Genomic DNA, 72,089 nt, shown 5'->3' with positions numbered 1-72,089 from the left:
GTTCGAGCATCGGAAGGGAAGTGTGAATGGCTTGGGTGCGATCGATGAAGTTTCAGGAGGTCACTAATAGCAGTGTGTGTCAAATTATGTTTAATGGCCCACAGTCTAATTCCTTCCAGGAGATCTACTTCTTCGCTGGCTGGACCAAGTGAGGCTGCTGATGCACTTCTAGTAGCATTGTTTGACACAGAAGACGATGTGTGATAGGTAGGGATCGTGGAGGGAAGAGGGCGACTTGGTCCCCCAGGTTGCACAACTTCGACCACTTCATCCTGGCTAAATTCGCTGTCACTAGACGAGATGCTCAACAGCAAGGAATTGCCAAGTTCAACATCGTTAGGAATAGCGCCAGTCCCAATTTCCTGTGGATTCACAACACGTGCGCTGCTTGCAGATGCTCTCCCAGTGTCGTTACCGAAAACATCGAATGACTGTTCACTGTTTCGGTGCGCTACATTATATATGTATCGTTTGTCCTTCACTTTAGGCATTTTGCCGTACGCGACACGTACCGGTGCTCGCGAAGCGTCCTAGTGCGTCCTAGCCAAACGTGCACGAGACGATATGGCCCCAAAGTTCCGACAAAATTACCTCACTCATACCCTGTATAATATTCAAAACAAGTATGTCGCATCGCAAGCAGAAACCTTATCTTACTTACCTTCCTTTCACCTTCCAGAGCACGATACACGAGCTTTCTTTGCGTCTAGCGCTCAAGAAAGCGGCGCCAAAATGATGCTGCTGCTGATGATCATGGTGATGATGATGTACATGCTGTTGATGCCAACGCGGCTGACGCGAAACGTGCGATTCGCGCCGATGCCGAGCCGAAAAACTTCACCCACGATGGATTGACCCACCATGAAAGCAGCGATGTGGGATCATGTCCAAACGAAACCACTGTGCATTTAGATGAAGGACGCACGAAATATTGTTAGATAGGACAACGTCTTCCTTTCAAAACGCCTTTTTAAATTATATCTATTCTCTTCCGGCCGCCCTATATACGTATATACTTGCTTATTTTTCGTTTCTTTTTTTTGAATTTGCTGTTAACCTTACATTGCTTAGAAGCGCAAATAGTTAATTCGCGTCCACAAGAATTATATTAATTCTATTCGGGGCCAGTGCAGTGATATCCTTGCTGTGTCCCCAAAAGACATCCAATGGATGTCACCATTCTAGACGTCAATTACGCGGCGACCCGTGGATGTCTTCTGGTCATCCAAAATGAATGAAGACGTTTGGACCAGTTGGGGACGTCCGTGGGACGTTTGTGGTTTACTGGGAAGAAAGGTTGATAAACGTGAAAGCAATCAACTTGGATTGACTAATTGTGGGCCACTTCAAATCAAAACTAGAGAGACAGTGACATAGATTTTCCCATTCTCCATAATGTCAGAGCAATGACTTTGCCCATGCGGACACACGCCTACTAACGTAAAATCTTTCTGTTCCATTTTTGTTTGGTTTGTATTAAATTTTACCCAATCCATCATAGTCACACGATCCAGTTGGGTTAACCAAATCCATTGGCCTAAGGAGCAAGTGCAAGCACACAACGAAAAAGAAAGCCGGGTCAACATGCGGAGAAACACACAAGGAAACTGTCAAAATCCATTGTAAACCTGACCTGCATCGACCATCCTTATGTCCAAGACAACAGAGCTAGCCTTTAGCAGCGCAGACTGAACTTATTTTGAAATGGTGCCAGGTCCAAATGCAGAAAAATGCAAAATGATAGAGTCAGAATTCATTGTAATCCCTGCACGGAGCACATCCCATACCCAAGACAGCAGTGCGGTTCCTTGTGATTAGAAGTTGGAGAGAGATAGTATCTAGCAGCAGCGCGCGCGTATTTCAAAAGAGCGCGAGGTGAAAATGTTGAAAACCGCACAGTGAAACAGTTAAGATTCATTGTAAGCCCTGCTCGGAGCACATCCCATACCCAAGACAACAGTGCGGTTCCTTGTGATTAAAAGTTGGAGAGAGATAGTATCTAGCCGCAGCGCGCGCGTATTTCAAAAGAGCGCCAGGTGAAAATGTTGAAAACCGCACAGTGAAACAGAATTCATTTTAATCTTTGTACCGAGCACGTTTCATGCCCAAGACACAGTACAGTAAGGTTAATTGTATTTCGTGCAGCGAGCATGTGTCCCGTCAGAGACTTGTTAATTTGTTTAAACGCTCCCAGAAAATGGATACGTAACAGGTGAGACTTTTTGAACTGACCGTACTACTCTAGGAAACGACACCATCTTTTTTCTATATCAGTATTTTGATATTGTTTGATTCATGATGGTATAAACTTCATACAATGCTATTCCTGGCGGTGTTTTTTTTCTTCTTTTGCCGTTCTTGAATGACCTTTGAGCAGACTTGTACACGTTACCAGAAAAGAGTAATTGATTACAGTTACCTTTTACGAAAAAGTAATTTTTCACCGTTACAAATTACTTGTCAAAAAGTAATGAAGTAATCAAATTACTTATCAAAGAGTAATGAAGTAATGACTAAAAAGGTTGGTTTGGTCTTGACGAACAATGTGGATTCTTCAGTATCAAAGTAATCGATTACTTGGCAATTGATTACTGAAAATTGTAATTACGTTACGTACAAGTCTGCCTCTGTGTCAATTCTCACACTTCACAGTCACATTTTGTGGGGCAGATTGAAGGTATCCTAAACGTTACAGAGAAATTGACAACTAGGCTGTTGACAACTAGGAATTGACAATCCCTTTCCACATCAAGGCTGCTGCCACAATGAGTGGAGACAAAAATAGATTAGGAGGAAATACAGAGCATAAAGTCAAGGCTATACAGACACCTTTGTCCTCTGTTTGTTTTTGTAAAATTGGCCAGTTCAGTCCCATTTTCAAAAATACAGATATGATAGATGTAAGGAGTGTCAACGACCTGTACGAGCCCTGCCGAGCACAATATGCGGTAAACAGCACAACAAAGACATGCTCAACAAGCGAGACCGTAATAAAAAATGAAATGTCAGGAATGCAGGCAAGCAACAAAAACAAGTAGAAATTAGTCATCAGCCACTAACAGTAGAAAGTAACAGAAAATTCATTAATATGACGGTAGAGCACATGAAAGCAGTGCCCTGGGACGGGTGCAAAAAATGCAAACAGAATACAAAATCAGTCGCGTTCAACTTTGTTTGCGAGGTCGCAGACATACGACCGCCCGCCCTTAAATGAAATGAAAAGACAAGTGTCTCTTATGCTCTCAGGTTGTAGAATATGTACTTCTTCACGCTGGGAGAGAAAGCACTTTTGATATGTGGTGGATACACACATGAAGATACGCACACAACGATGCTTCTGCAGACCAGTAGGCACTTTGGAGAAGCTCCAGTACACACTTTCACCACTTTTTCTATCTTGTAGTAGGCGCCACCACTCGATACAAATACAGTGGAGTCACTTTTAGACGGCCTTGAGTAGCTGCTACTGTGGAAGACTTGAGTGCCAAAGATGAACCTATCATGCTCCATGATGCTGGCTGGCTTGCAGTTCAGAAAGCGTTCTATGGCGTCCAATTCTGTTGAGCTTAGTCTCCCGGTGTGGCTGTGGCCCAACATGCACACATTCCCATCGTAGAATGCATTCTGGAGACGGGTACAGCCAAGAAGTCGCTCACAGGCAGCCATCTCCTCTGCACGCAGGCTGCCCACTGCTAATACAGTTTCCAGCTCTAGGTGATGCATGATAACTCTTTCTGTAATCTGCTGTGGAGCACCTTTTGCCGCAGATACCAGGTTAACCAGCTTACCATTCCCTCCCTCGAACACGAATGCCGAGTGGGCCCAGAGAGGTCCCAGAAACCTCACTGACTCAGCGAAGTGAAGGAGGGCATGGACATTAAATGTCATAAACGATTTCCCATACAGAGGAACACAGCGGCGAACAAATGTGTCGAGGTGTTCATCTGCAGAACAAAAAGAAAAACAATTATACACTGCACGACATTACTGCAGACTCTCATTTGATTTGAAATTCTCTGCCGCAAAGATCACTCACATCTATTGCAGACTCTAACCCATTGCTTTACACGTCAGAAATTGTATGATGCAATGAGGATGACGTTTTCTTTTTCTGTTTTGAACCTGACTATGGCATAAATGTTACTCCAGTAGAGGTTCAGAGTACTTGAACAATTTATGCTTCATCAAATGTCTGTGTCCTGCAAAAATCTATAAGCAATTCCCTACTTTTGGAGATGATCTTTTCTCCTATCCACATATCATGATGATATATAAAAAATAAATGACAATAAAGCAACCTGGAGGTTTGATTGTAGTAACTGTCAGTGTACAACTGTTCCCACTAACTGCATCAACACTTTTCTGGATGTTTATTCATGCTTTTTATCTAATACTGCAAACCAGAAATGTCACCTGCATGTTACACAACTGCTGAAATAAATCTACACAGCGTTGTAGATTACTATAATTGTAACATGATACATACCCTGCATGTATCACAGTGTTAATGCTCAGTGTATTTAACTGGTGCACCCTTCTTACCTGCATGCGAGATGTCTTCCTCAGCTATCTCTTCCCTTAGAAGGATATGGACAGCTTCTGACAACTTTGCGAGGTGTCTCCAGTATTCTCTGGGCAGTATGTCCACTGTACATGGGAGGCTATAGTAAAGCAGCCAATTTCTCAGCTCCGAGGCCTTCCAGTGCACACGGTCAGTCAAGCTTCGTGGCAGCCTCGTTATGCAATGTGGAGGCTTTATCCATAAGAGGAGACCATTTATCTTTGACATGTGTGCGCGAGAGCCTAGAAGAAACAAGTCATGTTATATTGTAAAATAGAGCTGAAACATTCTGTGTGCATATGGGGTGCTCCACCAAACCCAATTGCTAGACTGACCCAAAATGGATAATGATTTCACGGAAGTTCCCATGTGACATTTTTGGGTACTAAGAATAACTAATGTGAACAGTCCTAGCCTCATTTCTACATGCGCATTAATCAAATGAAATGAGCATTCAATCAAAAAACATACTATAGTTGTACAAGCGGGCTGATACATGTTGAACAGTGTGGTAGTTGAGTGGGACACCAGGCCATCGGCCTGTGTTTAGATGTAAGCGTAAGCAACAAATACCTATGTAGTAGCGTTCTACTGAGTGGGACGAGCCAAACAGGTGATCGTTCAACTGACGTGCTACCCCAAGCAACACAGAGTGCATGTATTCTACACTGCAGCCTCGAACAAGGTCAAAACCTGAAAATGTAAGACGTTTCACTACTTAGCAGTGATTTTTGGTGCAGTGGTGGTGGAGCAGTGGTGCTGTAAAATGGTCCTGATACGTGTGGTATGAAAAAAAGAAATACCTGGCAGGTACATCATTGGTGTTGGCCCTTTGACACCATTGATATCAGTGTCCAATTCTAGTGAGAGTTCGCCATCTCGCACTAGCAACTCTGATGTTCGCTGTTCCACGGGTTGGCTACTTATGTAGCGCACACAATCTGGAAGAAAGAAGAAGGGTATTATTGGGGGGGGGGGGGGCTTTCCGAATGCTGAACGGTGAACACAAAACAGACTAAGATAGCTGCAGCGTTCTACACAGTCGCACTGCATGTGAGTGCAAGATGACATTCCAAAGGAGGGAAACCGAGTCATCCCAGTATGTTTTTGATTTAGGGACACTTTGGAATTGTGTGTAGCAAGAAACACAAAACATGCACAGGGTAACTCACTAGACTATAGTCTGGGATAATTATGCTCTACATTGGCTACTGAAAGTACTTCACTTTCAGCCGTTTCTGCATCATTTGGACAGAAGATTCTCAGTGAAACACGCTGTGTGCTAGTAGAATGAACTGCACAGCAAATAACTGGGTACTAGTGAATGACCATTTTAGATTTTAGATGCCAATATTAGGCATGTCTGCAGCATTTCAACCAAACCGTACTTGTCATCGCATGTGTGGACTTGTTTAAAAAGGAAAATTGGTAAATCTAGGCCATGCGATCATATAGAAAACCGCTGTCGAGGGACACACATTTATGTACTTTGAGGCACCGAAGATATAAGGACCAGAAACAACGTGTACTTACTGTCCACATAGCTGCAAGTGATTAGACACCATGTGCACGAGCTGTACCCGTTATGCTGTTTCATATTGAGGACAGCAGCGCGTGCGGGAGCATCCACGGCACAGCAAAGCACAAATGATCGCGAAGAGGGCTTGCATCCATCTTCCTCCCAGAGAACAGGTTCCATGCTGTTCACCTCTGTTACAAACTCTGAAAGGAAGACGGACATATCCGGGTGGCTCTTCGAACACCAGAGGCCAGCGAGGGTGCAGTTACTGAAACGTTTACGAGGTGGTAGTTCATTGATGACAAACTGGACGGGCCACACAGAGGTCTTTGAAGACTCGAAGAGCGGGCTGCCATCCGTGTTCACAGTTAAAGTCAAGTCACTCTCACGCAGTCCCACCTTTTCTCTCAGAGCTTTATAGCCTGCGGCAGATGTCATATCGGTTATGATACTTTGTGCCGAGCTAGCAGTGCGGAGATTTCTGTGAAGGTCTTCTTTTGTTTTTCCCACAACGTACTTCAGCTGCTTCTCAAGGTTGAATATTACAAAACACGGATTGTTTCCATCCACCTTTGCTTTGTCCCCACACAGGTGACACAGTGAACTATCGGGAGTCAAAACTGATTCACATGTCGAGCACAGGTGATGGAACTTTGCATGCTGCTTTGTCTTCTGGGACCACAGCTTTCGGAACAGGTACTTACTGCGTGGTAACACATAGGTTTCTGGTTCGAAAAGCTTATTGACAAAATCGATGATGTCCCCAAGGGCCTTCCAAGTCAGGCCGTTGCTCACGACAAGCGACATTAGCATGGCAACGGCGCCCGCCTTTGTCATAGATGAATGCGGCAGTCTCTCTGTCCCAAATTCATCCAGGCATGTTACCAAAAAGTCCTCAAATGAATCATCCTCGGGAATACCTTGCTCACGCTGCGCGTCGTTGTCTTCTAATGTGCTGAAAGGGTCCCCGCTTGTCCAATCATCTTCGCCACACAAGTCTTCCTCTGAATGCGCAGGCGACATAGCACATCCTGCCGTTAGCTGTGAATTGCTGCTCTCTGTGTCCATGTGCTCGCTGCTGGGCCGCGCGAGCGGCTCAACGTTCTGGTCCTAGCGCACACGCTTGTACCTTATCGTCGACACCGGTACCACGAAAGGAGCATTTGCATCCAAATATGTCTTTCGGCGTTTGGGGGTTCCTGCAGACCACGCAGGCTGCTCCGTCATCTGCTGATCGACATTCATCTCGGAACAGAGAGTCGTGCTAGCACTTTCCATCACTGCGAAGCACGTTGCTGATCCGCAGAGTACCGAACAGAAAGAAGAAGTGATGATACCCACCACTACCAGTGAAATGAGCATCCAAAGGTAAGCGTCAATTAATAAACTTTGACAATGACGTTTAGGCTCCGTGCTCCGGCGCTACTTGACGGCTTGACCAACCAGTCATCAAACGTCGGCACGGAAACCGCCGAACAAAATAAAAACAGAGCACAGGTTTTGGGGCTCAGACTCTTGTCATTTGTTGGTTCATTTTTTCTTTCTTAAAAAGTTTAAGAGCTTGATGTGTTCACGATAGCTCAACCTTTGCAGTGATATGTTTCAACTGCGCCATTGACGTTTCGTTTTCGGTCTATTTTGGAAACACTTTAAATACTCTAGGGATTCCGGGCTACCTGAATTTGTGATCGTGCAAGGAATAGGCGGTGACAACTTTATATAACCTTTACTGTAGCGTGGAACAGTTGTGAAAACCAAGGATATACACATATAACATATAACCTGACTGGCGAAAACGTCAAAAATCGTTCTTTCATGTCAAAAATGGGCCTGTCATGTCTGGCAACTCTGTACAAAAGAAAGAAAAACCATGTGGGAAGAAACGCTCGTTTTCTGTCTTGTCAGCCATCAATCAATCAATCTTTCGCGCCATGCATGCGTATGTATGTTACTTGTCAGACGACGTGAAAGCGATTGTCCCTGTGCCGTTGATACGCGATTTCAAGCCGAAAAATGACAAAATGACAAAGACTTTGACCGCGTTCCACGTATGACGTACTGGTGCTCGAAGAATGGAAAAGCGGCTGACGAAGAGTATTACGAAGCAGAAATTTTGGACCTTGCAGGTGACTTTACTTCTTATTTACACACCTGATCGTGAAAGTACAGGCAGTGGTATCGTTTTCACGGCTAACTGGGGACAGGGTATACACTCAGTCTGCTTGCGTAGATTCGTGCCGCTTTACCTTTTTGCTTTTGTTGTACATTTGCTTCTGTCTCGAAGCGTTTCTGCCGTCGCGCTTGTGACCTGCGTGTACGTTGTGCGTTCCGCAGCGTGTAACGAAATATAACAACTGCAGTGGAATGTCGTCAGTGACTTGGGGATAAATAGTTCTTCTTCTGCTCCCTCAGACTCGAAAGCAGAGCTAGTTATGAAACTCAAGAGCAAGAAGGTGCCGATACCCGCCATCTTCAAGTGCGGTGAACAGTACCTCACAGCCACAGACAAAAAGGTATCCTTTCTTCCCCTGTATCATTGTACTTGAAAAAAATGTACAACATTGGGACAGTGTGTATGCCTGTTGACTTTGTTTTTGGACTGAATTCCCTTTCCAGAGAACAGAGTCTGACATCAAGCTGCTGAAGAACAATGCCAAGAAACAGCGCTTGAAAGAAATGGTTTCGCCTTGCACGTTAAAACCTTCCATCAATAAGGTGAGTATAGGTGGCGTGCATATGACGTCACACCATAGCTTTACCCGTGCTTTTTCCCTCTTTCTGGTGAACCGGCGCACCTTGCCCATACGCATGCTTCTTTTCCCTCTTTCTGGTGAACCAGCGCACGTCAATGCACCCCACCTATAGGGAGTTTTCACCTACGTCACATTGTGACGTGGCATGCTCGTAAGCTCCTCCCACTGGTGGCCACCTTTCGCGCTGGCGGCATTGAAAGGTGACAAACTGCGCTATTTTTCGATGCAACAATCACAGTCTTCATAAAAGAAAATGTGAGAACGACAATGACGAAGTGTCTTCGAGATAAAAGAAGGGTGCGGACGCGACCGGATTTCAAAAACACCATTCAAGACTTCGTTTTCGAACAAAAGCTAGATAATCTGGCACCTGCCCCGAAAAAGTGACCACCACGATGGCGGCCAAATGCGTTCGTCTGACGTCATCTAAAAACACCCTATTGTTTTGTGTGCCTTACAGGTGGGCAGGCCTTCTTCCCTCAGTATGACTTACGTTTGAAAATAAAATTTGCTTGGCGCTTGCATACTCCTTGTTAATTGCGATTAGATTCCCTAAGTAATTTTCTTTCAGCGATCAGGCGCACGAGTACGCAGGAAATCTTCGGAGTCAGAGTCTGGCTGTAGCTCCTCTGATGAGAGCATAGTTCCGAAAAGTTTGCTGGATGAAAAAGACGCAACCATTGCAGCCCTGAAGAAGAAGCTTCACGAGGCGCGAAACCTCAATGAACGCTTGACTGTGGCCTTGTTGGACAAAATAGGTAAGTGGTAAAAGGTAAAATCCAACCTTTGGGACCTGTAGAACCAGACCAAAAACCAAGATGCAACCAACAATTAACTGAGATGACTTGGGTGATCGGAGTTATCAACCTACTAATCTCACTGGTTGGTTGCAGTCTTTATCCCAGTGCACCCCACCCCAATGCACCCCTAATTTTCCAGAGATTGCACGGGAGCAAATGCACCAGACACTACAAACGCCACCTCACAGTGCTACCCACGCAGGCACATCACAGGGAATAACTGAGCCTCTTCTAGGACACAGTCCTGAAAATGGAGTTGCAGAACTGCTTGTGCCTAGAAAGTGTTTTTTCTTTTATTGAGTGTGTGCTGTAGATGAGAGGTTTCACACAAAGTTGTTTTGTCATCACTTTTACTTTAGGTGAACTGCTGTGGCAATATTGTCTAACTATGGGGTACTTTTCAGAATCACAAAAGATCGCAGCTGTTCCGATTAACCTGCAGACTGTGATAGCAGACTACCAGGAGCCTGACTGGTTTGGTAGTTGCTTTTATATTCATTCTATCTATCGTGCAACACGTTACTTACCGTATTTGCCCGAACGTAAGTCGCCCGCCCGGCACACCCACCCACACACTTTGAGATTCATGAAAATGCATTCATGTTTTGTTGTGGTGAAAGCGTAAAAGATTTATTAATCGTCGGAGGACTCTTCTTCTGTCCTGCTTCCTCGATCTCGTCGGAGATGCAGTACTTGCAAGACGCCTGGCCTCCACTTGCAACATATCCCACGTTACAAAGGGTTTACTGCCAGCTTTTCTTGTGGAAATGTCTTGAACTTATCTTCATTTGCTCAGTAACGTCGCGTCTTCGGTGAATCCGCGGCACGTCCCGCTGCAGCTGAAGGTCGCTTCATGTTGCTTTCTCCATTTCACAATAAGCACGTTGCGTGCATGTTCCGTTATGTTAAGGCCCTTTCACACATTCAGTGTAATGGCTGGGACTGAGCAGTGACAGCTTTACATTTCAGTTCATTCTTGTTCTTGTATTTTATATATACAGGGTGTTTCACGAAAATCCCCCAATGGAATAATTCGTGAACAGGTGGTGCCATTGAAGAAATTTCTTTTTGGTATTGGTAAAGATCCTTGGGACATTGCCCATGAACTGAATAGTGAGCGGCTCATTTGCATACGCTCACTAAATAAATATCGCGACTTTTCACTTTTATTTCGCACGCTTATGAAACCTCTGTTTCATGCATTGTGACCTTCAGCGACAAATACTGCAAGAAAAGAACCGCGTCAACACTTAATGATTTTTTCGAGTAATTAAGCAGTTTCGGTTTACACATTTCTTGTTGCGGAGGAGTAAACCAGTGCGCTCGTTGGACCAGCTATCAGGCTGTCAAATTCGTGGGCATCCGCCTTGTTCACGCACGGGGTGACTGAAGATTAGGAACAGCTGCGAGAGACACTTAGTATTCCTTCGCAAAGCAACTGGTAAACAGCGATGGCGGTTCTGCCGTTCCATAGGTGAGATACGTGCTGATATCATGAATTATGACGAATGCGCTGCGAGAGCCGTGAATACACTCTCAATAATCACACTCTTAAAAATAAACTCCCCAACATAGCACGCTCCTTGCCAACTATCATCCCGACTGACAAAGTTCTTGCCCTATTTTTGAAAACTGGAGGCGGTCCTTATGTACAGCATCATTGGTACAAGAAAAAGTCGTATGCTTCCCATACTCATCAAATCAAGGGAGGAGAACGTTGGCATCCGGGATGACAGTTGACTAGGACGACGCTATGTGGTGAATTTTTAAGAGTGTAGAGAAGCGTTTCCTGCAGCCTTGAGGCTGTTCCTGTCTTACGTCACCCCCGTACGTCAGCCAGGCATTTGAACACAAAATTGACAGCCAGCTGGCTGATCCAGAGAGCGTATCAGTGTACTCTGCGCAAGGAATATGTAAACCAATTAATTACTCGGAAAAATCATGAAGTGTCGATGCATTTTTTTTTTCACTGAAGGTCCTGATGTGTAAAACAGAGGTTCCCTGAGCATGCGAAATGAGATTTAAAAGTTAGGATGTTTATTTAATTAATGAGGGTATGCAAATGAGCCGGTCACTACTCACTATGTGATCCGCATGGCCGATGTCTCAAGCATCTTTACCAAACAGAATTTTTTTCACTACCGCCACATGTTCACGAATTATTCAGCTGGGGGACCTTCTTGAAATACCCGGTATATGCCCACCATAATTAAAATCGAATACTGGTACAATAATAAAAAAAGGGAAGGCCAATCAGTTCCTGTCATTGGCTGTCCTGCTGTAGGCAAAGTAATTAATTCAGTTCCCCTTCGTCTTTTGTTACACTCCTTTGTAGATACCGAGGGATCAGGGCCACATTCTGACGCTGAGATGGCAGACATACCTCAAGAGAACCGCTTACTTGGCAAGTCGTGACTTTATGATATTGGTGTACCCTTTACGTAGAGGTAATATTAATCGGTACCATATTTATTACAGGCAGCATGGTATCAGCCCCCAAGACAGCTCTGAAGCCTCAGTCAACTGGTAAGCCCATACCATGTTGTGCTTTACCAAAGCATGTGATTTTCGATTTTCACATCGCAGTCGTTCTCGATTGTTGCAGGTGAGACCCCAAAGCAGTACATCTGTCATACTTGTCTAAAGCATTAGCAATCACTGCAAGCTGTATTTTAAAATATATGTCCTTCCATGTATTTACATTAAAATTTATATTGCATGTTCAAAATAATCCTGAGTCTTTCGTAATGCACTTGGATATCCAACATGTGCCGTGAATAACTAAGCCCCTGTTTCATGTAGTAATTTGCGGTCTGCTGTATTTTAGTGACCTGCAGCGGAAGAAACTGTCCAACAATATTAATGCAGTGAGATATTTTACCTTGTGTCACTGTGCTGACCAGTGTTTCTTCTTGCAGACAATCTAATACCTGTGACACAGTGCGCGCCAACTAGGGAAGCCGAGGTGCCTGGCATGATCCTTTTACTTAATTTATAGTATATCTAAGTTCAGGAAGAATGTGGTTTTTCTTTATTGTAGAATCGTTTACAATCTGTCATTAATATTGACTCTTTGACTATTTCAGAGGCCATATCCCAAAGTGGCTTGCAGCATCCGTTGTACTGCGTTGTTGGAGGCAAGGTATGAGTCAGTCATCCAGTTTTACACAAATGCCTCAAATTCATTTGGTTGCAGACTGTCTGCCAACGTCATGATGACGTTTCTCGGGTGGAGGTTTATTGTTACCAGCGTGGCATGCTGATCTTGTGACCTTTGAGTGATCACACATTTTGATGTCATGATGCGTACGTACTTGTTTTCTATATCCTCTTCAGCTTCACCTTGGGCATAGCTGCTTTATTCCCGAGGAGAAGTTTGCCTTCATCCAACAAGGTACAACGGATAAGAAGCTCGTGAAGAACCTGGCAAGACGTTTTTGGTCTCAGGAACAGATTGCAGCTCGCAGTATAACTGGGCAGCAGTGCCGCAGGCCTGGCCTCAATGTGCCCGTCAAGCAGCAAGCCACACCTCAGAAGGTGGAGGCCATTGCAAGTTAGTGGCAATATTTTTTTCTCTTTGAAACGGCATGTGTTGTTTTCACAAGAAATTTTCAAGCTGATAGTTTTTGACATCAGAATGAAAATCGCAGCAGGAGCAAATACAGTAGAATCTCGTTAGTTCGAACCTCCGGATTATTCAAACTCTCGTCTGGGTCCCGTCCAAGCCTAGTGTATTTCAGTGGGGAGAAACACCCGGTAATTGAATGGACGAGCGTATGCACCGGATAATATGAACAAATGACGGTCACGCGTCTGACCTGAACGGTTCACAGCGCCTCATACCTCCCTGGTTATTGACGTTCCATATCGTTCGTGTCCTCTTTCCACATCTTGCACTGCTCAAAGACTCTTTACAACATGAAGGAGCTTATGCGAACGCTTGCATTCTCCCTCCGTCCGTTTTCTTTTTCTCGATCTGCCTCTTGAGGCCATGAAGCGCCTAGTATGATGGAGGTGCATTCGCAGCATGCCGTCACTCGCTTTTATGACTTATGACGCAAACGTCATTATCATTCTACAACCCGTTCACTGTCATTTCCCTATCTGGCACCATATCAGCGGAGACGATGGCATGAGGACTGGGCTCGTGACTGACGTGAGGGAAGAAATGTGAGGGCATGCGCCCATGCCGTGAACACGAATACTGTGTAATTAATTTTTGTTTATCACTAGTTGCATTTCCAGAGCTGACCTGATTTCGCAGTAAAAACTGCGGTACGTCAGACCTTAGTCCCGCTAGCTCACTGCCAGTCTCTTATAATGGTAGCCGTCGCAATTGAGACGCATCAGTGCCTTGCATCACTACATACTGCTCTTCTATACCAAAACACTTTAGGTGGAATGCCCTTTATGTCTCACCACAGGTCTTTCTTTTTGTGCGCACAGTTTTTTCATTTGGGCAAAAGTTCAGCAGAGGTGTCCGTCCTCAGTAGCCACAGCATCTGCTCTATGCAGTTTGACATTTCCTTGCCTTATTTACAACGTTCTTTCTTTTCCATTGTTTGCAGATGGAATTGGACGCTATATTGACAGCCATAGTACTGGTGAACCAAAGGAAGTCAGGCTCAAAGTCATCCGGAAAAGCCTGGCCGACTTCTTTGCAGATACCGCACGACAAGGCAAACGCAAAAAGCTCCAGTCGCTGTCATACGTGAGAATTAATAAATCTGCGTTAGTTCATCGTGCCACTTAGTTGTTATCATGCTCACAGCAGTTGTGGAGAAAAAAAAATGCCTGAGTCGTCACTGCTGGTAAAATAAGATCCTGCGCTTAACGCTCCAGTGAAGGGAGCCTCCGCACTGGACCTACCAGTGCAACCAGTATATTTACTGGAAATATCAGTACAACCAGTATGTCTACTAGAAGTACCAGTATGACCATTGTACATACTGGACATACCAGTGTGCACAGTGTGATCACTGGAGACACCAGTAAAACCAGACTCATACTGGGTTAATAATCCGATATAATACTGGAGACTGGTTTCCAGTCTATCCAGTAGACTGGATTTTTCAACAGGGTACGTGGTTGCAGATACCCAACGCAGGTGTCATCTATCATACAGGCTGCAAAGCACACCTTTCGTAAAAGCAAGGAATAGTGGTGTGTGTGTGGTGGGGTGGGATATGTTTATTATACTAAAAAGTAGTAGGGAAAGGTTAGCCTCTGCTATGGCGGCTTCCTATTCCCAGGAAAGAAAAAAAAGGGAAAGGCAAACCAAAAAAAGCAAGTGGTGCAAGGTTTTTAACAAAACTGTGTCCTTTCAATGCAGTCAACTTTTGGTCAAACACAAGTATGCGTGATGACAATGAAAACATCATAACCACAAGGTCTATCAACACAACCCCTTTGTTTACATTGATATAATGTATGTTTGTATGTCTGCAGGCGTTGAAAGGTGAGTGCAGGACAACACTTTCCTCTTGATCTCAGGGCTTTGGGGGAATGGCCCCCTTTTTCATACATAAGGATTAGACAGGGCACCTGATATTCTTTCATAAGGCATATTTTTACAGAATTATCATGCATTTTGATTACTACAAGTAGCGTCTATTAAACTAGAAGGATCTGTTATGTGTCATCGATATGTTTATTAATAGAATCACTACCCCTCTGATACCAAACATACGTAAATATGGCCTCACATCATGTGAGTCCTACCAGAAGTCTGCTTACCACAATTCACAATATTGCAGATTAGATTTCAAAAACTGCAGCTGCTATATGGAATAAACTGCCAAAGTGTAAACACCCCATTTAATTGTTACTCCTTTTGTTGTCCACGTACCATTTCTTTTGGACTTCTTTCGTGAAGATTCCCAATCTTAATAATTCATAGAGAGTTGGCGCTATTGGAGAGCTTTCTTATTGCTAAAGATAAGTTGTGCAGTGAGTGGCTTATTTGCATATGCTCACTAATTAAATATATATCAACTTTTGAATTTCACTTTGGACACTTTTGGGTAAGTACCTCAGCCTGCTTGCACTACACTTCTGCTAGGGTCCTAACCTTGAGGAATTCCCTTTGGCACCGCCTTGCTAGTACTTGTGTCACATGCTACTGACAAACTTTCCTATAAGCGAAATGCACTGCCAGAGTTGTGTCAAAGGAAATGCCTCAAGATAAGCATTCTAGCAGAAGTTTCGTGCCAGTGGGCCAGTACCTCCAGCAAAAAATATTCTGAGAACGAACTGCATTGACACTCAGTGACTTTTTCGAGTTATTAGTTGGATTCTGTTTACATATTTCTTGCGTGAAGCATTGTACAAATGTGCTCTTTGGCTGCTGTCAGTTGTGTGTCAGGGTGACATGGAAGATACACTGAGCTTTTCATTCGTCTTCGCTACCGAACCATAATGACATAATGACATGCGGAATGACATAATAGCCATTGCTGTTTACAAGTCAGGTAGAGAAGGATTCCAAAGCCTGCCTTGTGGCTGTTCTTTAAGCAGTGTTCACAGAGACCAACAGACCAACTTCGAGGCGGTGCCATCTGCGTATACACAAGTACCAACTAGGCAGCTCCGCAGACAAACAATCTCATATAATCTTATTTCACCAAGAGAACAACATTCTCTTAAGAAATGCCAACTAGGATGTTTCTGCGGCTTTGACCTTTTAAGGACTATTATTTTTCAGCTACACCTGCAATCTAATAATAGTAGTACGGCACTATGACACAAATAAAATTGCATCACCATTGGAAGTGAGGGCATAAGTCATGTGACAATGCTCCTCTCGCCGACTTGCCAATGCAGAACCAATTTCTGAAGGTTTCGTTTCTGTGACAGATTCCCTCCAATTTGAGTCTGTCATGAATGTGCAGTTGGTGCAGAAAGTGTGAACGCTGTCTTATCCTTTCTTACCTCTGTTTGTGTGACAGACAAATTAACATGCGATACATACATCAAGTGAGCTGAGTAAGCGAGCTTTGGACACTGCTCTGCACAAAAAATGTGTAAACTGTAAGCAACTGATAACTTGAAAAAAATCACCAATTGCCAACATAGTTTTCTTTAAATATTTTTCACTGGAGGTTCCGATACGTAAAACAGACATTCCAAAAGTGTCACTAGTAATATTTAAATGTTAGAATTTTCATTCAATTAGCGAGCATATACAAATGAGCCATTGCCTGCACAGTACATGGCACTGCACTCTCAAGTTTACGGAGGTCTAATCGGCACTAGTGCAACCCAGCTTAAGACATACAGAATTAATATGCCAGTTTTGATTGAAATACATGTGCCAAGTGTGAACAACACACACTTGTTTCCTGACAGTAGGTCCTCTATGCCCACTCAGAAGAGCTCAATGCAGCGACAGTCAGCCCTCAAAGTCAGTCTCACCCATGCAAGTGTCAAAGCGATGCTGCTCGACTACAATCTCTGTCTCTTTATTACAAATATCCAATTATTACATTATTCTTTATTTGACACAATATCATTTTCCTTCAATACAAGTCAGGCCACATCTGTCATTCGATTGACTCGCCTGCAAGCTTCTTGCGGTTGTTGATGTTGCAAAATATAACGAAATTTACAAAAATTTCCTAGAGTATAATAACTATTGGGACCTGTCTACTAGTGTGTGCTGAGATTTGTAGTACTTATTATGTGTATGAAGATATAATAAGTACAACATGGTTTTCACTTTTGCATTTAAATACAGATAGCCTGTTTGTGTTCCTGCCTTCAGTGTATGTCTCGGCCTTAGCATTACACATCTCTACAGCAACACATAGCATGACACATCGTATTGACAGTTCAATACAGTGGTCAATTACGCACCGTGTTTACCAACAGCATGTGAATTATCAGTGGAGGCTCCTAAATGACAACTGTTTTGACGCAAGAGACTGTTTCGATGTGCTTCGAATGTGGGTCGAGGCACGTACTACATCAGACAGGGAACGAACGGCATTGACATTAACAGTGCGCCTGGACATACTGTTCCTTGTGTGACAGTTTCCGAACGTTCAAATTAACAGTTGTTGCCCTCTTGTTGTATATGGCGTAACACATTCTCCGAATATCTGTCTGGTTTCAATTATAACTTCGTAACGTTCCGTCTCATCTACACTCCAAGGGGTATCCAAATTTGACCCACCCTTGCTTGCAATCCAAACACATAGTAAAGAACTTCAAAACTGCGTGCGTGTTCAAACCTAACCTTGTTCTCCAGCACATTTAACCACCCTCCGCCCTGCCCCGTGGGCGATGCGTACAATTTACAAATACGCCGTCGGCGTCCGTACAGCAAACGCATCGGGTTTTCGGGGTTTTCTGGCGCCGCCGCCGCTCTTCTGTATCGGTCAGGCTTTCGAAATACGCCACCGGGGCAGGAAGGACCTACGGTAGTAGGGATCCCTGGAAGGTGAGATCTTACCATCCAACTACTAGCATGTCTTGTTTGCCTCGTTATGAATGCATATTATAGTAGTCCTTGTGCATTGTATTCATTCACATTTTTGTCATGCTTGTTTACGCTATCTCAAGGTGTACCCTAATTCCGTTATACGGTGTATGCCTTATGCCCTATGTCCTTAGAGTATTAACGATACAAAAATTAAAAAAAGGAAAGCTATCAACAATCGATGTACGTGATTGTAAACTGGTTCTATGCCCTCCATGTCGTCTTTCAGAGCAAGTCATACGCAAGCCTGCCAATATTCGGACCGGGGTACTACATTTCACAAAGGCATGCATTTTAAGTTAGTCTACCGTCAAATAACTTTCAGCAGATAGGAAGGTCTTCACAATAACGGTTCCGAAAATACGTGCCCGATTCCGATATGACTTCACAATGCTGATTTATTTATTTATTGTCAATACCTCAAATGCCCTCCTGGGGCGATACATGAGGGGGGAAAGCGTCCTTACAACACTTGAAACAAATTTACAATATTGCACTATTTAACAAAAAAGGTAAGTAGCCAATGTGTCTCGAAATGATGAATGCTCAGAGATGGATACGAGTAACTGAGGCAGGTCGTTCCAGTCGGAGATAGTTTGGGGGAAAATGAGTACATAAATTAGGAGTTGTTACAAGAAAAAGGCTCTATTTTACAAGAATGGTCTAATCTAGATGAGATGTAACTGGCTGGACATATGAACGAAGGGCGAATCGATGATACGTAATATAGTTTATGGAAGAGGCACAGGCGAGAAAGTTTCCTACGCTGCTGGAGTGTAGGCAGATCAAGAGAGGATTTAAGTAAGGTGATACTAGATGGATAAGTGTAATTAGAAAGTATAAATCTGGTGGCGCGATTCTGAACAGATTCAAGGAGATCTACATGATTAGCGTGGTATGGGTCCCAGATGCTGGAAGCATACTCAAGTTTGGGCCGGACCAAAGCCTGGTATGCATGAAGTCTAACCGAGGACGGTGCTAGTCTAAGGGTCCGACGAAGAAAACCCAGGACACGATTTGCTTAACTGATGATGCTATGAATGTGGTCGGACCAAGAAAGGTTAGTGGATAGAGTAAGACCCAAGTATCTATAGGAGGTAGACAAAGTGACAGGGGAGGGACCAATGTGATACTGATGGGTTATAGTCGACCTGGAACGAGAAAATGGCAGGTAGCAACATTTAGAAGCGTTTAGTGGTAGCAGCCAGACAGAACACCAGTCGTAGATTGAGTTAAGATCCTGCTGAAGAGCCATCCGATCAGAAGAAGATCGTATGGGACAATAAAGGACACAGTCATCAGCAAAGAGCCTAATAGAGGATGCTAATGTATTTGGTAGATCATTGATCAAGACGAGAAACAATAGAGGTCCAAGAACTGAACCCCGGAAGAAACCGGGATGAATGGAGAGAGGGCATGGTTAACAAATGTAGCCTGGGACCGATTGGATAGGTAACTCTGGATCCAGCGAAAGACATCAGGGTAGATATTAAGGAGAGAAAGCTTATGAATGAGACACGCGTGAGACACAGAGTCGAAAGCTTTTCGGAAATCAAGAAAGATGGAGTCCGTCTGCGTAGAGTTATCCATTTGAGATGTGATATCAAAGATAATTGAGGCTAATTGCGTTTCACAGGAAAGACCTTTACGAAACCCGTGTTGGAATGGGAAGAAGTAGTTGTTAGATTCCAAATGATGTGAGAGTGCAGAATAAATAATATGTTCGAGTATCCTGCAGCATATGCTTGTTAATGAAATGGGTCGGTAATTCAGGGGTGATGATCTGTCTCCGCACTTAAAAACCGGAATGACCTTCGCCTGCCGCCAGTCACTCGGGGCTTCCCCAAGCTCGAGGGATTGCGAAAAAATGGCACACAGGTATAATGATGACGCATCTTTCGTGTTTTTAAGAACTTTAGAATTGATGAGATCGAGCCCGCCTGAGGATGACAGCTTCAAACGCTCAATGATTTTATAATCCTTGCCTGCGTGACCACAATCTTATCCATTGGAGCCGAGATGCTGTGCAAGTTGGTGACGGGTGAATGTGCTAATCGTGCATCCTGCGTGAAAACACTCGCTCGCAAAGGCTTCGTTAAAGGTCAGCTACGCCGATTTCCCGATGTGTTGAAACGGTTGTGATATTCAGAACGAGCACATCCAACTGCCCCCGAAACGCACCTTCGTTTCTCAATTTTGTCTTCCTATTACGAAAATTAATTCATCAAAGAAACCAAAACAAGCCATGGGCGCAGCCATTTTTGTGACGTAGATGGGATAAACCTGCTCCATCTACGTAGATAGAGAATCGTGCGTCTGATTGGATGAAAGCTGAGGCTTTCTCTGACTTCCCTGGCGTCTTCTCCCGTTTGCGAGGATATCCAGTTATGGCCGCCGGCTACGATGAGCGTTTCGTCCGACGTAACCCGAGAACTATTGAACGATGGAAACAACAACCGCGAACTCACCTCAACATAATTTTCAGCGTGAAATTGTGATCATGTGCTCGAGAACTTCGCAGTTCAACCGTTCGGCTGCCATTCACGTCAACCCGTTTGCTGCTTTGGATGTAGTTCCGTCTTCTCTCACTTCAGTGCATTATTTATCTTCTGAACACTCCGGCTAATTAGAAAAAGGCATAAGCCCGTCTACGGAACTACACCCGCTGCTTTTACTACAAGTGCAGGAATGGGAGCGATTGAGCAACAACGTGAGACTTGGTGACCGTTTGAGCATATACCTGCAGTGGACTGGTCTTCAAAGAAAGAAGGCCGTATTTCTGCCCATGCACATCGTGCGATTGCCACGCTTGTTACACGAGATACATATATTGTGCAGCATCATAGCGCGACTGCAATGAACGACGTAGGAATGTATCGTGACCACTCGAACTGCATTTGTTGAACCATTCGTCGGTTATATGAAAGTGTTCATTAGAGTTGCCCCGCACAAAAAGTGTTGGATGTAGTTTTGTAGTGCGTTGTTTATCTCGTAGTGTGCATCGCGGCATGTAGGTCGAGAGCCCTTATACGTATTTTTGAATGTTTACTTGAGTGTGCGCATTGTTCTATACCACACAGGCCATATTTCATTCATAATAGTTTCGCAAATAAACACGTACGGGTAGATCTCATATTGCTTTTGAGTTAGGCATAGTGTCTTCAGATCAGGGTATGTGTACCCTGTTTGCTGGGCCCAACAGATGTTATTAAGGGTAGTGCAACATTTCCCACTTCTTGAACCATGCTAACATTGCCAGAATAAGGAACATTACACTGTGCTGTGTATTCCACACTCAGTTGTCTCGCGACGTAAACCCCCTATTATTATATTGGGTACTCCACATGTTCAACCAGTCAGCACTTCCCATATCCTATTTTTTTAAACATGTGCTTAAAATTGCACAACTGCCACTCAAGTAACTTTGCCACCAAATTAGTCAGTGACAAAAGGTATATGTATTTTATCACAGATTTAATAACCTTAGTGGAAATGGTTGATGTTGTCCTCTGCCTTGTACGGTGCACTTCATAGCAAAATACACAATAGTCCAAATGTTTTCCTTGTCCCCAAATGCCCTGTGAAAGCTGAAAGACTCTTATCAAAATAGGGAAGCGGGCTTGCTTGTCCAGAGAAACAAATATGAAACTGCAGTGCTCAACGTAAATAACTGCATGCTCAGCAACTAAGGCTCGTGATGCCGAAGACCTAATATTTCTAGGTTAAAAGGAGAAAAGACCACTGCAGCGTATCAATGTTGTTTCAAAAGTATAACACCACAAAATTTGTGAGAATCAGTTGGTGTATTTAGTTATGTTGGTCACCTCCTGCACAATTTTTAATAAAATTCAAATGCCTTGCTACCAACCAGGACCTAAGCCTGACCTATGATCTAATAATAATAATAGTATCTATCTATGACCTACATACGGACCTTCACCACTAGTTTGGTCAAGGTTTCACACGTGGCTTCTAGTGAGATTCGAAGCTGCTCTGTAGAGCTGACAGGAGACTTGCAGAGTAGAGAATTTTTTATTTATATTTTCCAAAGAACATGTAAAAAACAATGTGCTGTACCAACTGTATTCAAAGAAATACAAATATACTTTGTTTTAGCTATGTGCATATTAGCAGATTATAGGTGACCGATGACACACAATGGGCGTCAAGGGTGAGAACACAAGAATACTAGCACTGCAGGCACTGTCCTGAAATTCGAAGTCGCCATTTGTCAGAAAGCAATGACCACGCACAGCCTAAGGATCATATTGAGCTCCTTCCATTATTCTTTTTATTGACAGCATGTTGGCTGCCATCCAGTCCATGAAAGTGACCCTTATCGTTGAAAGAACGGTTCAACAGCAAGCTAGCTGGTGATAGTGTCCATGATGGCGAGACCTGAAGAGGAGATACAAGAAGGGACATAAACAAGCTATGTTGAGACATTGTGTATGTCCCTTCCTATCCCTCGTCTCAGGGTTTTTCGCAAAGGACCTTCATGATATTTCCTTCGGCAAACTTTACATATTTTTATGTAGAATTGTGAAGGTACAGCCAGGCGCTGTTTGCAAATCACACAGTACTTTTCTTGAATCAAGAATCCATAGAAGGTACACAGTCATCTTCAGCATTGCACACATCTATGGGACATGTTAATCACTTTGGAATGTCACAGACATGTCATGGAGGCCGGCACATGATTAGTGGTGCTGAACAGACAACTCTTTGTCATAGTTTAGGCATAAAAAGCAGTTTTGTCACCTGCAGGTTGAGACAGATGTATCTCTACATACTTTGCCATGACACAAATATATGAAGCAACAAATGTACCCTCTACTTTATTATGGTTATTAGTCAACACTGCCAAGAACGTGGGAACACAGTCTTGTACCACCTACACTCTTCAAAATGACCTTCACACACGACACATTGTAGGTCAACGAGACTCCAGAATGATGTCCTCTCCCTCCCCATTGGCTGAAAACATTTTTCTACTACTTTGCATAAGGGGAAGTTAGTACAAGAAACACACAGATTCCTTTTTTGAGCAAATCAGTATTAAGAGCGTTACCATACTGTGGTAGGCCTGCAGTGCATTACGTGGTGCAGCACACACTGTAAAAAATCTCACCGTAGAACATGCCCCCCATTCTAATGACAGTCTTCTCCAGTTTTTCAAACTGCCATTTCCCATAGTGCTTTATGGTATGACACAGTATTTCTAAATCTTTACTGTAGTTTACTGGTTGTAGCAGAAAAAAGACACCACTGTTTCCGATCACAGGACGCAAGCCATAAGTGCTATACCGAAACAGTACATGCTGCTCTCTAGCAGTTGTTAGTGTTTGGACATGGTATGGTGCATGCAGGGTGAATTCCATGGTTAAAATATCCAAACGTGAACAACTGTTAGATTACATGATGTAGAATGCTCTATAGTACAGTAAAACCTTCAAAGTCGGACACCTCCCTAACTCGGACAACTCCCCATGATTTCATTGCACGGGCAGGCTCCCATTGAAACTACATGGGGACGAAATTCTCTATGTCGCACACCTCCCTATCTTGGAAGTAGGATAGGGTTTCCCCTGCAAAGTCGGACAAAACCCTGGCCAAATTACCTCAATATCGGCCCATCTTTGCACCGAAAAGACCCAAAATGAGCCAGTGGCCTTGACTTTTGCCCCTTTTTTCCCCTATACTGGTCTCAGCATTTAGTTGCTTTAGTTTTTAGAGTCCAAAAACAAGTGCTGTCAGTCTACATTGTAATTCTTTATGTGAGCACATGTCTTCAGTTTGTCTAGAGCCTTCGAACGAGCACTGCACCAAAGCTATGAGAAGTAGGCTGACGCTTCAGAGACAAGTCCTTGCTGCTCGAAAGGCTCCAGAGGTAATGCCATTGAGTAGAATCTGAACGGAATTGAATATACTAAAATCAGTAATAATTATCAGTGAGTGGGTAGAGGTACCACTACCAGGCACCACCACCAGGTACCACTAAGGACCTTAAATTGAAGAAGGAAGACATTTCTCACAGCTGTGATCTCTTCCATTTTTTGTTTCCATCATATTCTGTAACTCGGACACCTCTATAAGTAGGAGACGCTTCGGCTGCACCGCGGGTGTCCAACATAGGAAGGTTTCACTGTATTTATGTTCCGTGTCATGTGACCACAAACAATATATGCTTTTGCTCATGCTGCACAGCACAGGCGAATTGAGCTGCATGTGAGGATAATAACATGAAACCCGAGGCGCGGAGGAAAAGGCATGACTTTACGGTCCCTGTGTCAGTTGTTTCATGTTGTAATTGCGTACCAGCTGGCCTGTACCTGAGAATAGGTTTGATGCATTGTACACGCAGCATAGACATGCAGTATGTGGTGTGTTGTAATGCTCCATGTGGATTGTTTCGGTACAATCTTGAACTATGCATACCAAGGGGTAGGGCATCTGCGTGACAGGTTTACCTGGAAGTAAGAATGTAAATGTTAGCTGAAGTCATTGAATAATTAACATATCAATATACTGCTGCAGATCATACCAACAATAGCACACAAGATGCTCCGATATGTTATGCAGGAATGTCTCTGTACTCACTATATTAGTACAGCAGCTACAGAAAGGCATAAAACAAGTTTTTGTATACATGATACCACTTGAATGCAACACAAGCTTCTGCTGCAGTGCTGGAACACCACAGCGGACAGATTTACCTTACTTCACCTGAGAAAAAGTATGTACTGTTGCACATATGATGCTGTTTGAATGTCTCGAAAAACATAATTTAGGACCGAAAGACATCAACTGGAAGATTTCGATTTACCATAGTCAAAACTGAGAAAAAGTATGTGCTGTTGCACACATGAAACTGCTTGAACTGCCCTTGAGCGTTCTGGAAGAACACCTTATTGGTGACCAAAATACAACAGCTGAGCCAACATTGAATTTATACCTTACTCAAAATACACAAGATGTGCTGCCGTGCATATGATACGATGATACTGCTTAAATGTACTTTGAAAGCGCTGGCACCTCAGGCATGGTTGCTCTAAGCTAGCGAGCAACAGCAAGGGTATACGAACACAAGAAGTCGAGCACAAGTGATGGAATGCACTTGATTAATCAGAAAATGGAATGTCTCAGTACCAGGTGTCACTGTTCCGTCAAAAAAAGCATATGAACTTTGAAGGGGCGTCTGGTTGGCACTGGTGAAAGCCTTCAGCTTGAAACCCAGACGGTGATAGTTGAGACGTGGAGTGCAAGCTTTTCGGTGGTGCCAGAATGCCTGCGAAATCATTTAACAAATAAGGCAATTCCAAATCTGTACTGAGAATACACCCGCTGGGGCGTAATCTCTAAAGGATGAAGCAGTAACTGACAGATAGCGTGTTTTTCTCTTCTACGCGATGCAATTTACACCGCATGACTGACTTGTCTAACATTACGCGTCTTACCTTTATCTGCTGCCTAGTCTTGCCCCTGCAATTTCCTGCTGCAGATAAGGTTGGCACAGCATCCCGGACAGCATCTTCAGCTTCTTGTGAAACAAGTTGCGCATTGCTTCCGTAACATTCGTATGAGCCAGATGAACAGATCAAATCACTGCTTTCGAAGGTGGCACACAGTCGGAGTTGTAACCGATTGTTGCAGTCAATAGATTTCTCTTTCGCCTTTCGGAAAATTGTGGTTTGAAACATTGGAACTGCATGCTGAAGTGTTCTCGCAGACGGGAGCAAAACGCTCACGCATTCTCGGCACGCAGCACAAAACTCGAATGACACCAGGAAGTCTGTACTGGCCTAGCAAATGCTTTGCAGTCGAAGGAAGCAAAACTCACGTTCCTCGTGGGTTTAGTGAAGTCCAGAAATATATTGGCTCCCTAATAGCGAACTGTTTATCACTTCCCTAATGTGAATCTGCGCAGCAGACGGCTCGGCAGAAGAAACTGGCCGGCTTGGCGGAAGAAACCAAGCCAAAAGTCATGCCAAGCCGGAACGCGGGCAGACCACGAATGTGTCGTCGACACAGGGTTTGCGGGCCACAAGACGGGATGTCAGTGGAACTAAAAATTCACTTTTTCGGAAAACCACGAGGAGTTTGGGATAACTATTTTGCATACATAATCATTGTTCCCTTATGAACACATCGTGTGAGTACCATTCCATTCTGTAACACTCGAAAATCGGCGTAGCTGAGCTTTAAATCTAACCGCGCAGTCAGCGTCAGTAAGGTTAGAGCCATCTGTTCCCGTCAGAGATAGAGACTCGGTACGAGGAGGACATATGGCTCTCCAAGACTTACGACGGTTCCCAGAAAGCATACCGGGGAGCTGGACTGAGTAAAAATCCTTTTTGGCCCTACGTATTGTCGAATTGATTGTCGAATTGACGGATTGATTTATCGCATCATCGCCTTCTGACCTTCCGTTCTATAGTTCGATACTTCCGATATATAGCAGCGTTCAATCTAAAAGCACTTATTATGCGTTATGCAACGAACTTTTGTCAAATGTAAGTACCAACAGAATAACTCCAACACTATGTTGTGTTGCGGTGGATAAATATAGGGAGGAAAATATTCACCTGCACTACCGTCGTTATACTGTACACGAATATAATAAAACACACTAGCAGACGGTCTTGGATCAGGATCTGTTCATGACAATGATTCCAAAACAACAAAGTCAATAGTACTATGTCTTTCAAATGGTTGACGTTACGTAGCTGGGACTGGATTAGACTGCGTCCCTTATTGCACCTTTTTCATACAGTGCTACCGCTACTGCTTACCTTCTACTCAGTTACTGATACAGGGATGCTGATTCATTCATATGCGATTAGTGGTGGGGTGGGGAACGTGCCAGCAATCACTTAAGTACGATGGTGTTACAACGTTCAAGTGATTCCGCTATTACGACAGGTCCTGGTGGTAGTGCTGGCGGCAGAACGGTACTAATAAAGCAGCGTACACTTCATTGTGCATCATCTGGACCAGACACAACTTATATAGAATATTCATTGAATATTTCGCTAATAGACGACTACGCATTTGGTCCTTGTAGTAAAGGAACGAGCTCGTGCAACTCGCATAAACAGAACTTGCCAATTGTAAATGTTTCTGCGTTTGCCAACCAAGGGAAGCCCGGTATTCGGTGTTCAAATTCCGCCGACCTACCGTAGAAGGTACATTTGACTTATGGGCAGAATTGCAGCTCTTGCACCCAGGGTGTCCAACCGAAACGTTTTTCGTTCCGATTGTCGTTCCGGTTCTATCATACACGGTCCGGTGCCGGTTCTGTTCCGGAGCAAAAAAATAACAGTTCATACCGGTTTTAACCGGTTCCGATTCTGGTGGGCATATTCATTTCCAGAAAAAAAATCAATGTTGCTAAATGTAAACCCGTTAATTCCGCATACATGGTATTTAATGTTAATACGCAGCTGTGAAATTAATAGCTCCTGGTTCCTATCGGTGACTGTCTGTTCGAATAGGCTTTCTCCTGTCTTGAAGCGCATGACAAATACGCACTTGTTTGTGGTGATGTCATACGTAAAGTACTTTCTTGCTGGATTGGTGCGATCGCGTCCCATCCGAATGTCTGTTGCTGCTGCCTAGCCAACAGGCACCACCGCACGACTACGACGCAAATCGAGGAACACCTTCACTCACAAACGCGCTCGACGGTTCCGTTTTCTTTTTTTCGTGTCCTGTCCACAAAAGAGGCGCCACTTCGCACCGCTTGCCCTCGCGGATACCTAAATGCATTCAACTTCGCTGCTCTCAGACAAGGGACACGGCTTCGATTCCGTTCCGGTTCGCACCAAAATAGCGTTTTTTCGGTTTTCGGTTATCGTTTTCGGTTCGCTCCGACACCCTGCTCGCACCCACAGTCGGCAGGAACTATGCAGGGGAGACCTGTGGCGCTTCTACCACCTTTTCAAATATTTTTTTTCTCATAATGTAGGCTAGTACACTGGGGGGAGTGTGTCACCTGTTCGGTTCAGCTTCATCTGTACATGACAACATGGCATGCTATGGTATTTTCGGGGGTCAATTGTGTTTCATCCGTGTCGTGATTCTTGCTGACTTATGAGAGAGGAATTTTACTGACATCCTCCACCTCATCTGCATGTGGTGTACCGCATCCTGGGGGAAGCACTGTTGAGAGTGTTTGGGCAGCCGCAATACAAGGCAGCAAGACAAGGTGTACAGAGTTTATTCTTCAGGTATAGTCACTATTTGAGTCCGCGTTTACAAGACACTGCATGTGTCACGTGATGGAACAATTTCCTTTAAAATTCCAGCAACCAAACGCTTCCCAAAAAAGTGGTTGTTGACGGACTGCGAATTCGCAGAAGAGGCTCGGCTTCATTGGATTGAAGTCTGTAATGTCGGCGTTCGAAATATCACCCCGATCACAGTACTGCTGGCATAATCTTGCGAAGAACAATCGCTTCGCATTAATGTCTGGCAGGGGAGACGCCAAGTCTAATGCTACAGACGTTCCACGAGCAACTTCATAGGCTGATCGCAGTGCGCTCTCACTCCAGTTGCTCTGCAGCAGCTTAGTTTGATGCAGCATGCAGCTGACACCTTCCTTCCACTGCTGATTTACCTGCGACTGAGAAATTATGCATTTAGCACTCAATTATGCATTTCTCAATTGACTATTCAAGTAAGGACGAAGGCAAGATGTCCCGCATGACGGGAATCCCAGTAATGCATTCTTCGATATTAATATATAGCGAATGTTCACGGAAACCGTATGTGAACGATATTTTTCGCTAAAAGTAGCATATACGGGTTCGCTAACATGAAATTTGGCGCTCATAGAGGGTTTTAGTATATCGTACGGTATCGCCTTTACACACGTAAAGGTAGCGTTGGTGGTTCTGGGCAAGCCGATAACAGAAAGAGCTCCGCGCAGAAGAATCAACGCTAACCCGTATGTACGCAAAGATGATAACATACGATATACGCTCACCAAGTTCGCGGGGTCAATGCGCATGACGTCACAGTGACGTTCTTAGGACGCTCCTGATTGCCCGCAGTCACCATGTGCGCACTTCAAGAAGGTGAACAAAGGCACACAGGATTCGATGCACAGAGTGCCCCTGGGAGGGCTAAAACAGCTCTTGTTTCTGTATTACAGGTCCCACTTTTCGTTGGAGATTATCTTGCTTTATCGACGAAAGACAAACGGAAGTTGAACGCAATATGTTTGCTGAAGTTTGAACTATTCGGCTATCGTATAAGTTCGCTCCTGGGAGCATCCAGCAAACATTTTTCCCATTGGGTTCAAATTACGGTGTTATTAGACGTTAGAACTTCTGTGGGGCCGCTCAAAAAAACACTAAACTGAACTGTCGTTGTGCTCTCTGATTCTGCTACAAAGGCAGAGCATTGGTTGTGCACCGTGTCTGAACTGTTTCTGTAGCCACCGTAAAACACAGCACAGCACACAAACACTCCCCCAGCCGTAGAATGCCGTTTGGACCCGCCAGCAGCAGCAACAGTTAATCGTGCTCTCCCACTGTCAGCGAAGCTGTGTGCGCTCTGGAAATAAACCTTGGCCAATGGGAGCGCGGCACGCCGCCACGCACATCATTTTTCACCCTCGCCCTCTTCTACTGCGCAGAAGCGCGTACTTGCGGAGCATATACTAAAGTTCTAAAACTCTCTAATATCTATAGCGATACGCAGGATATGGCACACATGTGTTCTGTGCTGAAATGACGTATCAAGATCGACGCAGCTCTTGTCGCTCGAATAACGAAGACAGCGACGTCCAAGGAATACGCTTTCAGTTTCCCGCCCGCCTTTTTTGGCGATGTTATTCATATCTCACTCGCGCGTAGCGTACGAATTCGTATCAAAGGTATTTAAAAAAAGCCTTAAAAACGGAGCTGTTTGGTCGGACATTTCGATAAAGCGACAAAACCCCAGTGCTCCGTGGTTTGTCAGTCAGTCTGCCTTGGCGTTTGCCCTGTCCTCGTATTCACTTGCTCTGGGGTATTTGCGCCTTTATCAAAAAAGAAAAAGAAGACAACAGAAAGAGAAGAAATCCCTCTGCGCCTTTGCGTCACTGTAGGTCCCTAAATAGCGCAGAGTGCCACCCGTCTACAACCGTCCGTTGAAATGCCACGTGGTTCTTATCTAGTGAAAATTCTTTGTTTTGTTCTGGTTACCGGAGGAAACGAATGGCGAATTCGGGTGGTCGTGTCCGGGGAACACAGCCTAGCGCTCGGAAATTGGTAGTCGGCGACCATGCTGAATGACGTGACCCTTGCCACCTGAACATGAGTGCGAGTAATCTAGTGGCTTTAGACGCTTGGATCACGCTGGGGGCGTCGCGGTCGCTCGTCTTCGGGTTCCGTCGTGTGCCAACACAACTGACCTTCGACCTGTGGGCCAATGAGGTCCCTAGCCGCCCTCGTGATGCGGATGTGACAACAACGGATATAGTTTGGCAATCATCTGCTTGGTCCCTTGGAGGCCGGGCGGAAAAAGTGCTAGCTGGCAAATTCCTGCGCTCGGACGGCGCCTCGTGAACAAGGGAGGTCTGGCAAAAAAGTTGCCAGGAAATGACAACCCGAATTCGCCATATAGACAAAAGAAACTATAAGAGGATGCAATAGGAACTATTTTTTCCTGTTTGGTTATACTTAGATTACTGCTCTGTAGATATAAGTAGACAACAGTAACCGTTTCCAAAAATACTCAGTTCTACCAAATGTTGAGTAAGACAGCGCCTTTACGGTCGGGACATTCGTAGGTTCGTTTAAGGTTCAGGAAATAAGGAGTTATTCGAGACATTGGAATGGGCACGGACTCTTTCGCAAAAAGATATATCCCCTGTACCCTATCTACGGAAGCGCATTAGCTGAACGAGGTTTTCTTCCATGGTACCTGAAGAAGACGAGTCGACTTGCTCATTACGAACTTGAACAATGCTATGGCTGTCCGTACTCCCACAGTGGCATAATTGATGTACGAGTCCTCCTTTCCATCGTAGAACCACGGCGCCCACATTATGCCATTGGTGAACTCGAAGTCGTCTTTGTCAATTCGAACATTTGCACGTAAAGCACGTGCTGAATGTGTACCGAACTTGAGGTACTTGTTTTCAAGTGCACGTGTGTATTCGCTGATACGAACGTAATTTTCCGGGAACTCCGCAGACATCACAGGCACATCTCTGCTTAGAAGTGGTGGCAAAGTCTCTGGCACCAGGACGTCGAGTGCCTTAATCATATTTCTCATTGCTCCGAAATGATTTCTTGTCATCCACATCGCCTTCGCAACTTCTTGTATAACCTGACTTTGAATACCTTTCACGAATATTGTGAAAGTACTCTGAAGAGTGGGAACGATCCGTTGCTCGCTGATAAGGTAAATAGTGTTCACAGGAAAGTGCTTCATCGCCAGGCTTACGCAGGTGTCTTGGGCGCTCGAAGTCTGGAAACGATACCGGAGTATGTTCGTGACGGCCAGAAGGGATACATAAGATGCACGTAGCTTTGCATCCACAATAAACAGCTCCTTCGTTATATTCGTTACGGCATTCATATTGTACACATACAGCTCGTCCTGTATTTTACTTGCACCAACGATCTCTCGCTGAATAGCTTTTTTCCAGTCCTCCCATTGGAGATGAGGAGGAAAGGAAGGCAATGACGTATAATTGAAGGGAGTGTCGTCCCAAGATTCTCTTGATTCGTATGACCTTTGCTGGAAATTCTCTTCGAATTTGATCAGGTCTTTGATGAAAGCATGAGTCATGTCAATCCCAATTGCTTCCAAGACTGAGATTATGTACGGCTTTAAGACTTCTGGGGAGAACTTTTCCGCAGTTGGTCTTATCATCTTGCTTACGGATTCACCCAAGCTGACAGCGATGTGGTATTTTGATTGACTGAGTGGTCGCAGCTCTTCACGATACGGCCTTATGTAGATATCAAAGACTGTTGGTATTGCTTTGCCGAGGCTGAGGCGAATCACTCTCTCGAGCAAGCTGGAGGCATCGTCTAGTAGCCACTCCTTTGCATGCAAGGATTGCACAGCCTTTTGAGACTCAGCAACAATGCCTTGCTTTGCCCTACGAAGAAGAAATTTTAGCTATAATTTTTTTTTGTATGGCATCCACACGAGACATGAAATGCATTTTTAGAACAGAAAAGCTCTCTGCGCACAACCCAAGAACATCTATACGAATACCCAATGTGTTGCAGGAACATCTTACGCGAACGACTGCGTTATGGATGTCAACAGATAACATGTTGAGCGCATACAGAAACACCGGATACACTTTTTTTCTTCTTCTGATTATGTACTTTTGCGTTTTTCTTTTTCTCGAAGAAGGCCTACGAAACTCAAACAACGACCACGTGAGTTCTCTTCTGCCCTAGAACGGCGTCGTAGAACGTGAAGAAAAACAATGTACAGGTCCCGACAAAAGTTTACGGAACACGCGAGCAGTGTATTTTTTCCTCGGTACGACACCCTAGCGGCAAGCGGAACTTGCGAAATCAGACCAATTCACTGCCTCGGAGGGGTGGACGGCTGCGCTCTTAGCGACACACAGCGGTAGTTTCGGTATGATTATTGTTGTATGTGCCCGCAAAGTGAGTTGGATTATACTATTGTGCTCGCCAACAACATGTGATTCAACGATTGTTGAGACAGGGAGCTCGCCGCTATCATCGTGATAACAAGGATGAATCATAGTGGCAACACTTTACGGTGTACTGCTTTTAATGGAAAGCCGTGATATGTAGACAAGAGAAAGAAAGGTATCTTGTGAACAGTTGCTTTATTATGAACGACGCGTGACGAGCTGATAAACAATTGACGCTGACATTGATAATTGATTGATTGATGACGTTGAGTCACAAGCTGTTGACGAGCACAACAGTTAAACCCAGCTCACTTCGCGGACACACACAATAGTAATCATACCGAAACTACCGCTATGTGTCGCTAAGAGCGCAGTCGTCCACCCCTCTGAGGCAGTGAACTGGTCTGATTTCGCCAGCTTCCGCTTGCCGCTAGGATGTCGTACCGAGGAGAAAATACACCGCTCGCGTGTTCCGTAAACTTTTGTCGGGACCTGTACAAGTTTCCGGCGATGCAGAATCAAAAATAACAAAGACGGTTAAGAGCTGCACTTCTTCAGGCAACCTGAAGAAGTGCAGCCCACTGCACGAAAGTCTGCACGAAGTTTTTAATGTATATAGTAAACAGTTGATGCTCTTAACAGTATTTGTTATTTTTGATTCTAGAATGGCGTCTTAATAATGGTGCCGGGGTATTAAGCGCGGACCCCATAACAAGCGACACGCGACGCGCTGCAGAATTTGTCGCTGTCGCGTCTGGTCATGGCGCGACTTCCTGGTCCATTTGAGCAGCGACATTCCGTCGCCGAGAAATGATGTTTTTGGAGAAGCATTGCTTATTTTATTCGAGCTAAGTTGTAAATTGCCATAAATATACCAAAAATAGTATTTCATTCGTCAAAACGAGGAGAACTTGTAATGAAGGTGCTATGTAATATTCGCCGTAACGCACTGGCGCTGCGGTTGAAGTTCCCAACGCCCCGCCCACTTCTTCGTCTGCTACTTTTGTTGGTTGCCCTCTCCACCCTTTCCCTTGCCCACGCGTTCAGTTCTTGTTTCACGCCGTCAAATCTAGCTGGTTTTGTCAAACAACAGGCAACGAACTCAGCGACATGCTACAAATATCTACTGGGAGTAGATGCAGAAATATTCAGCCGCGACTGAGCTTTTTTGACGCTCGTGTGGCGGCAGTGACGTCGATTTTGTCGCTTCTCGCGTGTATCTGCCGCGTGTCGCTTGTTATGGGATTCGGGCTTTACACGTAAGGTTTGTCTGCCTAGTGTTGCGACATGTTGCACGTGCCGCAGGGTAGGACTGCGGATAATTTCGACCACCTGGGGTTCCACTGACGTGCGCAGCAAATCTCTGCCACACGGTGGTGGAAGCAATGTTTAACTTCCCCACATTGCAGCCGTCCTCGGCCGGGATCGAACCCGTGGACTTGAGCTCTGCAAGCCAACACGTTACCGACTGAGCTACAGAGCAGGGCAGAACAGCGTCTTGAATTGTACCGCTCTTAAGGGTGCCCTGAACGAACGATTATGGAGGTGACAATGTAGCAGGAGCGGATGTCTATAGATGTTGATCTGACGGTAGACGCCAGCACCTTCGTTTAGCATACTGGAATCGCGTGCCGCCATTTCTGGTAAGTGGACCACCACGCCTTATGTTCAGTCATGCAACAAATGACGAGAGCAAGAAGGTCATTAGATCATCCTCTTCGATGTCGATTCGGTTTGTAAATCCTCCTGAGATCCACTGTGCAACAAATTGTACACCCGCTATCGATGCATTTACTGCACCCCGCGAAGGATACCGGTGGTGGTGGCGGCGAAAGAGCTCGCCATAGTCGGCCTCACATAGTGGGCCCCTAGGGAATGTGCGTCCTGGTCTGACTTCCAAGGAAACTGTTCCGACAGATGTATGAAAGCGTTTGAGGAAAACCCAGGTTCGGCACTGGAATTCGAACCCGGTTACCTCCCAGTCTCGACGTAACATGGCCAACACGCTAATCGCTGAGTCCGCCCTGCCTAATGGTGAAGTTAAAGTGAGCCAACAAAACGAAACTTTCTGGGCGCACGTTGAAAAATGCCTTTCATAACTAGGGAGACGTTTTCAGCGACCGTTTCTCTCGGGTAGTGGGAAGCAGATCTATTTAGATCCGTCATGAGCTTCCTCCTGAGTGTGCGAGCTTTACTTTTGTCACCGTCACAGTGTTGCGCATGCTTCTATTTCCAGTAATGGGGATTTCATTTGCAATGTGCATTATGTTTCATACTGGGTTAGAAATGGCGGGTATTTGCAACATTCATTGAGTCACTGAAATCAGCTCCTAAGGTGACGACGTGCCTGAGTGAAAATTAATTCAGTGTTTCCTTCCTCGCTATATTAAAAGTTATAACCGAGTTTTCGAATCAATGGTCCGAATATTCGTTTAATATTCGTTTACGATTTCGCGATTCTTACTAACAAAAACAGCAGCAAGTACTATCTTATTTTAATAATGATGTTTGGGGAGTTTCATCGTCAGGGGCAGAGGCCAGTTGCTGCACAGTACCACATGCTCACAGTTGTCAGATTATCAAAAGGATGCGCGAATCCGAAGAGGACAAATTTTCGAAGCGTTTTGCATGGATGAGGACTGTGTTGTCTGCTATAGCCCCGTGAGTTAACAAAATAAATATCCATCCTCCGAGTTGTACATTCAAGATGACCCTGAGAATAAGACATCCAGTCAGGTCGAGCCCAGGCAAGTAAAATACAGCAGCAAGCGATCTTTCTTGTTTTGCGTTTTAGAAATGTGCCGCATACGTTTTTGTACTGCCAAATGCGAAATCTGTGCTTGTGTGTGCCGTCAGTCTTCGTTTTGCGTGGTCGTTTTCAACATGGACTTAGATCAACCAGCCTCACTTTCTACGATCCTTCGAGGTATTGGTACAGTATTTCTGAGAAGCCAAGTACCGTTGTTCTCGAAATGAGACTGGGTTCCCACTAGGAAATCAATGGAACCGTGCTGAGTCGCTACTAGAGGTGGGCAGTAATAGTACGTTTTTAGAGCGGTAGCTGTTAGCGGGAAGTTCTCGGGAAATCGCTAGGGTTGTATCAGAAAACTCCCCGCTTCTCTCCTTCTTCTTGTCTGTTCACTGTCAGTTTCGGCGTTGCACAATCAGTTGAAATAATCTGAAGCCGTTAGACATATGATAAATATAATAAAGAAAAGCAGTTTAGACATACTCAGGGATGGGTACGTTGTCCCTGAAAGCGTCCCGATTTCTTGGTGTTTCCTCTCCCGCTTTTGCGCCTATTTTAGTAATGTGTTGGTCCCGCTAATACCGGCTCTACGCATCGCAACTCACTTCAAGGAGCACAAGGCGGTATTCGTCGTTGTGCATACATGAGAGTGTCAACATCCACACACAACACCCACCGCTGAAATTTACACGTTACACAGTCGTTATCGTGGTGTAACTCTTATAGTATTGTAGTACTAATAGATAATATTTCACAAAACATGTATTATAATACTAATAAAATATTCTTCTGAAATAGTGTATTAGAGCACATAATACACGCATGCTCAGAAATTAAGGATAATGACAGTTAAGACTGTTCCACTACAGGGGGGAGGGTGGATATGTCTATTGAAGTGATATACGGTGTTCCAGAAAAAAAAAAAAGGTAATGATGGATTTCCCGTAGTGGAAAGATATACATTCAGCCGCTCCATGGAGAAAACATATGCGTGGGCATCCCGCAAACATGTTTGTTTTATAATAGATGATGTTTCAATATGCTGTGTGTTGGCCGTCAGCGACACGCATGTTTTACAGTGTGTGGGCATACTCAGAACAGGATTATTAAGAAGCTGCTGAGGTATAGCGTTCTACTCTTGCACCAGATATGCTCGGAGGTCCAGGATCGCTCTAGGGGACGGATTACTGTGCGATGACTCTTCGGAGAGCGTCTCATGAATGCTCAATGTCCGGAGAGCGAGCTGACCATTGAAAGGGAGTGATTCCCCCCCCCCTTTCTAGGTACTCCTCCACAAAAGCTGCTCGTTGAGGATGTCCGTTGTCATCAATACATGGGAACTCAGGTCCCGTGGCACCATGGATAGTCGGACATGCTGTTGGAGACTGATGCTGCGGTATCTCCGACCGTTCACAGTTCCTTGTTCAAACATAATAGAGAGGAGTGCGTGAACCCAACATTATCCCTCCCCACGCTAGAACTCCACCTCCGCCAAACCGATGGTGCTCAAGGATGTTGGAGGCATCAGAGAGTCCCAGGAGCTCTTGAGATGAATACACGTGGTGTATCACTCTGCAGACTGTCATATCTACAAGCGGCATGGCCGAGTGGGTTGGCCGAGCGTCACGCTCGTTGGTGGTAGGCAAAGTCCTGCTGAAGACTTGGAGGTGGTGGGAGGGTTCGAATCCTACCACCGGCTGTGCTGTCTGAGGTTTCCCTGAGTTTTCCGAAGACTTTCCAGACGAATGGTGGCACAATTCCCCCTGAAATCGGCCCAGGAGGCCTAGTAACCCCCCTGTCCCCCACTCCTTCCTGCTGTCCACTCTCCATCTGCCCACATCTGTTCTCCGCTCATAGCCACAGTTGCTTCGCGGCGCTAACACGGAATTAAAACTGTCATATCTTTTGTGACAGCTCTGCTGTGAAAATGCAAGGGCGTTGCCAGATTGAACTTCGCAGTGCGTACTGTTAATTCATTGCAGTGTGTTTCACGTTCTAAGAGTTCTAAGAATATCACACACGTAACATGAAAACGCTTTGGAGCAAGTGAGGTTTATTTGAACAAGAAATTTCGTGCAAGAGGCGGTACTTCTTCAGGTTACACAACTAACTGCGACACAAGTATATATAGCCAAAGAAACAGATACAATAAAACATGTTTCCAGAACCAAGTAAACAAAATAATCAGACAGGAATACAATGCATCACTTGAGCAACCGACACAGAAGAACCCGGATTTCCGGGGGGTTTCTTATGTGACGGTTGCTCACGGTGAAATTCTGGGAATGTCATCGCTTATTTTTAGTCAGTACGTCCTCCTGGCAACATACCAACCACGACACGATGTGTGAAGATCAACAGCAACAGGAGAACAACGTAGGGGGTTCAAACCCCGTGACCTTACTTTCACATATACAGGGTGTCCACGCTAAGTGTGAAAATATTTTCTAAAAATATATCAATCACTTTTTCCGAGATGAAATCAATTGCAATATAGCGTATGCTGAAGGGCACTCCCTAGGGGGGCATTAACAGACTCCTAAGGTAATGTCTTAACTTTCAATAATTAACTTTTTAATTATAAAAGCTACGAAGTGGCTCCAATGAGAACATCTGATCTCTTCGGTCACCAGATAACAAAACCGTTTTCAGAACAAAAGTCCGTTCGATAGATCGTCCGCAAAAAAATCGTGAAGGAACGCCATTTTTCTTTATTTTATTCATTGCGCATCTCTAGAGACGCGTCTTTCTTTCGCCCCGATACGAGAGGATGAAAGAGCACACTATCGCCTCTTGCGTCCCGGAAAAAGATTAAAAGAAAACAGAAAATGCAGCCCAAGATAAGGACAGTCGCGATACAGTCACCCGATAGATTTGTGTTTTTGTTTTGTTTCCTCAAGTTAAAGCTAGTCTTCGACGCATGAGGCGGTACTATGCTCTTTCACTCTCTCACACTGGGGGTAAAGGAAAGCCGCTTCTTTGAAGATGCGCAATAAACCAAATAAAGAAAAAAATGGCGTTCCTTCACGAATTTTTTGCGGACTATCTACCGAACGGATTTTTGTTTTGAAAACGGTTTTGGTATCTGGTGACCGAAGAGATCAGATGTTCTCATTGGAGCAACTTCGTAGCTTTTATAATTAAAAAGTTATTAAGACATTGCCTTGGGAGTCTGTTAATGCCCCCCTAGGGAGTGCCCTTCAGCATATGCTATATTGCAATTGATTTCATGTCGGAAAAAGTGATTGATATATTTTTTAAAAATCTGTTCACATTTAGCGTGGACACCCTGTATATATACATATTACAAAATCAGCTTAGGACATCTTTAATATCATTGTTATATCAAATTATATTGACCTCCGAGGGTGATGAGATTGGCCATTTCGAGTGCCGTTTTCGAAGCCATTTTGTCAAACGCGACCTCTCAGCGTGCAGAAGGGAAAAATGGTACTAGCTTTCACGAATACATTTTGTAAAACCAGCTTAGGACATTTGATAACATTTTACTGTTTATTTTGTTTGTGGAAGCAGTTTTCACAAATTCGACCTCTCCACGTACAGGGAAAACAGGTACGTCCTGGCACTACGATTAGCGGGGCTTCGCACGTTTTAAATGGCTCTATCTGCTGCTGAACGTTATGGCACTATTAGAATCACAGTACAAGCCGTTCATGGTATATTTTTGGCTCAATAATACAAGTCATTTAAGTCGTTGTAAAGGGCCCTGCTGCCGCCTTTTCCAAATTTTGTGGTAGGCTCAGATACAATCACAGGAGAGGGGTATAACAAGCCGGCGCGTCCTTGTATGTGTGCAATATGTCTTTGCCACCATGATAAAAGGGGTTTTTGCCTGTTTTAAAGGCATCTGCTGCAGCGTTTTACGGAGTGTGCGGTCGCGTCCGTTATAATTCCAGTAGAAGGGCAATAGTATAAGCCGCTGCGAATACGCATGTCTTTGGAACTATGGAACAAGAGGTACCGACCGTTTTAAAGGGCTCTGCTGTAGCATTTTCCGGATTTTGCCGTAGCCTCTGTTACAATCCCAGTAGAAGGGCACAGCACAAGCCATTGATGACATGTCTTAGGCAGCATGATGCAAGGGGTCTCGCCCGTTTTGAAGGGCTATGCTGCTTCCTTTTCCGATATTTGCGGTCGCCTGTGTTATCTATGATCCCGGTAGAATGGCGTAGTATAAGTGTTGTTAATAAGTCTTTGGCACCATGACACAAGGGGTTTTGCTCGTTTAAGAGGATTGTGTTGTCTCGTTTGCCAAATTTGATGATCGCATGTGTTATAACCCCAGCAGAATAGCATTGCACAAGTCGCTGATAGCACGTCTGTCGCTTCATGATACAGGGAGTGTCGTCCGTTTTAAGAGGCCTTGCTGCCGCTGTATCTGAATTTTGCGGTCGCCTCTTGCGCAACCCCAGTAGAAAGGCATAGCGTACGCCGTCATGAATATGCCTTTGGTACCATGATACAAGGAGTTTCGCACGTTGTAAATGACTCTGCTGCTGCCTTTTGCAAATTTTGTGGTCCCTTCTGTTGCAATCCCAGTGGGAAGGGCAACAGCATAAGCCGTCACGAATATGCCTTTAGCGCCATGATACGAGGGATGTGGCAGTTTTAAAAGGGCTCGCCTTTCCCAAATTTTGCGGTCAACGACGGTTAAAATACTGCTACAAGGGCCTAGTATAAGCCGTTGATAATAGCTTGGCTATGCAGAATGCACCAGTGACTCTTTGTGATGTACTCCTTGGATGCCCCTGCCGTCATCGGGGTTGCAGAAAGGTTTTGGTTTACTTTTGGCAAGAGATGCAATGTTTCAGAAGGATCCTGTGGGTCATTTCTTTCTTGCAGACGTGTAAGTGAAGCATGAATTTCTCTATGCGAGCTGGATTTGGAGAAAAAATTGTTGATTACCATGAACGGTGAAATTCAAAAAGCTCGTAAAGGATGTGTATTTTCATCTATGATGTCTTTTCCTCAGACTTTATCAACAGAACCCGTAGGTGTCCGCTGCCGCGTAAATGTTCAGACTGACGGAGATTTGCCGTGCGAGTGCTTTTGCGCCTCGTATCTGCCATATCGTCATGGCTTTCTCATGCTGAATTCAAACGGCGGGTATCAGCTTTTACTCCGTTATGCAACCAGTATAAGCAGCGTAGAGCAACGAGATTTCTTATTTGTCATTGTTGTTCAGACTGGCACCGAACTATCGTCAATGTGCATAGAAGCCAAGATGCGGGACCCGGCGTGATAAGAAGTCTGCGTGATTTCGAGTGGAGCGAACCATAGGGTGGTATAGGTTGATGGATACACATCTATGGGTATATGCATTGGTGGCAAAGCTGTACTAGGCAGTTTCAGAGTGTATGCGTCCCTGGGCAGAGGGTAATGAAACCCCTGAAAACGACCGAAATTATAGCAAAGTACCTTAACGTAAAAAATATAGAAAAAACAGCCGAGTCATATACTTATTAGGCATTCGCACGTACAATTCATCAATCAAAAACTTCACTTGACACACCAACAGAAACAAATGAGCTGCCTTTCTAAATCAGACACTGAAAATTTTAAAAGCGTTTCAAGTTCTTCGTACATGTTCATGTACAAAGTTCAGGAGCAGTGAAATTGTCGGTCTACACACTGTATTGTTCATGTGCTTACCTTTTCAAAGTGAAAAAGAAAGAAAAATCGAAGAGAGAAATAATGAAACATTTTCACACAATGACCCTCGTACATCCCCCCCCCTTTTTTTTAATCCGGGCCTCTGCTCCGTACAGTTTTTTGCGGATGATATCCGGAGAGGCTGTTGCTATTCTGCAAGCCCATAAACTTAGTGTAATAATTATGATGGCATCTCTGCATTTATCTTCACTATTACTTTTTAATTATCATGTTACTTACAGCGTAGTTTCCCAAAATGCACGTGCATACCAAGTTGCTGTAACAACTTCTTGAGGATCATCTGCCACAAGTACTGCTCGAATGTGTATTTACTCCCTGACATCGGCAGGGGCAGCACTAAATCGAGAAAGGGTAAAAACAATGCCGGAAAAACTAGTTTTATTCCGAATTCCTCATTATGGGGGAGGGGGGGGCAACTTTACTCTATTTCGTGGCCAAGACCCTCGTGCCACAGAATATCTGACTGCAAGCAATGCACATGCGGCCTGCGTGTGTGACGCTCCTGATAACCCTGAACTAAGCATTGCTTCATGTTCGTCGAGAACTAAATAATGGACTGCGTAGCAGTTGTTCAGTGTTATCTCCAAATCTACTCAAGAAAACTATTTTTGACGATGGGTGTCTAATCGCCGCTGGCGATATTCTACCCTGTTCAAGTCTCTACTACCATATATTCAATCTGATGCCAGACTTCATACCATGGATTCATACAAATGGTTATTGGAAATCCACGACAAACATTGGAGATGAAAGGTATAGGCTGCGATTGAAGGACGGGGTCACACTATCAAACCGCGTTTTTGTTGTTTCGCTTCAAGCTTATCTAAGCTCGCTGATTGCAATTTAGGAGCACCTGACGTTTTCCACGCACAACTATATTGCTGAATACAACAGACATCTCTCGATGTCTGTACGTCGTTCATAGCCACAGTTACTCCGCGGCGCAAACACGCAATAAAAAAAACTGAATACAACAAACCCCGTTCGATGCATATGACGGTATCATCATATAATTACGTGGTATTTATATCGTCTGCGCACCTTTTCCTTGCTGCACCCTTAGAACTCGCATTTAGTCAATCTGTCGTCCAGAAGGCAATCACAGGCGCCAAGCTGTCAATTTCATCCGGCAGTCTCCTGTATCTGTAAGGTCTCATGCTCGTTCCCACAGTTATAGATCTCGTCTTACTCTTTAACTTATGCGAAAGTTCCCGCGCGTGGTATCGGTGTTATCAGGTCGCGGCTCGAGAAGGTTACTGCTCGCCTCAGATATGTCTCTCTCCCTGCCCAAATCGCCCTCACGTAACTCATGCCCCACCATGTAAACTTAGCTTCCTTGCGTTGTCCTCTGCTATCAGGTCAAGCCGGGTTTCAGAGGAGGTGTTTCTGAATGCTGCTGTTGGTCGCCGCTCTGGAAATGGGAGTCACACACCCGTGACGTACCTGATAGCTTAAGCTACACGCAGATTATCATCTTGTGGAGGTTAAAAAAAGTGTCGCTCGTCGTCCTGGCCTGTGTATGCGGCATTGCAACAGGGCACAACTCAATGTGACATGTCTTTGATATTGTTTTTTGTTTACGTACTGCTCATACGCATATGTGTTATCGTCATGTAGTTAGCCACAAAAAGCCGAGCACGAGTCATCGAATCGCACCACAGCGTGGTAGCAGACGACCGGCCAGATCGGCGGCCGGATGCGACTGCAGCGCCCACGAGGAGGAGCTTCAGTGGGGGTTCCGCGAAACAGGTCAAGTTCTCCAAGTGATCTATATCTATGAACGTATGTTGGAGACGTTCACAAAAGATGTATAAAACAGTTCTGACGAGGTACTTTGTTATCTCCCTGCCACCTAGTATGCCGATTTGTGACAAAGACACAGGGGGAAATGGAACAATGCAACTGTGCAATGACATATGAACCCATTATCCGACAACATGTTATCAATGTTTACTATGTCTGAGTCATACAGGGGCAACAATAACAACTTTATTTCAAGATAATGAATCATAATTTCATCGCCAGGGCGACAGTCTACGCTACTGCTGCTGGTGATGTGGCCAATGCCCACAGGGAAGACCGAAATATGTTACTGTCTCAACAAGTAATACAGTCTTCACAACAGAAAGAATGCGGTTGACAGCATCTAAATTTTGATGAGACAAGTCTTTCCTGCGAAGGCTGCACTACTTCAGGTCTCGTCAGACCCGAAGCCTTCTGCACGAAAGTATCGTCACAATCAAATTTGGATGCTCACAGTCATCTGCTTTGTTGTAAATCTCTACGGCTGCCAGATAGTTGCACATTGGTCTTCTAGGTACTACGAAGTAATACAGTAATATGGGTAATACATATTTTGGCGTATTATAATACTAATACAAATACTTCTCGAAAATGTATATTAAAATACGCAATAGTATTATAATACTATGCATTATGCCCCCCAGGGCACCCCAGCCCTGGTGTGCACCCCAGCTGCCCCAGCAGATGTAGCTACACACCTGGCACGACGAATACTGCTGATCTGTTGAACACTGTGTTCCGCAGCAGTAGTGGCAGCGGTTGGGAAAAAGAACATGCCACTATTTGGTATAAAGAATTGGGTACGTGGTGTCGGACAAGGCCGCATCTTTTTAACGTGAATACGTCGTGCGAACGGAGAGAGTTCAAATAAAGGCAGTAGTTTTGAATCAATTGTGTATAATTTGAATATAAAAATATTGGCTCCTTCTACCGAATTTCGAACAAGCAAGGAACCTCAGGCGCTCCGACACGATTGAAATAACATGTTCGATAAACTTTGATCAATGATGAAAAAGTCACCAGGTTCGCCTTCGTGGGCAAAGCCGTTGGCGAAGGAAAGGGGGCGAAATTATTGGGGTCGTTTTGTGGTGTAGATGATTTCGCAGATTTTCGTATAGTCAACGGTGTGTCTCAGAATACCCCAACTTTTGCTTCGAAACCTATACACTTTGTTAGTAACTAACTTGGCCACGTCGTGGTGCCAAATTCCTTTCTCTTGCGTGCACGCAAGTACGACGTCAATTTTTGGACGGTCGAGCCACAAAATTAGCGTACTTTGGACGTGCGCTTGGAGCTCGAGAGAGCCACCAGGACTACCCGACCACATCGTCTTATATTTTTCAGGAAAATCCTGTGCAACATCTGGAATTAAAAAATCCGAGTTTGCTCAGGCTTTTCTGACCGATATTTTCAAATACAGGCGGTAATAACGACATGTCGTCATGATGAACAGGGCAGAGGCACCGACTTACGTATCGACAGCGAAGTCGTAGCAGCTCCTGTAGAACGTCACGAGGTTCCAAAATGGATCCCGTTCTAAAACACCGATATTGCGATCGTACAGAAGAGTGTGGGCGTCTTCGGTGACGCTAGCAAAGACGTCGTCTACGTAGGAGGTCTCCTGAGACGTTCCAGCAAGCCAACCCCCACAGGCGTACTTGTAAAAGTTCTTGCATGGATGAAAGCTTGCGTTGAGCATCGATTCATACTGGGCAGTAGCTCGCTTGCATGCGTTGCTTGTGCAGTGCTTGACCTTGGCGACTGCGCTCGGCTTCCCGAGGTTCAAATACACAATGAGGCCGATAATGGCCGTACCAAGAAGAACTGCCAGAGCGAACGAAACTGCTACTTTCTGTCGTCGGTGTGTGCTTATATCCTCTCGTCGGTGTATGCCTGGTCCCCCTCTTCTCAAGGATTGCGTTTCAGGGACTTCTATTGTCTGTACTGTCTCTGCTGGAAAGGTGACGTACGTTTGTGTAAGTTAAGGAACCGCAAGCCATTACGAGGACAAAAAAGAGCATCTCGCCACTACATAATGAGTCAGTTATTCATCGAGCAATGAACCAGTCACCGCGATGAATAGCGTTAAATGATGCAGCGTAAAATAAAACCCTCCCACCGATTAAGGATTCTGAATTTGTACGAGCAACAAAAGAACACAAATTAATAAGCAAATCGGTCTACAAAGAAAATCTTGCATCAGTTGTCTAGCACACCAGACACTAACAAAACGAAACGACAAGCGATATGTATTGGATTCCAATTCTGATTTGGATATACAGTCAACCTTCGATTTATGAACACCCTCGGTTCCCCGAAAAATTGTTCATAACTCGAGGGATTCATAAATCGAAAATTCCGTTAAGTGAGTACTATCGAGCAAATGGAACAGTATTTCCGAGTTGAGAATGTGTTTATAATGCAATATACTGTGTAATTTTGCTTTCGACCATGCCTTCTGCTGTGTCAATCTTGGAAAGAAGAGATGTCACCTCGTTCGCAGTCGACTGGTCTCGGATTTCCTCCGGGATTTGTAACCTCCGTTTATTAATCTCCGGGTGACAGCGACCACCTTATTCACAAACTGAGGACAGGAACACTTGGTCGCCCCTTGTGCGACGCCGGAAGACCCGTTTGTCAAGATTTTGAGGGTTAAGAACCGAGGATGCAATACCCGGAAAACGTTTTCTCAGTTCAGGTGTCACTCATAAGACCACGGAATAATCCCTTTGCAGGTTTCTGTTGACCTCGGAACGATCCGTTCATAAATTGGGGTCAAAAACGCTGGGCAACTCCTAGTTGGTTTCCAGAAATTCCATTCATTATTCGAACACCGAGGTTCATAAAACGAGGGAAAAATGCATGTAAAAAGTTTGGTTCCTCGTGCTCGTGTTCATAAAACGAGGGGATTCATAAATAAATCGGTATAATAAATAATAAATGTATTATATATAATAAATAAATAAAACGAGGGTTGACTGTATCCATATTTATTTGGATACAGAATTAATGTTTGGGAGTTTGCACAATTCCTGCCTGGAACGCGTGCAGGTACATTATTTCACCATGACTGGGTGCGCTGTTGGTTTCCAGTTGAGCACAGCCTAGCCCTTGCACGCATAACACGCACGGGTCTGCTAGGGCTCTCAAATGTTGACGTACACCGCGAACACGTCGCTAGATGCCACTGTCCCTTCGACTACACGTCGACCTCTCATGAGACTAAGTTCTGTTCAGAGGCCACAACCCTTCCATACATAGGCGGAGAATACTGCGTTACAGAGTAGTCCATTGTCGGTAAGGCATTAAATTTGAGTAATGAGTATTGGCAATGCATTACAATCTGGGAACAGATAATGAGTGATGGTATCGGATTAGATTTTGTCTGAGTAATTACTCATTACCTGGACGGAATGTTCTTGCACGATATTAAGCGAACAGCCAAAAATCGTGCTGTGTCGAGGCACGGGACCTCCGTGTTTTTCTAACCCGTCTGTCACAATGACCAGGAGCAGAACCGAGATTGGGGTATTCTCCGGTATGCCAACACGTGTCCAGACATCTCATGGTGTCATCACCCTCTTTCGCTAATGATTTTCTGTCCTCAGCTGTCCGTGCGCGAATAAAACTCTGATCGTAATTTTGTAAGGCTTTTCGTTCCCAGGAAAACGAAAGCAAAAATGGCGCGCGAGAGAGAGATAAATGAAAGCATTGACACCGCTCACAAGTGAGAAGTAACAAGTAATTGGCTATATCTGCATTGTACTGAACACCAACTAAGACTGCGCAGCAATAAATGCAATAGGCGACGTGCAGGACGACGGGTGCGCCGCCGAGTGCCAAACGAGGTATAAGTGTTGAGAGAGCCACCCTAGTTCATAGTGGTAAACCTGAAATAAGAAGCTGTATTCTGCAATCATGCCCGTTGCCAATCCGTGTAAATAAGCGGCTCAATTCCTAAAACAGTAACTATTGTGTTTACAATTCCCCTAATACTGAAAATAACCTGTCTATAACAGTAATGTATTATTTCTTTCCTGCGAAGGGGCAGGAGCAAGAACGGAGTCAGAAATGGATTCCTGGCATAAAGCAGCACTAGTGAACCGCTAATGTAGTCAAGTCCTGTGAATACACTCATGTTTTTGGTATTTATCGTGTGTCATGTGCAGGAAGTGTCTCGGCGTTTTCACCACTTCCGAATTCGGTTTCTGACTTCAGTACGTGGGCAAATGATCAGCTCACCTCCAGAATCACGTTGGTAACTCAATCTGCTCTCACCCTCTTTAGGTGGATGGGTGGGACATTATAATTCAGATCTAGGCATAGTAAGACCTGCAATGTACACTCTGAAAAATAAAGAACTTCAGCACATCACAAACGCTGAACCAATCACCATCTCGAAAAACATCGTTCTGCCCCCTGACTGGTCAAAACCGGGAGGCGTACGCCTCTTTGAAACTCTCCAAAAAAGGCGCACGCCGCGCGCTTTAAAAAAATCGGGAGTTCTAAAGATATCATTTATGTAGTGGTTGGCCTTGACCGTGCTATGTGGTGAAGTTCTGTTCTGTTCTGGCGAAGTGTAGTCGAGCGCACCTTTTGCGAATCACCTGCTGTTTTAATAAGGGCCTATTCCACGCTTGCTTTTTCGCAGTGCGGGAATTGTACTGCTCACTGTTCATGAATGTGTATTAGATCCTGCTTTGCAAGTGGAGCTTCCTAATTCCATGATAGGCAAGCCTGAGCGATGGGCAAGCACGTAACCAAACACAAACACGAAGGCTCAAAAGCTTTTTTGAGCCTTCGTGTTTGTGTTTGTTTACGTGTCTTGCCCATCGTTCAGGCTTGCCTATCATGGAATTTATCCACCAGCTAGCCTGCATCTACGCCATTCTGTCAATGAGCTTCCTAATCTGTAGGCCGACGACTTACTAAAATATCAACTAGTACCTCGATATTATTGCGTATACAACACTCGCACCGTTTTCATACATTTGTTGAAAATTTGAAAAGAACTGAACTGACAACAACGCCTGAAACAAACACAACTGAAGCAATGACACAACTGAACGCATTTCACTTCCGATATCTGCGACATCCCTGTCGACAGTGGACACCTTATTATAAGGAAAGCATCCGTATTTTTCACTTTTTCAGAGTATTATAGAGAAATACCTTGCAGCTGAAACCATTTTCGATAAAAAGGACAAAATAGTGTAAACTGCCACGTCTTTTATACGAGCTTTTATGCTGTGAAAATACACAATGGGAATACCTGTGTCATACAGTGAAGCTCTGTCTATGGCAAAATGGCAAGCCTTGCATGGCGGTGCTTACAAGTATCTCAAATGCGTAAGGCATAGATCCCCCCTCTCCTCCCGCCGACAACTTTTGTCTTCTATGCGGCGCTAAACGTCGTGGACATGTCCACTCTCGCACAATTTTTCTCCCTTTCAATGAATAGCTGATAGGAATGGTAGAAGTGCATGGGTTCAGGCGAGCTGGTAAAACGACGACAAAACCTGAGACAAGGAACAAAAATAACAAAATGACATGTTTCCTGATAGGAAATCGGACAAGTCGTATCTAATATGAAGCAACCCTGCCGAGATCGTATGCTAATGCGGAGCGTCGTCTGCTACTCCTCGCTGCTCCCAACACAATTGGCAAGTTTCTCCTTCAGAGGTGCGAGCAGCAGCACCCTAGAGGCCCTCCACACCGCCTATTACGGGAGCAGTCTGAGCTGCAATAAGTCTTATATGCACAAATTCACTTGTACCGATTAGAGGAATGATTGGGCGACTGATTTCTACAGCGTACCCCAGAAGACGTGTCATTGAATTATACTTAAAAAACTAAGCCACCTAGAATCATGTGGTCATGGGCATTTCTTCTTACTAGGTTTTTAAAAACTCCTGATGTGAATCTCATGTATTTTAAGTTTGATTATGTAAATATTTCCGAACTGAACTTAGAAATTGGGCAAGTAAAGGTCATTTTTTTACCCCACCAATATGAAGAGCGTGCCGAATTCACTCAAGTTCAAGATAAGTGACAGTGAAATTCACGAGCTATCCCATCGGAAAAGATAGCTGAATATCATGCTTTTTTGTAGCACATGACCATAACGCGCGACGACTTTTGCTCTCAGTGCGAAGAAAAGAGGTTCCAAATCCAGCCCACAGAGTAACAGTAGAAAAAGTAAGAGTTCTGAAATTGGGAGGGAGAAAGTGCGATACCATCGAAAGCCAGACTCGATAAGCCATACCTGTGTTATCTTTTTCTGCGATGCAGGTGTGGGCTGGGTTTCCAACCTCCTTTCGTCGGACTGACAAGGATTGCGCTGAAAAAATTGTCGCGCGCTAGCTCCGAAGATAATGATGTTCGGCTATTTTTTCAGATGGTATAGCCCTTGAATATCCCTGTCAATTACCATTAGTTTGAGTAAATTAGACACGCGCTTCACATTGGTGGGGTAAAAAAGTGACGTTTACTTGGCGAATTTCCGACTTCAGTTCGCAAAAATTTACATAATTAAACATTATTAATTAAACATTCACATCAGGAGGTGGAAAAAACCGAATAAAAACAAATTCCGTTGACCGCATGATTCTAGGTGGTGTATTTTTTTTACTAGTTACTTGTTTTTACTAGTTTTACTAGGTACTAGTTTTTTTTTACTTTACTTGCTGGTGTAGTTTTTTTTCTAGTTACTATAATTCAATGACACGTTTTCTGGGACACCCTGTATATTGCAGGGCCTCATTAGACACCAGTTGGAGAATGTAATGCCAGAGTATAATGACATCACCTCATTAAAGGTCAGATATGCCGATTTTGAAGTGCCGCAGAACTGAGCGATACTCGCGCTGTGTGTTCATTAGCGAACACTGAATATGTGTGCGAAATATCTTGGCCCAACTGTTCGTGGTTTTTTAGAAAACATTTTTTTAGTTCCTACGTCCGCACGTCAGACCGTCGGCAACCCTGCGCACGGGCGCACCGACGCCACTGCTCTCGGATTATTTGTCTTTGGCTTGGAATGGACTCTTGGCTTGGCCACTTGGCTTCTTTCGTTTCGTCCTCTGTGCATCGTACTACGGTAATCGTACATAAGCGAACAGCTGTTATGTTATTGCTAAACCGGAAACAAAGCATGTGAATGTTTTTTTTTTTTTTTTTACACTGCGTCGTTTGGAAAGTGCACTTCCTTGTTCTGAACTTGCCTTTTATGGGCTGGAGGGGTGTGATACGTGATATGCCACGGTGAAGTTGTCGAGAATGCGACGGTGCTACGCTGTTAAAACATCGGAGCATTCAAGTGTTATCTCCTATAAGCTGTCAAAGGACCAAGCAGTGCGAAGCTGCTGGCTGACAGCGGTGCCTGCTAAGTTCCACTCCAAGGATTTCGTCAACAAATGTTATCATAGGTTACGCGCGACTCCAGGAGCAATTTGGAATCTCGGCACGAAATCGTCTGATGAAAGTCTGAGATGCCCGACACACAAATTTTGAACGTGCCACGGAGGATCAAGACAAAAAATGAGAGCGGAAAGGTAATTCGAGGTTCAGATATAAAAATAGCAAGCTTCATGAATGGATTGTGCAGCTGTCCTACTGCACTTACTGTAATATAGCTACGATTAACAACACAACAGTATTCATAATCTAACTTGTGAATTACCACAGGTGCACGCTGAAGGCGGAAATGAAGCAGGATTTGGCTAGCATCTGGTGCATGAAGAAATTGCTGACACGTTAATTGCAGTCTAGGTGCCACCAACAGGCATGACAATGCGATGTTATCATTTGAGTATTCACCAATGTTCCGTTTTTCATGGGTGCTCTCATGCAGACATCTTTACACCCCTCTTAAATCTGCCCTCAAAGTTACAACCTGTGCTTTCAGGGTGGAAAACAAAAGCCGCCATTCCGATTAGCTGCTATCTCCCTGTTCAAGCACTTTTGCTGTCTGAACACTGGTTCCTGCGGATGGGGCGATACAAGCTTCACTGTCTGATATAGAAGGTGTGTTACATTAGTTCAGTTAATTTGTCTTTTGTACATTTTTGTTACTGTTAGCTGGATTACTGTTAGACATACAGTCTGCAGAAGCTGATACAGAAGCTGATGTTTCTGATAACTTTTTTAGCATTTTCACTGTCACCGGCGTCCATTGAGGAAGGTGCTTTTACTTCTGTGAAAGTTTGATTGGAGAATAACCCAGAATTCATGTTAACATTGTCTAGTCTTATTAATTCACTGTCTCTGTTCTGAGGGTTAGGAGAAGTGGGAACTATTTATTTGTCACAACTACACACTGAATAGTGGTTCTGGATTGGCATGTAAGCTAAAATACCTGGATTCTACAATACTTGTGTTGAACTTGGTGCATTACTGTGGGGAGTGCCACATTCTTTACATTTTTAGTGGGTCCACTGCACAAATACTGTGTGCATTCTGCATACTGCATACATGCTGTTCGATAGGCAAAAATACATGAGCAGTGCTGTGTATAGTCTTTTTATCCAAAGTCCATAATCTTACTGCGAAGTCACAGTACATAGAACAGCAATGTGCAGGTATCCTGCGATACAGATTCACAACTGAAAGAAGACTGTTGAGAGCATCTAAATGTTAATGAGAAGAGACTTTCGTGCACAAGGCTGCTCTGGTTAATGTCTAACGTGAAGTTACAAAATCCCAGAACATATAAAACATGTTGTAAGGTAGAGAGCAAGGATTAGGTACAGACATAAAAATAAATATACAAACATATATTATAAAATAAAAAGGGGGTATAACTCCATCAGTTTCAAGCCGGCAAGGCATGAGTTGACAAGACACTGTAGCACTGTTTCCCTGAATGTCTCGCCCGTGAACGCCTTTTGTGCCAAATACTTACCTGGCCGCCGTGTCCATTCTTGTATTGTGCTACACAACTCATCCCTCGTCTGTTTGAAACTGATGGCGTCATACCCTCTTTCATTTTGTTATACTATGTTTGTATTTTTATTTGTTTATTTGTACCAACCCTCGCTCTACTTGCTCTCTGCCTTACAACATGTTTTATATATTCTGGAATTTTGCAACTTGATGTTAGACCTGAAGAAGTACAGCAGTCAGAAGTACAGTACAGAAGTAAGTCTTCTTTCTGTTGTGCACAATCATTATTAAAGTAAACATGACTATCCATTTCTTGTAATTAAATCATTTTTCTTTTTTTTCTGCAGTGGTGAGCAACCGTAAGGACATTGCAAGAAAGTGATGTCTTTGGGATGACAAACCCTCATCACCTCAAGAGGATACAGTGGTTGATGAATGGTTCACGTTCTCAAGTACGTGGAAACCTCAACAAATAATTCATGGAAAAGCCAGTCAGTGCTAGCACCAGGAATTGAACGTGGACCGTCCTGCTACCAGTCAGGGATGTTATATTTCAGGCACTCATTGACTTTTGGTGAATCACTTGTTGACTTTGTCCCAAGGTGGAGCTCACCACAGCTCATTTGCCTATCAGTTAATGTTGCGGTGTGTGTTCTGTTTTTCTCTTTGTGTGTTCCAGACTGAGAACAGTTACTTTGGATCAGGTCAGGTACGTTCCATTTAGACATGGCAAACAGAAAGTGGTGTTTCTTAACACAACTTAGCAGTGGCCTCCATTCATTACTGCTGTGGCCATTATGCGTGAATGAAAATCTGCACATTATGTTCACTCTACTTTTATCTTGTGCTATGTAATCTTGTTCAAGTTCTGTCACACGAGCGTGTAATGCTATCATATAGTTCAGTACTTCCTTTAAGTGGGATGGGTGGCAGTACATGAATGCAGGAAAGAAAGTGTCATGTTGTGGCAAGTGTGTATGTATTGTACATTTTACTACTAATTTTATTTCTTAGCTTTCGCCGGAGTATTGTGTCAAGCCATCTTATATTAATTTGGAACATGTTCATTTTAGAAGCTAGAGCAGCTGTTACACAGTGAGAACATAGCTCGTGTGTGTTTGTCTTTTCCACCGCTGCCCTTGGTTTTCCTCCCTGATTCTTCATATGTCAGGGATAGGTTTCAGGACCGGTAGTTCCAGCCAAGTGAGAATTGCCTTTCAGGGGATCATCACGCTGGCAGATGAAACCTATGGTTTAAATTATTTGCAGGACAGGAATTGTGAAGCTTCACACAGACACTACTACTACGACATAAGAGTGGTTTCAAATCTAGCTTTCTTGTGTTCCTGACATTGTTGCACTAGATGTAGTATCCACTGTGATCCTTTATAGGGGGGTATGCACAGTGCAATCAACAGATGCTATTTACAAATCTGTGTTCCCTACTGTGTTGAAATGAGGTAGCCATAGCGAAACACAGGCAGCCGAGGACAGACTTTTGATGCCCTCGAGAAACTTGGCAACACATTGCAGGGACTCTGGATGCTGCCTAAATTTCCAGAACACAGATATCAAGGCTGCCTTTAAACAACAAGTGGTTAGAGAAATACAAGACAGTTGCATGTGTCAGCAGTCCGTGGTTGGATTTGCTTCTGTCCGAGATACGTTATCTCAAAAGGGATGCACGGGCACACTCAGAATGATACTAGGGCTGCCTGTGAAATAGAATGAGGAGAGGGGGAAGATATACATTTTTCTGTCTGTTATTCTGTTGGTTAAATTGTCATTTGTTTAGCAACATGCATGTGTATATTCCAGAGTCTGCTAATGAATATATCATTTGAGAGGTAGCAGTCGCATTGTAGCTGTCTGATCCGGTTCTTGGCTGCTTTTGTTTCACTATGGCCATGTTTGCTATTGCAAAAAAAGATCATCGAAAAACACGAAAACAGCAACCTGGAAAGCTCCCTGTCCTGGTGCTCACATCGAGGCAATGCAATGAGGTAACATGTTCCACTGTACATAGTAGTACACATCACAATGCCAACCGATTATTCAGATTTTTCTTCGATTCAGATTACTTCGACTTTTGGCACTTTGTTTGCAGAGCCTATTATTGGAGCCTTATGTGATTCCCCTCTTGAGATATTTGAAGATTGCTGATGCCGTGCAGTGTGTTAATTTTGAAACTGTACTGTGCTGAGGTACAAAAAGAGAATTCTCATATCTGCATTTGAATACATAGAATAATTTGTAAGTACTTTCCTTGTTGACATTTATATTTGCAGCAGGGCCCAGCATTGTTGATTGATGGATAATGTAAATAAAGATATTTATTTTCTAGCCAAACAATACACAAATGTCGTGTTTTCTAGCGAGATATTCACTGTTCACCGGACGTAAATGTGGAAAAGTTGAAGGGGCACAATGATGGAAGAGTCTAGCATTGTTTTTTGCCACTTAACATATATTCACTGTTATTCCTGTCCACATGTGTGGACTAGGAAGGTATAGCATGCGCATAAAAAATAATTTCGTATGCATGCAAACATATGGTTCAGAAGATTAGGTAGATGATAGATGTCCAAGCATATAAGGGTGTCCCAGAAAACGTGTCATTGAATTATAATAAAAAAACTACACCACCTAGAGTCATGCGGTCAATGGCATTTGTTCTTAGTGGGTTTTTCACACCTCCTCATGTGAATGTCGTGTAACGTTAGTTTAATTATGTAAATTTTTGCGAGCTTAAGTCGGAAATTTGCCTAGTAGAGGTCACTTTTTTACCCCACCAATGTGAAGAGCGTGTCTAATTTAGTCAAATTAATGATAATTGACAGGGATATTCGGAGGCTATCCCATCGGAAAATATAGTCGAACATCATGCTCTACGGAGGTCGCACAGAATAGCGCACGATGAATTTTTCAGCGTTGGAAACCCAGCCCTCCCCGACATCGCAGAAGGAGATAAAACAGGCACGGCTTATCACGTCCGACTTCAGCTGGGATAATGCTTTCCCTCTCCCAATTTTAGGAACTGTTGCCTTTTCTACTATCACTCTGTGGGGTGGCTTCGGAACCTCCTTTCGTCGCACTGAGAGCGATCGCGCTCAAAAGGTCATCGCGCGCTATGATCCGGTGATCCGAAAAGCATGATATTCGGCTATTTTTTCCGATGGGATAGCTCGTGAATATTACTGTGAATTATCACGAATTTGAGCGAATTCGGCACGCTCTTCATATTGGTGGGATAAAAAAGTAACCTTTACTTGGCAAATTTCCGAGTTCAGTTCGCAAATATTTACGTAATTAAACTTGGAGTACATTACATTCACATTAGGAGGTGGCAAAAACCTAATAAGAACAAATGCTGTTGACCGCATGATTCTAGGTGGCGTAGTTTTTTTATTATAATTCAATGACACGTTTTCTGGGACACCCTGTATAATTGTGCTTCATGTGCAGTGGGCATGCTAGTGCATAACTTCCATGAAGGTAAGTTACATGGGCCCTGTAAGACTGCCCTCTGCGAGTAGTTTGGTAATGTGTAAACTGTAAAGGTAAGAGGCACTCGAGAATGCTGCAGACAGGGTTGCACCTTATATATTGCTTATCATGGCTTATCATGTCCTGCATTGTAAATATTAAATACAAAGTGATTTGTGCAATAATTCCTGAGTACAGAATTGAATGAATTCCGAGGCTGGCCAGTGATGCCACCCAGAACGGCAAGTCACTTTTACACTCCATGGGCTGAGTTGCGAGTTGAAACAGCACCCTACAGAGGGATAAGGTGCACCCACTGATTAGATTTCTAGGATCTATGGTATGGCCTAACTCTCCAAACACCACATTTCTAAAAACACCATTTCTAAGTGGCTCTAGTATTTCTTTTGCGTCGGCATTGTGTGCAACAACATGGCTTCTGGAGCTTTCGTCTGCATGTTTTTGTGCTACGGTGCTCATTACAAACAATATCCAGATGTTACACAATAAATGCAGTAGTTTGTAGCGTGCCACACGACGCAGCATGACATGGGAGTGTGTAATTCAAAGGATGCTTCTGGAAAATGCACAGACTCCCACAAAATGTTTAAAATGTGATTTGTACTTCGTTTCACGTCCCTCGTCGTTCCATAACATCGTCGACGGTAAATCGTACGTAAAACTTGTCCCATAGCAGTACACGGTTTCTCAAGCACATAGCACGATTTTTTTCCTGCAAAAATAAAACGGTCGGCATTCTCTTGCTAAAACGACTGTTGAAACGTCAGTCAATTTCCTAAGACAATTGACCCTATACAATGGGCAAGTGATGTAAGGGGCCGGGCTAACGCAGACGCGACTTGATACAAATTGTACGTGCTCACAAAACACAAACCACGAATTCCAGTCACAACATCGCACAGAGCTTGGTTCACGAATGAGTTCGTAGCTGCTGCACTGTTTACTTATCGCGGAACCCGGCTGTCCGCCATCTTCTAGCACAGATATGTGAAGCCACGAAAAGCCGTAGCTGGAATCCACTGACAACTACGAAGGCGCGTACACGTCACAATGCCCGTTCGGGTGCGTCTACGTCATAAAAATGGCTGCGCCCATGTGTGCTTCGGAATGAATTATCTTTTTTTTTTTTTTTTGACATGGTACTGTACCGAACTGGGAGAATGAAAGTGCATTTTGGGTAGAGCTGGATGTGGGCTTTCAGAATATCACAACCGTTTCGACTACTTGGGATATCGGCATAGCTGACCTTTAAAGTAATGGCTCTAGTAATGCATTACTAACAACGAAAATGTAAGTAACGTAATGAGTAAAGTAATGGTTACTTCTGAAAAAGTAATTATTAATGATAACGCATTACAAAGCAAATACAATTCCCCAGCTCTGCAAGTTGCATACGTCTTTAATCGTGCTTCAGTCTCCCGGCGAACAACACAACTGTGATCACCTTCAGCCTTAAACACATCAACGAAACAACATGCCCCTATTGGAAAAATGCCTTGAGGTTACCCCAGAAATCCTGAGGTTACCTCAGGATATCTTGAGGCTGTACCTCAGGACCTCAGACCCGGCTGTGGTTCTTCTAAGGTTACTTCAAGAATTTCTGAGGTTCTGCCTCAGGACCTCAGACATCGCTTTCGCTCTTTTGAGGTAACCTCAAGAAATTCTGAGGTTCTACCTCAGAATCCCAGACTTTGCTGTGGTTCTTTTAAGGTTCTGCCTCAAGACCTCAGACCTGGCCGTAGCTCACCTGCGGTTACCTCGGCGAATCGAGATTCAACATAGGGCCTCACACCTTGGTACGCCTTACAGCCTTGGAAATTTCTATGGGAATCGTTGAACTCCCACAGTATTTGTTTTTTTGTTTTTTTGAAAGGTGCAAGGTGTTTTGGAGTAGAATTTAGTTTCATGACTTATAATTTAATTAGGTTACCTTCATTAAATTGGCAACGTGAATTAAGCCTACACCAAACCGTAACTCCAATATGAGAAATTTTGTGTCATCCACATAAACCATCAGGAAAGCATAAAGTCAATTATATTCGGTTATAAATTAAAGCTCTGGTAGCACGAAGAGCCCATAACGAACGTTACACAAATATCACAATGAAAGAATTGCTAAAGAGTAAGCGAGCTTGAGATTGTAATTCATATTACTAAAAATCGATAGAAGAGACAGGACGCTGACAAGCTGGTTCATGATCAAGGAGGTGAACCCGAGACAGGGATGACGAGACGACACAACAAATTCTCAAACACAGCAAAACTTATAATGTACCTATGCCGTATATATCCAAAAACTTCCAGAGAGGAGGAACAGGAAGTAAGGATGGCTTACTCACACAATTGCCACGCGCAGCATTCTCTACCGACTCCTTCAACAACCTTCGCCAAACATTCTTTTCTATTCATAGTACCCTGGTTTCAGGGAAAACAGGTTTACAATTGTTACATTCACGAAGGTGCTGGATTCACTTGATACCAGGTCCATGTTTTTATCATGGAGGCAGTGTTCCCGTAGACGGTCATTCAAACAGCGACCGGTTTGACCTACATAACAAGAACCGCATTCCAGGGGAATGGAGTATACAACCGAGTGATTGCAGGGAACAAACGGTTTATGATGTTTTATGTGGCAACCACTGAAAACAGAAGGAAAATTCGTTAATCTACTAAGTTTAAAAGCTTTAGAAAAAACAATATTGACACCAAAATTTTTCGCAACAGCATATATGTCGTGGGAAACAGAGTGGTGGTAGGGAATAATGGCAAAAGGAAACCGATCAATCGCGGAACAGGGTGTGGGGTGAAATAGCTTGCGATATAACAATAAGGCTCTGGAATAAATTATACAATCTTCGAACCCCGCAGAAGGTAAGCTAGAGCACTGGCGTGACAAACTAAATTTAATATGGTAGATGCAACTTTTGGAGACAGAAGCATTTAACAGGGAAGAAATAATACCAGATTTTACAATTTTGGAATGCGAACTAGAACGGGGCAAAAGAGGCTTGGCATTTTCCCTACCATAACACCAACATAAACCCGTAAGGGTAAACAAAGTTAAGTCAAGAAGCCTGAGCTTACCCCCCGAAGGATGTTCAACAGAGAAACTAAGCTCAGGGGCAAATGAAGTAAGCGTGATAACTAAGCTCTCAGTAGAAGCAACCTTACAATCAAAAAGCACAATAATATCATCGACATACCTTCGGACCATTAACATGCCCCCACCAATTTGAGAAATAAAATAGCGAATAGCATTGTCGAGAACATTTAAATAAATTTCCGCCGAAACCCGCGCAACCGACGAACCAATGCAAACGCCTTCAGATTGAATGTATGGATGATTCTCCCAATTTATGACGGTGGATGGTTAAGGATATCCGAAGGATATCCAAAAAATCGTGAACAGACATACTAGCAGAACTCTGGAAGCTAATGATATTGTTGTCAAAAACCCGTTCGAGGAGAAGTGGCACTTTCATCGAGTAATAAAGATCTTTGATATCAAGGGAAAACATGTTAAGAGACTTTCCATGGAATTCCTTGAGGGAATCAATTAACTCCATAGAATTTTTGAGAGACAGGGAACCTGGACAAGGTAGCGCTTTTAGAGTATGTTGGAGGAAATGTGATACACATCTCTGCCATGCCCCCGGCTCGCTAACAACAACACGAAGAGGCATGTCAGGTTTGTGATTCTTGAGAAGGAATTTAACCGCTATGGAACCATAACGACAGTTGTTAACAAGTTTATGCAAGTAATGACAATTCCTGGACATGATAGAAAGTATAGAAGCCTTAATTTTTTTTAGCGAACCTACAAAGGGCTTGAAGAGCGTGGAAAGGGCAAATTGAACTTTAGAATGAAAATCAGGCAAGGGGAGGACACAAAATTTACCAGATTTGTCACAACTAAGAAGCATTAAATTAGAGCTATGCAAGTCTGATTGAACACTGGAAACAAGGGAGGGAATAATGTTGCCAGTGACACCAAAGGACTCAGAGGACAAAGTGACTTATCAACAGGGTCCCTTGGAAGCAATATTAGCCGGCCAGGAACCAGCAACGTCAAACTTCGTGGGCTTGATGGGGAGACAATACTTAGGAGTTAATGACAATAGGTTGGACACTTCGTCAGAAACTATAGCATTGGACGGATTCACAAAGGGAACTTCAACAAAAGTCTCGTCACGTTGGGCACAGACCTTTGAAAGCAGCGTCTTTCTTGGGCAGCCAAGCCTTCGCAAAGTCCGAATCCTTGAGGCAGGACCAATGACGGTAGATCGAATGGGACCGGTAATGGTCGCCAAAAAGTTCAGTCCCAATGTTGTTGGAAATCCCGTACAAATCCTTGGTGTGATGGATCGGAGCAGATTTGTGAGTAGAAAGGACTCGATGAGCCTTGAGCCACGGGAGGTTCTGTGTGGAAGCACCCATTAAAGGATCCGGGGGGGAAATCTTGCGACGGAGAGCATACTTGAGAGTGCAGATGTCAGCCTCCAAAAGGTCAATAGTAAAGCCAATTTTGCAAAGGTTTATAAGGGCAACCTGGCGAAGAACATATTCGTAGCCATCCAATAGAGCACAGTGGGGAAGACCAACAATTCCAGCATTTTGTAAGATGATCGATAGAAGAGACTTCCTGTTCCTCCGCTCCGGAGGTTTTTGGATCTATAGGGCATAGGTACATTAAAATTTTTGTTGTGTTTGAGAATTTGTTGTGTCGTCTCTTCATCCCTGTCTCGGGTTCACCTCCTTGATCATATTACTAAAACCCGAGGCTAAGGAACTACGAAAACAGCCGGACACTGTCCGCGTGCGTCTGTTTGCGTAGTTCCCTAGTCTCGAGGGTTTTGGTAACATGCAAACAGAAATCACATTACTCGTGTGAAAAATACACTACCGATTTTTGCATAACCAGTCATCTGAAACCAATGTAGCGTAAACGGTAGATTCTCACGTGTATTTCTATTAGAGGCTATAATGGATAGATAGAATTGCAAGCAGGAGTTGTTGCAATACTTTCTGCTTCTATGAGCGTCACACAGGTTGGTGTACGCCACAATGAAATGTTGTGTAAAGAATCTACAAAATAATATTTCGTTTCGTTTGGTTCTGAAAAAAAGAAAGAAAACAACAACGCAGGAAACATGCGTCGATGTTATTTTTACAGCTCCACTCAGTGGCTTCGCTCCCGCCACGCATCCCCATTTCTCCATCTTTCTTTTCTTTTCTTGCTCGGGGGCCGTACACTAAGTTCCCGCTTTTGTAACGAGTTCTCGGAATCGCCTGCCTCTGCTTTGAGCAGTTACGCGCTAGCTTCCATGGCATGCGTGTGTATTTGCTTCGTCCTGTGTGCCGCTTATTAATAAGGTACCATGATGACGTGTGTATACGTGAGTTTCTTGACGACATTCGAGTTGCTACTTCTGTGGACGATGTGAGTAACTTTTCTGAAGACAACGATCGCACAGATTTTCAATCGGAACACGGAATATCCAGTGCACGCAATTTTCCGGAAGGAGGGCGAGAAAACACGTGGAAGCTTCTTTCTGGAAGGTACGTGAAGGAAATTTTCTTGTATATAGTCTTTGCTGTATGTGTGTGTGTGTGTGTCTGCGTGTGTCTTGTTTCAAAGGAAAAATTATGCTTGAATATCACGTGAATGGAAAGTGACACTTTAGAAGTTGATGTAACTTTGAATTTGTATAATATTTGTGATACCATATTTTCTGATTTCCTACCATGCATTTCAGATCGATTGCATGCCCGTGATAGGCACTGAGGATACCGCCAAGGCCTGCAGCGAACGAAAGCAGATAGGAAAACCATCAAGGCATGAGCCGAAACCAACATACGCGCAACAAACGCGGAATAATGCGAGTGTTTATATATCTTGAACGGTGTATTATCGGTACCAAATTACTGTTCTTCTGTTGCTGTCCATTCGACAACGTGCCTGAGGGACGTGCTCACCAGACTGTTTATCCCTCTGGTTTGACAAGCATTTACCTTTACCTTTTCTTGTTGAAAACGTATATGCATATTCTTGGTATGTATAGAACTACTAAACTTATTTGGAGACTCTAGGTATGCCTGTTGTCGCAACTGTCTGCGTTTTGAGTACGGCAATTTACCGCAATGAACTTTTATAGTTTTGTCAAGGCGTATAGCAAATTACTTTCGTAGATGCAGACATGCTCACTCATTTGGTAATCACTATTCGGTATTTCGTGTATTATTTTGTATTACCTCTTTGGTTATCGTACCTGAACTGAATTTTATCTCTATGTGCATACCTACGGTGCTTCAAGAGCAGAACGGAGGAAGGCGAAGAAACCAGAAAGAAAATGAAGAGAGTCGCGACACTGAAGGACAAATTAAAGTGTCTGAAAAATATTTAGAACCTGATGACCTCAATACCAATAAAAAGTCTTTGAACACGAAGTCGTGCTACGGGCGCTCTATGTTGTTCAATGCTTTCAGGTCCATTCTGTGGAAATCTCTGGCCCTGAGGTAACCGCAGGGACTCAAACTCTGAGGTAACCTCAGAACCTCAGGCTTTGAGGCACCTTCAAGACCTCAGATGTCCCATAATACCTCAAGACCCCAGACTCTGAGGTAACCTCACGAATTACTTTCAATAGGGTGCCCCCAAGTATTGTCTACTATATCCCTTCAGCATAACAGTGTGGTCACCTGTACTGTCATTTAGACTATTTTGTTGTACGCGTGTGGCAATTTTGTAGTAGCGTTATTGTCGATAATTTTGAAGTCGCTGAATGGTAATTTGTGCTTACCTCTAGCAGGTCCCGTTGAGTGACCTGGAACAAGGAAAATCAGGCGACACGTTACAGTACGCTAACATCATGCGTGGCTTGCGCCCAATACAAATACACAAGACGTAGAGCTGTGTAGTATGTAGCGTGGTGTAGCGTGACAAACGTCGGCTCACCACTCGGAGAAGCTCGACGGAAACAACTACCAGACCTGGCGTTACAAAACGGTAGTTTTTCTGAAGACGGAAGGACTCTGGTCTACCGTGGAAGGCGAACCTCCTACCCAGGCGAACGCTACGCGTACGTGGGAGCAGCATGAAATGGAATGTCAACGCCATATAGTATAATCTCTCTCCAGCGCACAGACGATTTATGTGGTCAAACATCGACGCGACGCATATGGAAAAAGCTGACATATGATAATAGGGGCAGAACCCAGGTCTCCTGGGACATGCTGGAGCGGACAATAAGTTTCATGCGAGAACTCTGTCGAATCCAATGGCAACACGAGGAAACTGCAGCCCAGTACACTCTAAATCGTTTCACACCTTTAAAGGTGTAAAATAGGTGTATCAACAAAGATCACACCCCTTTCACACCCTACAACTTTGTTTTGGAAGTTCCTGAGGGTGTAACAATGGTGTACTACACCCTCAGGTGAAATATGGTGATAAGTGTGTCGCCTGGGTGTAGGGAGGAGTATGTTTATTTTCGTTCACATGAACAAAAGTAAATATATACAACAGGGAACGGGAAGTTACATTACAAAAGTGCATGGCGTAGATTTACAACACGTCTACCATATAGTAATGTATGCAGATTTAGAAGATCTGCTGAGATAGTGCTTAAATTTCTTAAAACACGTTGCTCCTCATTGCAAGACAGAACAAATACATGATAGTGCTCATCATACTCAACTGTAATCTCAACGAACACGGGTACGTCCTCCTCGGAAGATTCTTTAGCAACAACACAGCCAACAGCAAATGTGTTATCATTATCAACTGCACTTTTCACATAGACCATAGATTCTGCGTGAATATCACGGTCATGAATGTAACTCTGAATTGTTTTGGGGGCATGTTGAAGTATAGTATCTCCTTGGAACCATCAGTAGATGTGGCATTTCTGATGAAGGGCTGCGACCACACATACATTTGATAAAATTGATGTCTTCTTGCTAATGAAAGGGTTATGTTCTTAAAATGTCGAGTTTTTCTAGCAACATCTTTAAAATACTGGTGTTTTCTTTTGAAACGCATATACCATACAGCTAGGAGAGGACCAAACAGCCTTGAAGAAACCAATAAATGCAACGTTCTAGGCCATGAACACGCATATGGGGGAGGTGCCTGCTCATGAAAAGGTCTACAATCTCACGAAAAGCTATATACAGCTGCCATGCTTCATTGCCATGCACAGCTGCCACGCCATACATGATTTTCTGTATGTCGGCTGTGCATGTTTACACACATATTTAATCACCTTGATGTACATACATAAATGTACCTCAATGTGATTATATGTAATATGTTGGTAATTGTGAATACACAGTTACCAGCATATTGCCATGGACCCAGCAGTTTTATTCGGCGTTACACCCTTTACACCACAATTGCCATGAGGGTGTTAAAATACACCTTAAAAGGTGTGCGCCATGAACATTTCGATTTACACCCTTTAAGGTGTAAAACGATTTAGAGTGTACATGCACCGTGTGGAGGCACTGAGCGAGCAGCTACGAAACTTGGGTCAGACCTTGGTAGTTGCAAAGAAAGCTGCTATTACATTCAAGGGTTGCGAAAGCCATATTATGGTGTTGCACGAGGCTTCCATGTGTGCGCCATGGCAGTCATTACCACAGAGAGAGGGTGAGGTACGCACCTCTCCAGGAAGAACAACGCCAGAAAAAGACTCTACCGAAGAGGCATCAGGCAAACACGAGGTGCAGTCGAGGACCTATCCATAGGACGGAAGTACCCTTCGATGTTTCAACTTCGGCAAAAAAAGGCCACGTGGCGAGGAAGTGATGGAGTCGTCCAACTGAAGGAGCAAATATCGCCAGCAGAGCAGAAGTGACACGTATCCGACTGTCAAACAAGAGCGGACGAGGCAGAGATCAAGACTTGTTAGGTCTTCGAAGGGTAAGCTCGAGCTGAAAGTGCAGCAGCCACCGAAAAATGATCTTGCATTCGGGGCCGCTGAGAGAGACAACTTTTATGAAGATTGCTCAATTGATTCAGGAGCCACCAGTCACATGACTAGCCGTAAGGAAATGCTGAGGGATTTCAAGATTGAGAAGGATAAAGCAGCCACTGTTGCTGATTGCAAAGGAATTGCAGCGAAGGGAACCGGTACTGTTATTTTCCGTGTCCACAACAAACAAGTACGTTAACCGAGTTAACTGGAAATGATGTACCCTATGTATCAGGTACCTAGGACAACCTCATCTCTGTCTCGAAGTTATTAGACAGCGACATGGACGTGATTTTCACTGGGCAAGGCTGTGTTGCCTACAAAGAACAGGATTCGTTTCTTCTGGCACAAAGTTGGATGGTATTTATAAGATGAAGGCGCAAGTAGTTCCAGTATATGAAAGCGCTGTTCATGTCCCATTAGATGAAACAGCCCTGTGGCATCGTCGCTTGGACCACTTGAATGTTGGTACGCTATTGCGAATGGCAAGTGAAAATATGTTTGGGGGTCTCCCTACCTTATGCCATTAAGCACCTTCTGCCATTCCGCATGATGATGCAACCAAGTAAACATGCGCTTTTAAATGCGTGCTACTGATATATCTAATTACTTTTCGTTCGCCATGCTGGGGTCGCAATACTTAATACTCATGCTTTATCCATATATTTTGGATTTAGCATCACGTAACTGCTTCGTCGTCAGATTCATTTGGGGTTAATACTTTGTACAACAATATTAGACACATTGTGCATTCTCATTTTTTGTTTTTGTTTTTTCGTATTGTAATTGCAATATTATCCTGCAAATGGAACAAAAAATTCGTTTTCGTGTATTCTCTGCTGATATAACTTTTTACCTCACCTCTTTTATATCAGGCTTGCCTATTGTAGCGATCATTAACTGTATTAAGTTACTAAGTGTGGATGTCTCATGCAACTCATGCCTTATGTAAAGACCCTGAACATTCGGAGGCAGTCTGGACGTACATCGATACATAAAAATAACTTCCAAGGTCCGAGTCTATGTTAACGCAACGCAATGTTACATTTACATGAGAGGCACGGTACGTATTTAGACTTTTCTAGGGTTGCACCTTGCAGTTCATACCCCCGTAACGAGGCTAGTAATTCGTGGTTCTTAATTAGGTAACGGAGCTGGCACATCTTACAAATTTATGCTGTACCAACGCTGACAACTACAGGTAAACAAGAATGTGCATGCACTAGAACACAAGCTAAGTATAATAATTCAAAACGAAATACTGAAAAACCAATGGGAAGCAAACATTTCAGTGAGCAGCAGTTGCGGTATATAGGTGCAATTAAGATTCCTTGATTATATCGAATGTTCTCCAAGTACAGGTACATGTACACCGATATATAGCGTAAATTGCTGAGGCTGAACCAACGGTTTAGAAAAACCCTACAGTTGAGCCCCACCAACACCCAAGCAATGACCTGAAGTGTCACTGCTGGAGGGTATACTAGTCCCCCTACAGCCACGCTGTTGCCATCTCAGTGTACGGGAACGGCAAATGATTTGCTCATCTATGGTTCTAACGAACAATAGGTGGTTACTACCATAGGTCGAGAAGTTACCCGTCAAGAAGAACTCGTTACAAGTTAAGTTACCGTGTGAAAAAAATGTAACTCGGCCTGAAATGAAAACTTAAATGGTAACTTATGAAATGAAAACTTAAAAAAAGAATTAGGTACTTCCAAGTTCATTCGGACACAAAATGGCACTACACAGGTGCAGCGCGCGTGAGCAGTTGTGTTAGACCTTGAGTTGCCTGCGGAGAAGTCGAACACGCTTTGATCGTTTCCGTTTATGTCCAACAATGAGAACGCTGCGCATCTCACTGCCTGTGTGCGCACAATGGTTCAGCTTCATTTCAATGGCAGCGGTTATTACTTCTTGAATAGAATAGACTGTCATGAATTGAATATCACGTTTTATGGCATAAAATGTCGCGAAAGAACCGGAGAGAAAGCAAGAAATAATGTGGACATGAGTGAAAAGCGAATTAAAAGTAACGCGAAACTTAGTTTAAGTTACATTGGCAAAGTTACATGAAAAAGAGTTCCAAGTTACCACGGCGCTGAACGCGTGGTACCACGGCGCTAAAGTACCCAGTCAAGATAAAAGTTAGCAAGATAGGAACTTAGTTACAGTAACGAGTTACTTGTAACGAGTTACCTATAGCTCTGGTTCCTACCACCTGTTACCACGTATGTTATAACGACCGCAGGGCAGAAAGTGATACAAAAGCCTCCAAGACGTTGAGAGTTCAAACGTGGAGTAATGTTCACTTTGATGTTCATGCTTACCTTCCATTACAAATTTAAATGTAGAACAAGGGCGCGTGGTTCCACAGAGCAGCAAAATGAGTAGTGCGTTCAAGAAATAACTCTGTTGGAACGAGCCCTTTCTTTAGGATGAATATCTGCTTTAGTAACGCTAGGGATGACACACCATCACTATACTGCCGGACTAACAAGTATGGGAACAATTTGTTTGCGCGATAGCATTTAACCAGGTCTTGCCAGTGCCATATGAGCGCTCTGGCAGACTATAGCAAATGTGCTGGGAGGACAAATGAAATGGCATTGAAGTCACACCAACGGCATTAGTCATATTGCTTATCACGACGCATCGCGCTCTTAGTTATTTCCCAGATGTCTGTGTGGCGTCCGCCTTACCTATCCTGACCTCCTTTGATCGTTCCTGTGATGTTCAGAATGCCAGTTTATACACAGAAGGGATGAAGCCAGGTACGAGTCCTCAATCAAACCTCAGTAGTGCATTGGTTCAAGGAGAGCCTGTGCTCGTATCCGTTTCACCCAGAAGTCATACGCTGATACGCGCAACCTCACAAATTTCCCGATGAGTGCTCAGACTGTCTCGAGGTTCTCATACGGGAGACGATACGTGAAAACCCGTGAGGAAATCCCCAGCATGTTAATAAGCTGTTCTCAAGCGTACCCTATAAACAGAGTTTTTGAAGTGAACCAGTGCCTAGCAAGGTGACGTAGAAGGAAAAAAAAAAGAGTGATGTCATTGAAGTTGGTACTCACGGCCTTTGTGCGACTGTCTCATTGAATGTTTGCTAGAATCTGGAAACATAACGATTACTGCTTTAGAAATCCATTGAGGATATTTCATCGAACAATAACAATACCTTTCTTGGTTCTAAGACGATCAAATGACTGACGATCCATGTCTTCTCCTGAACAGATGGCACTAGCTGTCCAAAGTTGCGGGCAGGAAAATCATTCGTTCACGTGAGAACGCGTTAATGCTATCAAACTTCGTCAACATCAGTATCACATCAACTTCGTCAGCTTCTTCCTGCCGACAACCATATGATCTCGCAAGGCCGGAGAGTGTTGTTCCTAAATTGTCACAGAAATGAGTTGCAGCATACTATCGCTTCCTGCGTCCTGGAAAATGATTAAAAGAAAACAGGAAATGCAACCCAAGATAAGGGCAGTTAAAGCTCATCTTCGACGCATGAGGCGGCACTGTGCTCCTTCACCCTCTCACATTGGGAGTGAAGGAAAGACGCGTCTCCGAGGATGCGCCCAATGAACTAAATAAAGAAAAAATGGCGTTCCTTCACAAATTTCACGAATGAATTTTTTTCGGACGATCGGGCGACATGTTTTACACCGCAATGTGTTTTATGCAAAATAAAATACTTTGTGGCCCTTACGTGTACCGCGTACTAGTGTATTGGATGCCAGTACGCAAACAGAAGCAATGGAAGGATGTAGCTAAAGTTGGATGTATAAGAACGACGATGCACGATATCTATGGGTGCAGGCTTCCACGAATATTCACTACACACCTAAACTTTCCTTCGCCGAAAAGAAAGCTAAAAAAAAAAACGCTGTTCGGCACGCACCGCAACACATGATAAGTTACCAGGAACCCGTGCTGAGCACCTGTCGCAATAGGCGTCGTCTTGTTCCACAGACAGCGGTGTTCTAACTAACATGTCACAAAGCCTGTGTTCATCTTTGGCAGTGATGACTAAGGGAGGACGACATGTACGCTAGACTATCAACAGTTTAACGCAAGGAAAGATTATGTTTACACTCCTCCCCAACATCACCTATCTGTACCAGTTGCGACGCCATCAGAACTCATGCGATGCCAGCAGAAAGAAAGCAAAACAACAGAAATACTAGCCGTAAATATGTTGATAAACACGGTTCTTATCATGAGCACGGGGAGGGAATAGAGACATGTACACATGTGCCAACGGGTCAAACTCCATACCATTCTGTGCTCTGTATCTTCGGCAGTGGTTTGCATGGCCTAACATCACTTTGGTCAGTTTCTGATCTCGCCCCCGAATAAATTTTCTTAATTTTATCACCAAGATTTGCTAAGCGCGTATAACGTTTCCTTCAAGTTTTAACGTTTTATCCTCCCTGAAGAGGCTCATTATTTCATCATTCACATCACCACCAGTAATAGAGAGAGTGTCGCCTAATGACGATGAAATTCTCCATTCATCATCTTGAAACAAAGTTGTTGTTCGTTCTCTCTTTTTTTGCCAGGAAGCGAAAGCGCGCCGAATCGATTTAGCCAGTTCCATCGCAAACTCCTATCGGCTATTACAATGGCAAAGGCTGATTTTGCTTTTTCCCCCCACAAATATCGTTTCGAAACGCGCACATTATTAACCACGCTCCGGGGGCTTAATCGCTGCGCGCGCGAAACGAACCGGCATAAGGAATCGTTAGCTTACCGAAACGAAAAATGATAACGAAGTTGCACGCATAACGAGTTAACGAGGCTGTCACAGCGGGCCTAGCGGGCCCGTGATTTGCTCCTCGTGACGCATGACGTAACTTCCTCGTTTTCGTTAAAAGTGGCGCAATCTTTGGCTTAGGCAAACTACACACCGTGATCGGTATTATACGAGAGGGTAACCCGGGTGAAAAGACGTTAACGTTGCATGCGCCCACAGAGAACAAGAAAATGGCGTAAGGTTTCTTTGCCTGGAAGATAACGGAAGCTGCGAACCGTGAACCACGCAGCCGTAACCGTCGAGATGGATTTCAGTTAGATGAAATAGATTTTAGGAAGCTATTCCGCCTGTCAAAAAGAGCAGCCCACGTACTACACCGTTAGAAAATGTTTTACCTTTTAGGGTATAAACGGCTTGTCCCAGGTATAAAAGCAATTTTATAACCCCCTGGAGGTATACTATTTGCACCTAATGGTATAAACATACATCCCCTTGAATGTAGGAAGGGAGTTGCCTCAGGACAGAAGCCACCGATATTTCGAACAGAGACTGTTCTTCTTCTTTCTTCTTCTTTTGTTCGCCCAGAAGAAGAACAGTCTCTGTTCGAAATATCGGCGGCTTCTGTGCTGACGCAACTCCCTTCCTACATCTCTACCGGTTCGCTGGATTTCTACCCATCTACACCCCCTTGAATGTGTATTTTCAAACCCGGGGTTTAATCTTGGAAAACTGGTATATTCGATTTATTTCAGCACTTTATATAAGAGTGGCACTTTCACGATTTAGCTCGTAACAAAATTAGAACAAAATAATATTGAGCGACAAGTGCTTTAATAACATCAACTACCGCGAGAAGGAAAGGAAGAAAGACAATGCCCGGAGACGAACGCAAGCAAACGTACCCACAAACTCATATTCACAATGTGCAGAGGGGAGCTCCTGCAGATTACTCGTCACACAGGAAGCAACGAGGAAGCAACTGATATAATACATGGCTTCGGAAAATGTGGGGCCGCTTTCGCCAGCACGGTTTTCACGGCACCTCCAACAGCATTCAGCCTGGCTGCTAAATCTTCCTAGTCTCTGTCCCGATGTTGACAAGTATATGGTGGGCGAAAATGCTCCTCGGAATATATTACTGATGTAGTTCCATATCGAGACCACAGGCTTTTTTTTTAAACACAACAGAATAAAAACAAAAATCAAACGCCTTTACGTGAAAGAGGAGCTAATTAGTAACGGAATTAAACAGGAATGACCCTCGTATATTGCGTGAAACGAATAACAATTTCATTCTATTGCCCGTTTCTGGATGGCGATCCGCCATCTTTACAGCGGACCTTCTGATCTAACCCGAGACACAGTCTCGACGCCCGCACCGCATAGTGCGTGTCTGGTTGGGGATGGGGGGGGGGGGCAGACCCCATTCTGTAGAACCTAATCTAGACTAACCTCACTAAAGTGAGGGTGCGATTTAGCCCAATTCAACGACCCTACCTCTTGAAAGATGGCAAGTTTCGACTCCGTTAGGCTTAGCAGTCCCGCGTTTCCCCTGCGCTAAATGTGAATCAGATGGGGTTGTTGAAATGCATATAAAAAAGTTCGTCCACAGAATTTTATAATTCTTACATTTTTAGATTCAGTATATGATCTTCTTCCACTTCTCCGCAATATTTATCTTCCTAACTCTTTCACTAATTTTTAAAAACGAGTGATCCCGATACGGAACTACACCCTAAAATACCTTTGGTTTGCATGCATCGGGCCATAACCTCGTATTGCTGTGCAGTTGTTCGAGCACTGCGAGAACCACGCGACGACGGCATGTTTGCTGCCTTCCAAAGAATAGTCGAGAAACTGAAGAATTGAAGTGACGGAAATGACGTTGACGCGCTCGTGTCCCAGGCGTAGTCAGCTAATATCACGTGCACGGCCGTAACGACACAGACAGTTTAAAGCTCAGCTACGCCGATTTTCGAGTGTTACAGAATGGAATGGTACTCACACGATGTGTTCACAAGGGAACACTGATTATGTATGCAAAATAGTTATTCCAAACTCCTCGCGGTTTTCCGAAAAAGTGAATTTTTAGTTTCACTGACATCTCGGCTTGTGGCCCGCAAACCCTGTGTGGACGACACATTCGTGGTCTGCCCGCGCTCCGGCTTGTCATGACTTTTGGCTTGGTTTCTCCCGCCAAGCCAGCCAGTTTCTTCTGCCGAGCCGTCTGCTGCGCGGATTCACATTGGGGAAGTGATAAACAGTTCGCTATTATTATCAACGTCTCGATTTCAAGCTGAAGGCTGTCACAAGTGCCAACCAGACGCCCCTTTAAAGTTCATCTGTTTTTGTTGACGGAACAGTGACACCTGGTACTGAGACATTTCATTTTCTGATTAATCAAGTGCATTCCATCACTTGTGCTCGACTTCTTGTGTTCGTATACCCTTGCTATCGCTCGCTAGCTTAGAGCAACCATGCCTGAGGTGCCAGCGCTTTCAGAGTACATTTAAGCAGCATCATCGTATCATATGCACGGCAGCAAATCTTGTGTATTTTGAGTAAGGTATAAATTCAATGTTGGCTCAGCTGTTGTATTTTGGTCACAAATAAGGTGTTCTTCCAGAGCGCTCAAGGGCAGTTCAAGCAGTTTCATGTGTGCAACAGCACATACTTTTTCTCAGTTTGGCTAAGGTAAATCGAAATCTTCCAGTTGATGTCTTTCGGTCATAAATTATCTTTTTCGAGACATTCAAACAGCATCATGTGTGCAACAGTACATACTTTTTCTCAGGTGAAGTAAGGTAAATCTGTCCGCTGTGGTGTTCTGCCAGTGCAGCAGAAGCTTGTGTTGCATTCAAGTGGTATCATGCATACAAAAACTTGTTTTATGACTTTCTGTAGCTGCTGTACTAATATTGTGAGTACAGAGACATTCCTGTAGAACATATCGGAGCATCTTGTGTGCTATTGTTTGTATGATC

General features: G+C 44.0%; 2 protein-coding genes and 2 long non-coding RNA genes across 7 annotated transcripts; 1 reads left to right on the top strand and 3 right to left on the bottom strand.

Annotated features, from left to right (window-relative positions):
- Positions 1–3,061: 3,061 nt before the first annotated feature.
- On the bottom strand, positions 3,062–6,713 carry LOC135370543 (uncharacterized). The gene is made up of 5 exons (XM_064604327.1): positions 6,095–6,713; positions 5,365–5,502; positions 5,135–5,254; positions 4,543–4,803; positions 3,062–3,944 (listed from the first exon to the last, which is right to left on the bottom strand). Exons 1-5 carry the CDS (start codon positions 6,516–6,518, stop codon positions 3,235–3,237), a joined length of 1,653 nt encoding a protein of 550 aa, XP_064460397.1. The 5' UTR covers positions 6,519–6,713; the 3' UTR covers positions 3,062–3,234.
- Positions 6,714–9,448: 2,735 nt separating this feature from the next.
- LOC135370534 (uncharacterized) lies at positions 9,449–12,603 on the top strand. Of its 3 annotated transcripts, none has more exons than XR_010415371.1 (5): positions 9,449–9,591; positions 10,038–10,112; positions 11,969–12,041; positions 12,116–12,159; positions 12,552–12,603. It is a non-coding gene; the product is annotated as an uncharacterized LOC135370534 (long non-coding RNA). The 3 variants fall into 3 exon arrangements; XR_010415369.1 differs by having other exon boundaries at positions 9,773–10,112; XR_010415370.1 differs by having other exon boundaries at positions 9,449–9,715; positions 9,773–10,112.
- Positions 12,604–24,181: 11,578 nt separating this feature from the next.
- LOC135370527 (uncharacterized) lies at positions 24,182–26,096 on the bottom strand. Its single transcript, XR_010415366.1, has 3 exons — positions 25,570–26,096; positions 25,262–25,400; positions 24,182–24,582 (listed from the first exon to the last, which is right to left on the bottom strand). It is a non-coding gene; the product is annotated as an uncharacterized LOC135370527 (long non-coding RNA).
- A 2,218-nt stretch (positions 26,097–28,314) lies between these two features.
- LOC135370519 (uncharacterized) lies at positions 28,315–44,932 on the bottom strand. Of its 2 annotated transcripts, none has more exons than XM_064604290.1 (3): positions 44,451–44,932; positions 31,025–32,213; positions 28,315–28,736 (listed from the first exon to the last, which is right to left on the bottom strand). In XM_064604290.1, the coding sequence occupies exons 1-3, from the start codon at positions 44,675–44,677 to the stop codon at positions 28,386–28,388; spliced, it is 1,767 nt and encodes a 588-aa protein (XP_064460360.1). In that variant the 5' UTR covers positions 44,678–44,932; the 3' UTR covers positions 28,315–28,385. The 2 variants fall into 2 exon arrangements, with proteins under 2 accessions (XP_064460360.1, XP_064460368.1); XM_064604298.1 differs by having other exon boundaries at positions 28,315–28,730.
- Positions 44,933–72,089: the final 27,157 nt, after the last annotated feature.

The sequence above is a fragment of the Ornithodoros turicata genome, chromosome 1, assembly GCF_037126465.1.
Source record: "Ornithodoros turicata isolate Travis chromosome 1, ASM3712646v1, whole genome shotgun sequence".
Lineage (NCBI taxonomy): Eukaryota > Metazoa > Arthropoda > Arachnida > Ixodida > Argasidae > Ornithodoros > Ornithodoros turicata.
Note: the sequence above shows the minus strand (reverse complement) of the source record. Positions and strands in the feature narration are given on the sequence as shown.

Excerpts from the sequence above, each read along its gene's own strand:
- LOC135370543 (XM_064604327.1), bottom strand. The coding sequence starts at position 6,518 with ATGACATCTGCCGCAGGCTATAAAGCTCTGAGAGAAAAGGTGGGACTG. Across the intron at positions 5,503-6,094 it reads CACTTGCAGCTATGTGGACA|ATTGTGTGCGCTACATAAGT; the intron begins GTAAGTACACGT and ends TCTTTCTTCCAG. Across the intron at positions 3,945-4,542 it reads GGAAGACATCTCGCATGCAG|ATGAACACCTCGACACATTT; the intron begins GTAAGAAGGGTG and ends TTTGTTCTGCAG.
- LOC135370519 (XM_064604290.1), bottom strand. The coding sequence starts at position 44,677 with ATGCTCAACGCAAGCTTTCATCCATGCAAGAACTTTTACAAGTACGCC. Across the intron at positions 32,214-44,450 it reads TACGACTTCGCTGTCGATAC|GGCAAAGCAAGGCATTGTTG; the intron begins GTAAGTCGGTGC and ends TCTTCTTCGTAG. Across the intron at positions 28,737-31,024 it reads AGTCGACTCGTCTTCTTCAG|TCGCAGGTAAATCAGCAGTG; the intron begins GTACCATGGAAG and ends ATAATTTCTCAG.